General features: G+C 55.2%; 4 protein-coding genes across 10 annotated transcripts in view; 3 read left to right on the top strand and 1 right to left on the bottom strand.

Annotated features, from left to right (window-relative positions):
- Positions 1 to 766, top strand: part of LOC120384556 (testis, prostate and placenta expressed) — a 17001-nt gene extending 16235 nt beyond the window's left edge. For both annotated transcript variants that reach the window (XM_039503421.1, XM_039503420.1), the window contains exon 8: positions 570 to 766. In XM_039503421.1, coding sequence (XP_039359355.1) covers positions 570 to 600 — 31 coding nt within the window. In that variant the 3' untranslated portion in view covers positions 601 to 766. The remainder of the gene's footprint in view (positions 1 to 569) is intronic.
- Positions 767 to 13962: 13196 nt separating this feature from the next.
- ZNF319 (zinc finger protein 319) lies at positions 13963 to 22062 on the bottom strand. Of its 2 annotated transcripts, XM_039503209.1 has the most exons (3): positions 21909 to 22052; positions 20545 to 20693; positions 13963 to 18026 (listed from the first exon to the last, which is right to left on the bottom strand). In XM_039503209.1, exon 3 carries the CDS (start codon positions 17725 to 17727, stop codon positions 16069 to 16071), a length of 1659 nt encoding a protein of 552 aa, XP_039359143.1. In that variant the 5' UTR covers positions 17728 to 18026; positions 20545 to 20693; positions 21909 to 22052; the 3' UTR covers positions 13963 to 16068. The 2 variants fall into 2 exon arrangements, with proteins under 2 accessions (XP_039359143.1, XP_039359144.1); XM_039503210.1 differs by lacking the exon at positions 20545 to 20693 and having other exon boundaries at positions 21909 to 22062.
- On the top strand, positions 21520 to 32107 carry USB1 (U6 snRNA biogenesis phosphodiesterase 1). 5 transcript variants are annotated; one of them, XM_039503211.1, is made up of 8 exons: positions 23439 to 23759; positions 25068 to 25222; positions 26116 to 26299; positions 26881 to 26934; positions 27971 to 28082; positions 29498 to 29581; positions 30465 to 30565; positions 31521 to 32107. In XM_039503211.1, exons 1-8 carry the CDS (start codon positions 23626 to 23628, stop codon positions 31522 to 31524), a joined length of 828 nt encoding a protein of 275 aa, XP_039359145.1. In that variant the 5' UTR covers positions 23439 to 23625; the 3' UTR covers positions 31525 to 32107. The 5 variants fall into 5 exon arrangements, with proteins under 5 accessions (XP_039359147.1, XP_039359145.1, XP_039359146.1 ...); XM_039503213.1 differs by lacking the exon at positions 23439 to 23759 and adding an exon at positions 21520 to 21561 and having other exon boundaries at positions 30465 to 32107; XM_039503212.1 differs by having other exon boundaries at positions 23447 to 23759; positions 27971 to 28076; positions 30465 to 32107.
- A 6305-nt stretch (positions 32108 to 38412) lies between these two features.
- On the top strand, positions 38413 to 64795 carry MMP15 (matrix metallopeptidase 15). The gene is made up of 10 exons (XM_039503435.1): positions 38413 to 38960; positions 51591 to 51739; positions 52182 to 52304; positions 53580 to 53887; positions 54648 to 54809; positions 55698 to 55939; positions 56268 to 56406; positions 57405 to 57555; positions 58489 to 58604; positions 60032 to 64795. The coding sequence occupies exons 1-10, from the start codon at positions 38820 to 38822 to the stop codon at positions 60511 to 60513; spliced, it is 2013 nt and encodes a 670-aa protein (XP_039359369.1). The 5' UTR covers positions 38413 to 38819; the 3' UTR covers positions 60514 to 64795.
- Positions 64796 to 68487: the final 3692 nt, after the last annotated feature.

Here is a 68487-nt window from a genome sequence, read left to right as displayed (position 1 = left end):
AAAGAGACAATGCCGGACACTGAGGCAACCCTTACCTGGTGTCCTGGCTGTTGGAGATGCTCAGTGTCCCTGTTCTCTCTTTCCCCCCACCCATCTAACCTGCTAGCGTTTACTTCCTCTCATTCACTGGGATAAGGCTCAGCTCTCCCGCACCCAGCCCCACCTCCATGCCTTCGGTGGCATTTTGGTGGCGGGGGCTCCTCAGTGCCGCCGAAGACACCGAGCGACTGAAGGTCCCCTGTCGCCGAAATGCCGCCGAAGACCCAGACCATTGGGTGAGTACAAGTGCCGCAGCTCCCCCGCTTTACCCCAGCCCCCTGAATCCTCTGGGCGGCCCTGGACAGGGAGGGGCCCTGGAGTGGCTGGAGAATGGGTGGGACGCGGGGAAGGAGAGAGGGAGAGGAGGATTCTCTTAGGAACAGACAAGGGGGAACGGAAGTGCGCCGTGGGAGGAAGAAGGGCAAAGGCCTAGTAACAGGGCTTAGAGGGAAGGGGGGAGATCACCCAGTGAAGGCAGTTGAAGCCATTTGTTGTGCTTCATCAAATGCTGTGTCTGTTTTCCTTCCCAGCCGCTCTCACTACCTCCAGCCCTGGCGCTAGCCGGCAGGAAACAGGAACGGGTGTGGAGCCAGAGGTGAACCTACTTGGCCTCTGACAGCCAGCTCCAGCGGCCGAGGCGCACAGGATCCCAGGGCAGCCCTGGGGAAGGGCAGGAGATACACAGTGGTTGCACTTCCTAGCAAATAAAAACTGCTCTTACAATGTCTAAATATAACAGAGAGGCTGAGGGAGGGGCCTCCCGACCTTTCTCCCCCCACCATTCAGCCTGAGCTGTGAGGAAGCCAGGAAGGGAAAGTTGGTGTGAGCTGGAAAGAAAGATGTTTGCTGGGTGTTTTCAGGGATGCACCAGTCAATTATACACAGAAGCACCAAAAGGCCCCAGTCAAGGATCAAGGCACCACTGCGCTAGGTGCTGTACATATATCAAAGATACAGACTCTTCTCCTTCCCCGCCATGCACAGGTAGTTCAAAGAGACAATGCTGGACACTGAGGCAACCCTTACCTGGTGTCCTGGCTGTTGGAGATGCTCATAGTGTCCCTGCTCCCTCTTTCCCGCCCCCACCCATCTAACCTGCTGGAATTTACTTCCTCTCATTCACTGGGATAAGGGCCCAGCGCCAGGGCGCTCTCCCTCCCAGCAAATACCCTGTCTGCCCGGAGTGCCAGAACTTCCCAGCCCAGCTCTCTGTGCCTGCTTGCTAGCTTCACGCCGAGCGCAGGAGAGGCAGAGCAGATTGAGTAACAGCTGGAAGGTGCCTTTCAAATGGGCACAGGCCTAGACTGGACCAGTGGAGCTCTTTAAACTTGGGTGTGGCAGCCTCTCTGTGCCTCCCTTCCCACCTGCGAACTAGGGATGGACAGTCACACTGCCCTGCCCCTCGGGACTGTCCTGGGGACAAAGACATGAATTGTGCAGTGCTCAGATGCTCGTGATGGGAGCGAGACACATACCCTAGGCAGGCAGACAAACAGGGTGTAACAAAGCAAGTTACTGGAGAGCCAGGAGAAGCAGCACTGGAATGGGACCCCACTGAGCGGACACAGTCTTCTGGTGCCCAGGCCAGAAATGCATGGCCCTGTTATCAGCTGGAGAGAAAAGGGCCATTGCATTAAGCTTTACACTGACCCCTTGCTGAAGTGACATTCCTGGCCTATAATGCTACCCGGAGACGGGTGCTAAGGGAAGGCAAGGAGCTGCATTATGCCAGCAAGAAATAGCCACAGTATGTTTGATACTGAACCATGGGGCAAAAATAGATTCCTTCGACGCTGCAGCGTCTGATTGCTGTTGGCTAACGTATTCTGGCAGCAGGGCCGGCTCCAGCTAAAGAAGCAGGTGCTTGGGGCAGCCAATACCAAGAGGCGGCCCTCCGGCCACTATAGGCACGTCCGGGTCTTCAGCGGCCAGTCCCTCAGTCCCTCTTGGAGCGAAGGACCCGCCGTTGCATTGCCACCAAAGAGTGGAGCGGCGCGATTGTGCTGCCGTGGCTTTTGGGGGCGGGGGGCGCTTGTTTGGGGCAGCAGAAAACCTGGAGCCGGTCCTGTCTGGCAGCTCTGCTTTGTTTGAAATCGTAACAAAGGGCAGCCGCCACCATACAGCGACCAAGGGCATCAGCAGTGACTGAACACCGGAACTTCAGCCCCTGCCACCGGAGCTACTTTGACCAGAGTTGCAGCTGTTTGAGTGGCTAGGGCGAGACATCCTAACTAAGGCAGCACATTTCAGAATCACCTCACAGTAGAAGGGGCCTAAATGAAAAGAATTTGAAAGGCTTTGAGTCAAAGCATCTTAGTCTATAGTTTGGCTTGGAGAAGAGTGGACGCAGCCACAGGGAGGTAATGCCAGGGGTATATTCATTCTTAAAAACCTACACCAGAAAAAGCCTGTATTAAGAAAGTGGATAAGGAATCACAAGCCCAATGGCTCACTAAGAAAGACCAATAGTGGCAGATGGGAGCCTACTGGTGTGCAGTGTCCCATACTCCCAGGAACTAGACCGGCACCTCTGTGAAATGGGTTTAGAGTGAATGTGGTTTATTCCTTCTGCTGCCGTATTCGTGGCCTGCACATTGATTAAAAACCAGGGCCATGCAGCTCCCTGGGCGTGGTACAGATGTTCGGGACGGTGGCACAGTCCAGGGGATGGGAGCACTGGCCTGGGAATCGAAAGACCAGGCTTCTTCTCCCAGCCCTACCAATGACCTGGTCAAGTCACTTCACCCCTCCATGCTCCTGCTTCCCCTCCCTCCCTTTGTCTCGTCCATTAGACTGAAATCTCCTCAGGACAGGGAGTGTTTCCTACCCTGCATGCACAGCCCCTAGCCCCAGGCTCAGCTGGAACCTCGAGGTTCCGGTAATAATGTGTGCGAAATAGGGTGAAGCATCTACAGCCAAGGACAGGCCTGGGAAAAATATCACTAAAGAAACCACACCAGCAGGATGCTGTATTAGCTTTTAATAGGGTAATTGTACTATAGTGATGCAGTCCTAACCCAGCAGCCACAGCCACAGCCCTCCAGCCAGGGCATACAGCAGCAATGCTCGCAGGGCGGGAGGAAACTATAAAAACGATGCACCTAGTTGCTCAGTCACAAAACAAGTAACAGCTTTGGGGCAAGTTGGTGCCTGCAGTGTAGTTATGCTCTGGGCCGTTCATGTTCTGCCTACCCTCAAACACAAGGACAAGTGCCAAAATCTTACCTGAAAGCTACAAATGCTTTTTTGGGACAACTAAAAAGCCATTCAATGTACGTTAAGCCTGTGCAATTATTGGTTTTGAGGAAGGATGAAAAGAGTCTGTCAAATGAAGGTTATCCCTGCTCTGCTTTAGGGTCTTTCAAGTGGAAAACATCACACGTTTATACAGAGCACAATTCTGCCACCCGGGCGTGGGGCAGTAGGATTTACCTGCAGAGGTAGGGGTGTCTCAGCGAGAGACTGGAGGGCAGAGTCAGGCCCAGAAAGAGCAGCCAGACACCCCAGCTGTCTAGTTGCTTGGAAGATCTCGTAGTACTTTCTTGTTCATCGATGAGACCCAAGAGCGGCAGGGAGGCTTCTGTTACCTGCCATCTCGCATCCCGGGACAACTTTGGTGAACAAGGCATTGCCAGGGGTATTTAACTAAATGGAAAAATGGTGTGAAGAGGCGAATACGTATTTCTGTGTGGCAGGCCCCTCCAAGCAGGGTTAGAAGGGGCTTTTGGTACAGAAATCAGCGTTCACCAGTTCTGTTGTACAGTTAAAACCTACAGCAGAACTTTGTGTTGTTCAGTCCATTCACATTGCAGTACAGGCCATGTCCATTGCCTGCAAGGACCCTATATCCCAGAGAGCTTTATGGGGCACTAATATACTGACTACCACCAGCTTTGACTCCACAGGAAGTTTCAGCTCACACTGCCCACGCCGCAGCGTGTTTTGGCGAGCACAGTATTGTGCTAGGGCCCGTTCAGAGTAGACAGGTTACGTTACTGGAGAGCAGGGCTTTAAGGGAGGATAAGAGGGAGGTGCAGTGCTCTTCCCAGTCCATCCATGGAAGGTGGATGAAGCAGGTTAGGGAGGATGATCAAAAGGCAATTTGCAAATAGCAGGACATATCTGTTTCTAAGACAATTAGGAGGCTGAATCAAATACCGTATTTCACTTTGCAGCGGGCTAGGAGTAACAGCACAGAACATTACCAGCTCCTGTCAGTAAACACCGACTCCAGTCCCTGAAACGGAAAGAAGCCTCCATGATCTTTGACACAGGCCCAATTAAAGGGATCGCACAGAAAGGTGGAAACTAAAGACACAAGCCTAGAAATAAAACAGCCCTTCAGTACTTTCAAAGCAGCATGAAGCCTTTCAGTTGAGTGGTTTTCAACCACTTGTATGGGTAGCCTTCTCCCCGCCTCCCCCGGTCCTTAGCTGATTGCGTCTAGCAAAGCCCTACATCACAGTAGGATAGTAATAATGCCTATAGATTAAATAGCCCTCTGTGGCTACTCACATGCCCACCTGTGTGGCATGCTGGTTTAAAGTTAGACTGAGAATGACTACAGGAGAGGTTTTCTATGCCGACAGAGCCAGTGAAAAGATTAGGAGTGCTTACCTTACAGAGCAGACAACACGGAGCAAACATGAGCAATATACAAAACATTGTGTGATCTGGACACTGCTACTCATCCTCTCAAACATTTTAGATGGGGAAAGTGAGGCCGCAAGGTGAAGTGCCCGAGGTCACTCAGCTAATCAGTGTTAGAACCAAGAACAGAGCTCTGGTCTCTGGATTTGTGGAATGGGAAAAGCAGTAGCCCTTAAACAACTCAAAGCAGCATTGAACAATGCAAATACCATCACAGGCAACACAAGCTGGCAGGAGAATTCCAGAGTAGCACCATTGAGTTACTAAGGGTGGTCTTTTTTTTTTGGTGTGGGAGACACAGAATAGGTTTTTCCAATCACAGAACAGCCTTTTTCAAAAAAACTGTCACCGTTGGGGATATTCTCTCTTTTCTAAACACCTTTCCATGACCTCCTTATTCATTTCTCAAAGATGTTTTCTAAATTACTGAAACTCCTCATTGACCAAACCCCAGTTTGCAGTAACATAACACAGTTTTTGGTAAACGACAAATGGCTATTGCAGTTTCAAAAACTATTGCAAAATTTAAAGAAGGGGGGGGGCTCCAACTTTGAACCCTGTGAAACAGGAACCACTTCAACATTTTGGGCAGTTGTCATTTTCCCACTGTTTGGCCAGCTCTACTTATTACTCCAGTTAGGATTTAACTAGCTCTTAACCCTCTGATTTATGCACATTTCTTGGTTTTATTGCTATTTAATGAATTCCAAGTCAAAAGACACTTACTGTGCAAAGCTGCCAGTGTTTGGGGTGGGGGGTGAACCTACCCCAAAGACACAGAATATTATCTGACGCTCTAGAACAAAGTTCAAACCGTTCCATATTTTAAAACCCTAAAAACACAATTTAACTCCCCCGCCCCATATCTGGCTTGGAAATAACCTTACAAAGAATAAGGAAGCCAGGCAGGGGTGAAGGGCTGTCCCCACTTACCTCAATAATTGGACACAAAGCTTGAAAAACGTGACGCAGACCTTTTAATGGCATGTGGTCAGAACCATGCTTCTCTCTCTCCTCCAAGAGCCAGGAACCCCAGCAGCACAGAACCACTCATTCAATACTGACCCAGAGGGGAAGACAGCCACCTAGCTGAATTGCCAGCACCACCTTCCTGAACAATCTAGGCCAGGGATTCTCGCAACAAAATTTTTGGTGGCCCCAGAGTGCAGCCACCAACTCTTGCTGGTGGCCACTAACAATTTTTCCTAAAATGATTAACTTTAGGAAAAACAAGTAAGTATGCACATATACACGTCCATATCACTGTAATTTATTTACGTAGGGTTTTTTTGCAGACTCAATAAAAATAATGGACAGTTGTCCCTATTCTTTACAGGACCTAAACAAAATAGAAACACAAATAAGGTGCTTTGCGTGTTTTGCTTCTTTTGGTTGATTTTTTGAAGACTTGCTAGCTAGTAAGTCTGCTCTTGTGAAAAGTGACGTTTGTTAATATCACTTTTCACAGCAAACTTACTCATCCCCGGCAAGCTGGCGGACAAATTTAAACCCTGGCTGGGGAGATGGGTACGGATGCAGGAGGTCATGGGCTGATGGAGGACTGGATGGGGAGGTGGAGGCGGCAGCGAGGGTCAGGGCGATGCAGGGACAGGGTGTGTCCAGGGCTGGAGATTGGAATCCTGCTGCATGGATGGGGGCTGGAGGAGGCAGCGGGAGCCAGGGGCGATGGGGGAGGGGGTGAGCCCAGGGCCGGAGCCCGAAGCCCTGCGACTGGGGGACAGAGCCTGCCGCCCATCACCCCAGGGTGGAAGCCCAAAGCCCAAAGCCCAAGCCCCACCGCCCCCAGGAAAGCGGAGAACTCTCACTGGTTGCCTGCTCCTACAGTGCTTGTGGTTCCAGAAGGGGGCAGGGACCAACCCCGGCTGGTGACCCTGGGGGAGGGGCTGCTGCTTTGCCCTCCTACCGCCCCGCAATCACCACCCAGGAGGCTGTGGCCACAAGAAAAGCCCATGGTGGCCGCATTTGAGAAACGCTGATCTAGGCCTCAATTCAAAGCGTTCCCAGCCACGTATATGATGCTGCCCTGCCCAGGTTAGGGGGTCACAGTCTCAGGCAACTGTCACGTTTACGATTAGAAATCTCCCTTGACAATAAAGGATCTAAGCAGGCAATAGCTCCAACTTCTAGGATACAGAATTGGAAGATTTTCCCTGCCCCTCAAAACCAGGAAAATGTAACGTGCTGTCCCCATAGTACAGTGTTATGGGCTGTTTCTAGCGAGCAAAGAATTTCATTCACTGATGCAAGTACTTCTTAACGCAGAGCTGGGTTCTGTTCCCAGCTTTGCCCCTGGGTGATCTTAGGCAAACCGGTTTCCCCTCTGTGTGCCTCCTTCCCTGCCACCTGTAAAATGGAGATACTACTTACCCCTCTTTTGTCATAACGCTTTGAGATCTCTGGGGGACAACGGCTGTATATTTATAAGCAGGACTATTTAGAAGGGAGAAATGTTTTGAAGGTGCTACTGCTGCAGGATGGGATCACAAGGGAGACACCTAAAAATGAGGAGGTAAACAGACTACATCTGATGTCAAGAGATCCCTCATTCCTGATCAGGGTCTCACATTTTCAGAGTTACGTAGCTCTGCCATCTCAACCCCCCCAGACATTAATTGTGTGCTGGTGGACTGGATGTTCTCTCCCAGTTTTAGATCTCAAGGGGGGTAGGGAGGAAGTGGGGCCAAAGCAGGCCAAACTATCTTCCTCTTCGCGTTTCTCCATTATCTGGCCAAAATAACAAAACCCGCATGATGGAGAGTGGAGGGGAGAATAACTTCATGCACTTGAGAATTTCTATGCCTGGTTTCTGCCCAATTCACTTCCAAACCACAGAGTTATTACAATGCCATGAATAGATGAGCGTTGAGCGAGAAGCAGGGCTCCTTTTGATGCTGTGGGAGCCTTCCGTGGAATCGGGATCCTTGGAGCAGGAATCGATCCATTTCACCAATTAAACCATTGCTAAATGTACTGGATAGACCAAGGGTAGGCAACCTATGGCACGGGTGCCGAAGGCGGCACGTGAGCTGATTTTCAGTGGCACTCACACTGCCCGGGGCCTGGCCACCGGTCCGGAGGGCTCTGCATTTTAATTTAAAATGAAGCTTCTTAAACATTTTAAAAACCTTATTTACTTTACATACAACACTAGTTTAGTTCTATATTATAGACTTATAGAAAGAGACCTTCTAAAAATGTTAAAATGTATCACTGGCATGTGAAACCTTAAGAGTGAATAAATGAAGATTCGGCACAGCCCTTCTGAAAGGTTGCCGATCCCTGGGATAGACAGAGCACCTGTAGCCGTCACTGCTAACCTCGTGGCAGTGGAAGCCTTTGGCCATAACCTTCCATCCAGGGAAAGCCAGCAGATAAGAGAAACGTGCTCCCATTTCTGTGCAGGAGTGGAGCACATCACAACTTCTTCCTCTTTTTAGTTTTAGCAGCTTGAATCCTGAACGTTTTCCCATTTCATGACCTTCAGTATCAGCAGCACAAGCTATTGTTTTTCCCTCCACAGCTGCTCAAAAACAGGAGCAGCCCCAGGAATAGATTTACAAAGAAAAGGGTAAACACTTCGGGTAAGAGGGGTCATGCGTGATGTCCCCCTCTAGAAACCTTACACACCCACAAGAAGGTATAAATAACTATAAATTTATTAGTAAAGCAAAACCATTTGACAATCACACAGGAGAGCCGGACAGGTTAATACAATATATTTATACACACACACGTATGGGATACAGTCTTATAAACACACGGAGAGCAGTGTTAAAGGCACTGCAAGCCACACAGAAGCCTCATCGCTCACGAGTACAATCTCACACAGCCCTGCTAATTCACAGGCATGGAGTCACAACCATAGGTTACGCGGATCCACCTATAACCTCACCCCATCAGAGACTGTGGGTGGGCCAAAAGCCCTCTGCTACTGACCCGGCTCCACTGCAACGAAGAACTGCCCCTGAAAAGAAATCAGATCCATGGATCATATAAAACTTTAGAGACAAGCACCTGGAGTGAGGGGTTAGAATTCCACCTTGGGGTTCTGGCAAAGGGATTCGCTCTCAGAGGTCTAGGGATGTTGGGAGGCTCAGCTCCTGAATGTCTTTAAGATGGCCAGCAGGGAACATGCCACGGAGGAACAAAATGGATCCCAAATCACAAGAGAGACTCAAGTTGCCAGAACCCAAGATGGAGTGGTAGCCCAAAATTCATACTTGCCTGTCCATTTCTATGGGATGTCTGCGTACACAGGAACAGAAATCTTCCTGAGAGTTAACTCAGCGTCTCACAGCTTGATCAAGAATAGTTAACATTCAAGGTTAAGGTTTTTGCTTCATTAGTTAACACCCAGTTACCAGTTGTAGTCCTGGGTTGACTGTAATGCCCGAAGGAAATAAAAAAGTGCTCTTCTCCTCCTCAAAAACATCACACGGGCAAGTTATTTCAGCGGAGAGCCAGGAGACTATGCCAACCCATTGTCACAGGCCGCTTTGGGCTCATCCATCCTCCAGGTTTTCCCATTACTGTTTACTTTCATCAGCACCAACTTCTCCAGGAGCCGCATGGCAAACCAACGCTGAGCACACACATCAGCACCCAGCTCTGAGAGGGACACCCTCGCTCTGCATCACGCCCCTAAACAATCACTGAATATGGGACCAAGATCAGACAGCTGTACCCAGGGCACAGGTACAAAATAGGTTGTACCCCTCATGGTGAAGCCACCTTGAGAGCTACAGTGCGACAGCCCCATAGGCAGTAGTAGGAACAACCATTTAAGCAGAGATTGACGTTTTTTAAATTCCATATGCACAGCGTCCGTGTGCATCACGATACACTGCTAACTCACCATTCCTACCCCGTGAACCCTTTAGGGCCCTCCACTAAGTTACTATCAAGATTTGCCTTCACAGTGTCAATGGACATAATTTACTGGAGAAACTGCAACTCATCAGGCTATGTCTACACTACCGCGGTAAACTGACCTAAGTTGCACAACTCCAGTGATGTGAATAATGTAGCTGCAGTCGACATAGCTTAGGGCTACTTACTGTGGTGTCTATGCCGCGCTGGGTCGATGGGAGACACTCTCCCATTGACTTACCTTACTACCCTCATCCCTGGTGGAGTACCGGGATCAACCGGAGACCGCTCTGCTGTCGATTTAGCAGGTCTTCACTAGACCCACTAAATCAACCCCCGGTGCATCCATCACCAGAGCATCGATCCCCCGTAGTGTAGACATAGCCTCAGGCGGGCGCCTGTTTTACACCTATGCTGACCAGTCTCCTCTTGGTGCCGCAACCTCAGTTTCCTACACAGGAGCATTGGGACACGCTTTCCCCACACTTTGTTGCAAACACCCCCGCATGTAAGGCTGAATTGACGTGCCCAGGATGGAACTGACCCTAAAAAAGAACAAGGAATGTGGCTGCGCAAATCCTTTCCTAGCTTTGGCTGTGCCACTCAGGCTCTACAATGGCTCTGTAGACTGCAACTGAGTTAGTTGCTCAAATCCCACTGGAATTCAATGGAACTGGGCACCTTACCCATCAGGGTCCTTTAAAATCCCCACCATTAGAGGTCTTGAAGTAAATGAGAGCTACAACTGGTCTCCGAAAGGTATTTATTTCAAAGAAATCCATAGTAGAAAAATAATCAAAATGGCAAAAAAGGGAAAAAATGTACCATCCTTTACAAAGAGCAAAGCCAACATAAGAGGTGCAAAGAAACCCAGAGGTGGTTATAAAAGGATAATCCCCAAAGGCTGCTGAAGAGCGCACGAGAGACACGGGGAGGGAGAAAATAAAAAGATGTCAAGGCATCCTGTGGCTATGTTGAAGGAAGGGAAACAGGAAAAGGGAGGAGGACAGAAAGATGGATAAGAAGGAATCTCTCCTTGCTGGAGGCAAACACACAGCTATGAAGAACTGAACGCATTGACTGCAAGCCAGTTGCCTGGCTGCAGAGGTACAATGTAGGTACCCCCCGCCCCGCACCATCCCATCTTTGTAGAGTTTCCAAAAGTTCCGTCTTTTCATTCCTATTCTTCTGATCTTCTAGGGCTTCACGCTAGAGAAACCGCCACACACAAGACGGACCCCCATCTAGCCAATAACATCTTGCAGCTATTGAGCTATTGTGCCTGGCTTCCCGCACTCAGGGCAGCTAAACTCGTCGTTGAATAATATTTCATCAAGACTGAGATAAAGCTGGCCGGGACTGCCAGGTACCATGAGCAGACGGAGGAGTATCTTTTGAAACCAGGGGGTGGGGCTATGGATACCCCAGCTGTCTCTCTCTGTAAACATCAGAACGGAGGAGAAAGGAAGTGCAACACAGATACAGAGTTTAACACATTTTACCCCATAGAGGCTTTGGCCACATTTGCTCTTTGGTTTGAAAGTAAAATGTCAACTGAAAACAGTCAATAGCGGATGAGCCCTTCCGCCCCGTAGGATGGTGTCGCCATAACCCGCTTTGGAAAGGCAGCCATTGTATCAGCTGCATGAGCCCCCCCAGAGGCAGAACCAAGGAAGTTCTCTTGCAAGAGGATGTTCTGCTATTTCTACCACTTACTCCAGTTTAAAAAACACCCGACTCTGAAAGGCACAGCTATGTAAAGCAACTCTTCTCCCCAAGCTAAACAGCTTTAAGGGAACAGCTTGTAGTTACACAATTTTCTTTACCTAATAAAAATCGAGGGCTATAGCACCAGTTCTACCACATAACTTGTCCCCACCCTGCCGTCATCCCAGGAACAGCATTTTAACACTTCCGATCACAGGTATGGCCACATACACCTGACTAGTAATCTGCTCCTGCAACAGATGCTGTCATCAGCTGATAGGACATCAGCTTTTTTAAGTGGAACTGGACTGCACTGTTACCAAACAGAACAAGCCAACTATAGTCCTGAAGCCACACACAGAATCACAGAAGTGAAGGGCTGGAAGGGACCTCAAGAGGTCATCTAATCCAGCCCCCTGGGCAGAGGCAGCAGCAAGTAAACCTAGGCCATACCGGACAGCTATTTGTCCAACCTCTTCTTAAGAGCACCCACACCCTCCCTTGGAAGCCTATTCCAGAGCTTACGCTCCCTTATAGTTGGAAAGTTTTTCCTAACAGCTAACCTAAAATCTCCCTTGCTGCAGATCAAGCCCATTACTTCTTGCCCTACCTTCAGTGGACATGGAGAACAACTGGCCACCATCCTCTTTATAGCAGCCCTCAACACTTCCCCCCTCAGTCCTTCAAGACTAAACATGCCTATTTTTTTTTTAACCTTTCTTCATAGGTCAGGTTTTCTGAACCGTTCATCATGTGTGTTGCCCCCCTGGACTCTCTCCAATTGTACACGTCTTCCCTAAAGTCTGGCCCCCAGATCAGGACACAGTACTCCAGTGCCGAGTAGAATGGGGACAGTTACCTCCTGTGTCTGACATGTGCACCCTGGAATGAGATCAGCCTTTTTTGCAGCTGCATCACATTGCTGACTCGGTCAATTTATGATCTGCTATAACCCCTGGATCCTTTCCCGCAGTACTGTCACCTCAACATTTACCATCTATTAGGGCTCCTGGGATGTGTCTGCACTACCCAAGAGCTGGGTAACAGCCCTGGGTGCGTACAGGCCTGAGAAATGCATGTCTCTAGCTTGCAGGGTTGCAGCCATGAACTGCATTTCCACGGATTGGACATAGATTCAACGGATCTTGGGCCTGATTCCGTTACACTAAGACCCTTTTATGGTGCTCTGGCAGCATGAAGGTGCCTTACAGTGGGTGGAAACGAGCAGCCCCCATGCAAAGGGCCTGCCCAGCCACTGCTGCACAAACCTAACCCTCCTGTAACCCTGGCATCAGGGGCAGGCCTCGGTTGTGAATTACCAGCTATTTACTTTACAAATGAAGACCCTCTGGTGACTCCAGTTGTACATCAGCATCCTCCATCCCTTAAGTGTGTAATTAAGCATTCCCGTCTCAGAAAAGGACCAGATCTCTCAACTATGCAATACAAACATCCTCTCCATCCCCTTCCAGTTCATCACCAACCATCCCCATTTTGGGGACTACCCTAGAAATAACTCACATAGCAGGAAAGACAGAACTGCTGTCTTCTGCCACTGCCGAGGTCAGCTGCCCACTCCAGCACAGAGCAGCCAGGGTACCAGCTCCACGCTGCGCTGCCTAGCTACCTGCTCCCGCCCTGAACAGTTCAGCAGCTCATTGATTTCCCGGCTGGAGCAGACAGCATGAGAGCGCACCAGAGCCAGTGGGGAACGCAATGAGGTTTAGCCTGGATTCACAGGCTCCTAAATTGGTTACAAAAACCAAGGAGAGGTACTGAGCTGAGAACAGATCCTTTGCATCCAGAGCTAGCTGGTGCTCTGAAGCGGATGGGACAGAAACCAGAGTTGGAGGAGAGGAAGAGGGGAATAAAAGTAGCATTGCAGAGCTGCAACAGGAGCCTGTATATCTGGCCAATAATTTCTCTCTCTACTTGAAAGGGGTTAGGAGACTGTAGGTGCCACATCACTGCTGCCTACTATACATTCAGATCCGCCTCTACAGCATCCCTCTTATCTCTTGAGGCGGGTGTGGTATCTGCCACCCACAATAAATCTATTGTTTGCTGTTTAACTACAGCAGAACCTCATTAATCCACTTTCTGGTCTCTCCACAGCCAAGCTGAATACAGTACCTGGCAGAGCACTACCAGCAAGGTCTGTTACCCAGTCTTGGTGGCGCAGTTTACTGCAGAACATTTACCTGTAGGTTCTGAACTATCAACGTTTCTGGCCGTCAAAACAAAACGAGGGAGGACACTGGGAGCCATTCTTGATCTTTAATTTTAAATGTGTTTATCACCTTATGAGCAAATTCACCAGCGTTGGTGGTTCCCAATGGATGTCCCAAAGGCATTAGTGCAAAACGTAAAATGATCTGCAGCTGGAACAAAAATAGTCTCTATAGCCAAATGTATTGCATGTTGAACAATCTGGTTCCTCAGTTCTCCCCCCATATCCTGAATTTCAACTTCCATTAGCGATGTCCTCTCCAACGCCACATCTGACTCCCCCAATCTTACCCACTTATAAAGACAACCTGAACAAGATTAGCTTTTCTTGTTTTTGTTTCAGTTTTACTCCTATAGTTAAGGATACACTGAACTCTATATATTAACATAAAAAACCAGCTACCTAGAACTGAATCTCTCTTTTTAAAGATCCAAAATGACATCAAATTAAACTATACAGGATTTCTTTTAATGAATATTAACAAACTGCTTTTTTAAAAAAGCAAAATGGAAAATAAACGCAGACAGAAAACTTGGTAGAAGTCGGTTCTACATCTTTGAGGCAGCGCGAAATACAAAGAGCACTGACTGAGTCCTCACTCCTCAGGTGCCAGAGGTTCATTTAAACGCCTTAAAGCTGCTCATGAGGAAAACTCAGCCCTGCTGGGACCTGTTCATTCAACTTTTCCAGCCCCCTGTGGAAATAAGCTCTGGTCCTCTTTATGGTGCTGGAAGTGGACATGGAGTGGGGGATCCTTTGAGAGAAAACAGGCATGACTTAACCTTTTACAGGGTTAACGTGGGTGTCTGTCACCCACAATGGAACTGCTTTTGTGACCCTATCCATTTGGGCAGCATGCAGGTAGTCTGACCAACATCCTGTTCTCACTAGTTGCAACCAGTGTACCCCCAATTCAAACACTAGCCAGCCAGGCTGGTGGCAAGGAAAGGATTTTGGGTAATGCAGCAGGCACTCCTCTGGCCTAGGAAGTGCCAAACTTTAGCTGAAAAACCCTTGGCCATGAGAAGCCAACGATATTCTGTAGACGACAGCTTTGGGGGCTGGATCTGCCCTGTCAAATGGGAAAGCAGCTTATGGTGATTTTTTTTGAATGGTTCCTAGTTGCAATATAAAGATGCAATTCCCATGAAGGATACAGGTGGGATACAGGACCAATGAGAGGGGTCCACAGGGACTCCCAGAAAAGAAAACATTCATCCCTGACCCTCTGCTAACCAGCCCTTCCCAAGAAGCCAATTACACAGGAGAGAATTAATTCTCCCCTACTCACTGTCTGAGCAGAATGAAGAGGCCATGCCCCGTAAGATCACAATTTAATGCCACAGAATTTTTGAACCTGGGTTACAGGCTCCTACCTCCCAATTACAATCCCAAATCCTCAAATTCATTTCTAAACAAGCTTCTCTTTCGCTGTTTTGTTTTGTTTTCCAAGTTGTATTTTAATAGTAGTGTTTCCCCCACCCCTTAGTGTTTTACTGCTGATCCCACCCAGAGACCTCTCTTTATTTCAGCACAGAGGCCCCTGAGGCTGGGATTGTATGCCCCGTCCAAGGGCAGCACTGAGTAGCCCTACGAGAGAAGGGCTTGTGTTGGCAGCAGTTTTAAGACTTGATAGCAGAGCTACGCCTCAAGCCAGCTGAACTCTTGGAAAATTCAGAGACTCTCCCCAGGTGAGCAGCTGCAAACTTAAGGTTCTCAGCCAATTATAGCCAGGACTACTGGCGATCTAGAGGCTTGATCTAGCGAACTTCCCCAAATACCGTGCAGCACTCACGTAACCCTTAGACTGCACCAGAGTTCCTGGCGGTCAGGTGAGAGGGAAAGGATCCTTTGCAGACTTCTACAGCCAGCAAAGAAAAGCAGCAATGGACTTAGTACATTTGGAGCACAGCAGTCCTGATGCTGTTCCCTTCTGCTCACTCTTGAGAAGTACGTCTGGGGAGCTCCAAGGACCATTTGGTCAACCAGTGCTACTGACTCAAAACTGCCTTTAAGCAACTTAACTGTACTGGGACTAACAAGCAGGAAGGCTCCCAAAATGGAAGCCTGCTGGTTCACTGCAGAGCAGCGAGGCCTGGGGAGAAAGTCATGCCTGGGTCTGGATTGTTCCTGAGCCTCTCTGAAGGACAGGGACAGTCAGCCAGCTCTCTCAGGGAACCTCATTACTAGGGGGAGTGTGTAAAGGGCTACAGTCCCCGGGGGCAGCTGAGCAGAGACCTGCAAACTCACGTCCCTCTGAACTGCAGGTGCAGTGTGAACTACAATCCAGAAGAGGACAAGCAGGTATTTGATTTGCTTTCACTATTTGCTTCCCTTCTCCTCCACCCCCCTGGACTCTTCACACATTATCCGTCAGATCATAAGACACTAATACAGGTGGAATAGAACAAAGTGACCAGAGCACTATCAACCAGGCCGGCAGCCCATCTCCCGCTGCCCCACCTAGGTACGGGTATCGATCCTGTATGATCAGGGAAGGGAAGAGGGCGGTTGAGGAGGTTTGCATGCACGCTGAAGCCTGCCAAGGAGCCTCACGGCAAACAGGCCGCCACCTGGTACGCCCCCTCGGCAGTGTGCTGGACACTGTGTTCCTGCAGCAAGCCCAAGTCCAGGAACCTCTCCCCACACCACATGCACTTGTACTGCTGCTCCCGGGCGTGCACGCTGTGGTGCTTGTTGAGGTGCTCACGCTGCTTGAAGGCCTTCTCGCACGACGGGCACTTGTAAGGCTTCTCGCCCGTGTGCACGCGCCGGTGCCGCTGCAGGTCGGAGGCGTATTTGAACCGCTTCTCGCAGTCGGGGCACTTGAGAGGTTTCTCGCGCACCGGGTCGCAGCGGTGCTGCACGAACTCCGAGGAGGAGAAGAAGCGTCTCTCGCACAGCGTGCACTTGAGCGGCTTCTCGGCGCAGTGCGACAGCTGGTGTTTCTGCAGGGCCGAGGACCTCTTGTAGGACTTGTTGCACACGGTGCACTTGAAGGGCCGCTCGGCATTCTGCACGCACTTGTGCCGCAGCAGCTCTGAGGACTGATTGAAGCCCTTCTGGCACACGTTGCACTTGAACAGGTTCTCTATGCCGTGCACATGTTGGTGATAGACCAGGTGCGAGGGCTGCACGAAGCCCTTCTCGCACAGGTTGCACTTGAAGGGCTCCTCCACCTTGTGGGTGCGGCGGTGGCGCATGAGCGCGTACTGCTGCTTGAAGCTCATCTGGCACAGGTCGCACTTGAAGGGGCGCTCCTCGCTGTGCGTGCGCTCGTGCTGCCGCAGGTCCGAGGGGCGCTTGAAGGACTTGTGGCACTCGCCGCAGCGGAAGGGGCGCTCCCCGCTGGGCGTGCACTGGTGGTGCAGCAGCTCCGATGACTCCTTGAAGTGCAGCTCGCAGACGCTGCACTTGAAGAGGTGCTCGCCCGAGTGGGCGTACATGTGGCGCACCAGGTGCGAGCGGTGCTTGAAGGTCTTCTCGCACACCGTGCACTTGTAGGGCCGCTCCGAGCTGTGCGTCCGCTTGTGGTGCACCAGGTGCGACGACTGACTGAAGCTCTTGTCGCACAGGGTGCACTTGTAAGGTTTCTCGCCGGTGTGGATGCGCTCGTGCCGCGAGAGCTCCGACAGGTGCTTGAAGGTCTTCTGGCAAATGGAGCAGGTGTAGGGCTTCTCCAACGAGTCGAGGGCCTGGGCGTGCTCCGCCTCAGGCGGCTTGTAGGTCTTCTCACAGATGGAGCACTTCATGGCGCTGCCGTTATGGACGTTGTGGTGCTGGGCTAGGGAGGTCAGCAGAGAGAAGCCCATCTTGCAGACCCCACACACGAAGGGCTTCTGTTCCACCTGGATGCACTGGTGCTCAAGCAGGTCAGTGGCCTGGTGGAAGATCTTCAGGCACTGAGTGCACTGGAAGGAGCGGTCAGGCCCTGGCAGACACTGGTGCTCATGTGGGTTGGACAGGTGAGTGAGGTCGTGGCCGCACACGCCGCATTTGTGGGACGGCTCTCCAGCCTGGATCGGGGGGGGCTGGTGATGCTGCGGATTGGGGTCTGGTTGGAGCAGGATGCCGTAGACAGCGCAACCCAAAGGGTTCTCAGCTGTGCTCGAAGGGATCGAGTGCTCTGTGAGAGCTGCTGTCCCGGCCTGATGTTGTTGCTGTTGTGGTTGCTGCTGCTGTTGTTGCTGCTGCTGCCAGCTTTCTGACATGCTTGGGAAAAAGAAATGGGGTTTTAGCAGACACAGCTTCAGCTTCTCGGTCGAGGGGATCAATTCAGAAGATACTGATTCCCAGCAGCTGGTCCTGAACGGGGGGTGGGGAATCGAGCCCACTCTCTAGGTATCAGCAGCAGGGAGTGCTTTGCATTGGATCCTGTCTCAAGGTTTTTTGGATAAACTAAATGGAAACCAGAAGCAAGAGTGTCTTGAAGACAACAGGAGGCCCTTGTCCGTGTTGACCCAACGCGCTCACATTGGGGAAGGTGAGGAACACACTCCAAGGAACAACTCTGCAAGGAAAGAAGACAGCTCACATCAGTTCCCACAGGTAAGCAAGACAACTGTGTGTTCAAGCCTTAAGTTTAACCCATGGATCGGACTAAAAATAATCTCTTCTCTCTAGTCCATGAAAGCCACACTTACGCAAAAAGGGGGGGAAACGAACTGAACACACAGTCTGGGGCAAGTTTCACCTAGGACCAGAAAAGACCAAGTCCTGCCCTGACAGTCCCATTAGACTGACCTTGTCCTAAGGACTGGCAGCCATGGTTTTTGGCTCCCTGCATTTTCAATCAAGTGTGGTGGCCCAGAAAGGGAAGCATGTGTACATGTGGCTGTGGCTGTTTCAGTTTGCAGAGAGTCTGGGGAGTCTTTGTCCCCGTTTGGGGCACAGATTGAGCCTATCGAATGACCTGTCACCATCTCGTTCCTAAATTCTCAGCAGAGACGACTATATCGTCCACTGGATTAATTTAACCAACATTTCGATTTCAAATCCCCACACGTTCACTTGTTATGAAGCCACTGGCTAGTGATGGTAAAAGTGGCTTGCTCGCCGAAAGCCAAGTCCAACCTTTCTAATTATTTCCCGTAAACCTCACTCAGGCAGACATACAGCCCCCCCTAGTCGGGCTAAAAATACTGCCCTCCCCAAACCCTTATAAAAACAAACATCCATCACTGCACAGGAGCGAGACAGGCTTTGCTGAGGTTCAACACATCTACGAAAACCAAAACGTTGTCCCACTGTTGTGCAGCCCAAGGGGGCAGATGTACACGGCTGTATGCGAGGAGCCAAACGAGTTTTACACTGAAATCTAGCCTCACAAGCGGAGTCCACTCTGATCCAGTTAGGACTGGCTGAGTACCACAGGCTCACTTGGGGAAACCATCTCTGATATCTCAGGATTTACTTCCAATCCCCAACTTTGCTAGCGTACCTGACACCACAGCTGTAGAAATGAAACAGCCTCACTGAATAAAATAGCTGCTTATTTTGAGACTAGGAAGAACAAGAGAGCTCCAGGGAAACTACTCGGCTTATGATGGGCCACCCAACATTAACCCATTAGACTAGAGCAAAGGCCACTTACAGACAGCTCACAGTACCCAAAAGTGTTTATAGCCATATAGGTCTCTTAGCGAACGTGGCCCGAGTACATAATGTGATTGTTTGGTTACAGAGACTGCCAGCCTGCTGAAGGGAGGATCACTGGAGCCAAGGAACTTGTGCATAATTTACTCATTGTCCCAACGAAAGGTATCACGTTTTCTGCCTTACAAAGAAGGCTCCGCAGGAGTTGTAATCCTCTAGATGCATAACAGAGAACTAAGAAAACGTTCCTCCTAGTAAGAAGACTAAACCTATTAGCCAGAAGCAGATACAAGACAAAGATAGTGAGGTAACAGCGAGGCCCAGGAGCAGGCCAATCCTCGGGCAAGAATTCCTCCACCACCTCTTAGGGAGAAGGAGGGTACCAATATTCCTACTGGACCACTATCCCAGGCCCTGCTCAAAAGCTCCAGCTTTCATATTAGGGTCTGGCTACACTTGCAGCTGTACAGCGCTGCCGTGGGAGCGCTTTGAAGTGCGAGTGTGGTCGCGGCACCAGCGCTGGGAGAGCGCTCTCCCAGTGCTGCACGTACTCCACCTCCCCGTGGGGATTAGCTCCCAGCGCTGGGGCACTGTTTACACTGGCGCTTTGCAGCGCTGTAACTTGCTGCGCTCAGGGGGGTGTTTTTTCACACGCCTGAGTGAGAAAGTTGCAGCGCTGTAAAGCACCAGTGTAGCCAAGGCCTTAGTTTCCTGTTAACAGGTGACTTTGGATTCAGCAGAAACTGATGGGTTAGTCTCCCACTCATTGCTGCAACTGTCTCACACATCAGCGATAAGTGGCAAAAAAAAAAAAACTTCATATAGGCCACCATGGCATTCAGCTCAGATTGAGTTGCTCTATTCTGGTACTCAGTAGGATGCTCCACTATCAACAGAATGCTGCACTAACCAATTTGCCTTTACAATGTTCTATTTAATGGTGCACTATTCAGAGAAGCCACCAAACTCCTTCGGGCTGGCAGCTTCACTGGGAGCTCCCTTTCCAATCCTGCATATTCCACCCTATCCCCAGCTTTAATTTAGAACTATTGATAAAGAATATCTGCAGTTTCACTAGCTGGACTAAGACTTTAAGAATAGATAATCTCATGTTTCAGGGCATAAGCCAACCACTAACTGCCCAGGAAGAAGAAGAAAAAAAAACTTCCCTTGTGGGCAAATTTAATCTCTAGTTGGCTGTTATGCAGTCTGATAGATAAACAGAGACAGCACTCTGGAGTATGGCCTGATGCAGTATGGAAAGGGCTAGGTACTACCCAAATAAAGCCGTTAGGCAATACCCACCTGGGTACATTGCTATATATAAACAAGTTAATGCAGATGTTCAGTCTAGCCCATCCCTTGGTGGGACACAGAAGATGACGACACTTTAATCTCTCTCAAACTGGAGAAGAGGATGGCAAGGTAGTCACCTGAAACATAATCTGATCCACCTTCTGCTTATCATGTCTCTTGCCTTTCTGTTATGAACCTAGTTGTGTTCTGATCAGCACCTCTCCATTTCAGGCCCAGGTTCACTTCTCGCTCAGCCTCCAGGTCACAACCACAGCACCAAATTCAACTAAATAAAACATCACAAAGAGAAGAATAACTCCAGAGTGCAGGCCAGCAGCAGAGGCTACATGCAAGAGAGAACGGCTCAGATTCCAACCCAACTAGATTCACAGCAGCAAGGGGCAAAGAGGAAACCGGAGCACAGGCCTGCGCCTTAATTAAATGGGCTGTTCCCGCAGGTTTACTCCAGCACAAGTGTTCCTCTGAATTTCCTGGCCTTTGTCGCCTGCAGCGTACCCTTAAGCTTAATGTGCTTGTTAAACACATTTAATAATTCCCCATTAGAAGACACAGCTAGATCTTTAGACAAAACCAAGCACCCTCAGCTGCTACCTGTTCCTCAAAGACATCTTTACCTTTTTACTGTATGATCTAGTAAGGTACCCCACACAGTCACACCCGAGTCCTCTACTCGGCTTTCACCCTGGTGGGATCAAAGGAAAGCCAGTGCCGACTAGAACAAACTACACCCTTATGTTATGGGGAACTCACAAGATAGTTAAAATATGTGAAGAGAAGCAGGAAACGCTACAAATACCCCACTGAAAGTCCTCTTTGTAATAAGCCTATAAACATGACAAGAAATAAAGCCTCCCCCTCAGTCCCATTCATATTACACCTCCTGTTCAACCAGACCTGAAGGTGAGACATCCAAACCACGAAGTTTAACTTGCAGATCCAAAAAAAAAAAAAAAAAAAAGGTGTTTAGTTAACTTAGAAGTAACCCCCTCCAGACCGTGCCCTACGTGTGCAGCTGGGGACATTTCCAGCTGGGAGGAACAAAACTGCAGGGGAAGGTGAAGCGGGAGACACGAGACAAAACTGGGAGTAGAGCTGGGGAGGGGGGAAGAAATGAACAAAACAGACGGAATTAGGTAACTGGACTCGGTCTCAGGGGGGCACAGCTCCCGTCCCGGGGTGGGGGGAGGCGGCGAGGCAGGGCTCTCGGGACAGGGTCCGTGGGGGTCACGGAACGAGCCAGCCCCCAGCGCTGGCTGGGGAGGGCCGGGGGCCCCCCAGGATTTGGGACACGCCCCCCGGGAGAGGGGAGGGGGATCCCCCGGCCATGGCGGAGGGATCGGGGCAGGGGAAGCCCCCCCGGGGAAGCAGGGACACGCCGGGCTACGGGGCCCCTCCAGCACTCGGGGCCAGGAACCGCCGGATCCCGGGGGAGCCCCCGGCAGCGGGGGCGGGGCGGGACGCTGCCCGGCTCCCCTCTCACCTGCAGGCCGGGCCCGGCGGGGGTGGGGCGGCCTCTGTCAGCCCGGCTCGGTCCCGGGGGCCGCGGCCTGCGGGCTCCTCCCGATCCCCGGGCTGGCGTAGCGGCCGCGGCCGGCGGCGGAGCGCGGGGGCCGAGGCTGGGCGGCGGCGGAGGAGGAGGAGGCGGGGGCCAGGCGGGCGGGCGGCCGGCGGCTCGGCGCTGGGGGGTCCCGCGGCCGGGTGGGGCCCGCTCGGCTCTGGGCGGCGGCTGCGAGCCCCGGGATGGAGGGAGTCGGAGGCGGGGCCGAGGGAGGGACCGGGACTGGGTCTGCCCCCTGCCGGACCGCGGGGGGAACTGCGCCCCCCACACTGCCCCCTGCCGGACCGCGGGGGGAACGTGTGGGGGCTGCTCTACCCGGGGCACCAAGGGGCGGAGAGGGGCCGGGCTGCCCCTGACTGGGGGCGGTTGCCCCCCATGGACTGGGCAGGGGACAGTCTGTGGAAGTCTTGCCCGTGACAAAGCCCCCCTGACTCTGATTTCATGGCCCTAGAGGGATCTGCAGTAATCTCAGCCCCATTTCATCGGTCTGAGGCGGCCCCTCCCCGCACCCCGTGTAAACTGGCTGCCAGAGGCTGGCCACTGCTCTCTTGTAAAGCTCACAGGTTACTCAGGATCCACCCCACACCGATCCCCGCTCACTGCTGGCCCAGGTCTGGCTTTGGGCCCAATGATCCTCAGCCTGGATTGCTTGGTCCCCGCACCAGTTCAGGTCTCCAGGGGGGATAGTACCAGAGGGGTAGCTGTGTTAGTCTGGATCTGTAAAAGCAGCAAAGAATCCTGTGGCACCTTATAGACTAACAGACGTTTTGGCGCATGAGCTTTCGTGGGTGAATCCCCACTTCGTCGGATGCATGTCACGTGGGCTGCCACGGGTGCGGTGCCTCCAGCTCTGCTGAGCTGCTAAGGTGCCCGCTGGGTACAAGGAAAAAAGCCTCCCTCCTGCGAGCTTCTTGTGACCAGGAAAGTGCTCCCAGCCCGAGGCACAGCAGCCCGGGGTGAAGGGATGCATTAGACCGGGGCTGGGGTGGTTAATTCCTTCGCTCGCTAAAAAAGGCAGAGAGGACCTGGACTGCCCTTGGGCACAGGCACTGCTCCCACCCTGGGTGAACACTTCCCTACCCACCTGAGCCCAGGCCCAGGCCCAACCCTCTAGGGTGACCAGATGTCCCGATCTTATAGGGATAGTCCAGATTTTTGGATCTTTTTCTCATATAGGCTCCTATCACCTCCCCACCCCATCCTGATTTTTCACACTTGCTGCCTGGCCACCCGTGCATGCTCCGCTGGGTCCGGTGAAAGCTCGTGTCTACACACACCGGGGACCCAGATGCCGTCTCTACCCGCTCCAGCATGTGACCATCCCCTCTGCTGCCCGCCTCCTGCCACCTATGGCGTGCAGCCCCCCGGCTCCCTGCCCATGTCCGCATCGCGCCCTCCCGCCTCTCGCACCCTCTGTGGCCTTGCTCCGGTTTCCTGAGCTCCAACCCCCCTCCCCTGCTGCGCCTCTCCGCCCCCGGCCCCGCACGGCGCTCCCGGCTCTGCCCCGGGGCCGGGGCCAAGCTGCAGCCTCCTGCTGGAACCGCGCGGCCGGGGCCCCGCCAGCCGGGGGACGCTCCACGCTGCGGCGCCGCGGAGGAAGGGAGGTGGCCGCGGGCGGAGGCGATCCGCTGCCGGCCCCATGAGCGGGGCGCCGCTGGTGGGCTACAGCAGCAGCTCCGAGGATGAAGCCGGCGGCTCCCCGGCAGCTGCGGGGAGAAGAGAGGAGGGGGCGGGGGAGCCGGGGACCCCCGGAGCCGGCCCCGCCCAGACCAGGTGGGTTTGGGGCCTGGTGGAGGGGGGCAGGGGACGGGCACAGCTCCGCGCGTTTCCCCGCTTGGTTTTGCTTGGAACTGAAGTTTGGAGGTGAGAGGAAAATCGGGATCGAGTGGGGCTCTCCATAGGCCTGCCCTGCAGCGTCCTCGGGGCCCCACAAGCGCTGCCCATGACCCTCAGCCCAGAGCTCCTGGGGTTACTCCTGAGCCCCCACCAAGGCTTGTCTACACGGGGTCAGAGCCCGAAATAGCTGGGGCTTAATAGCCCAGTCCAGGCCTCCTGAAATCAGGAAGTGCTGCCGATCTGGAGAGAGCACTGGCAGATCTAGGGGCTTGTCTACATGGGAACTATTGTGAAATAAACTAGTGTGTGAATTTTAAAGCGCAGTAGCTATTATCTCCCCCCTGCGGACACAATTATTCTGCACTAAGGGCACCTTTGTCCCATTTAGTTTAACCCACTTTGGAAGATCTGCCAGCTCCCCTCAGTCCTGACCTAGGCCTGGACTCCCCCTTAACCAAACACACCCTAACCCTGACCTGTAGTGAATGCCCCTTCCTGTTTTATTTCTGGAGCTCTGCTAGGTGGCCTGTTGGTTGTGCTGAATTGTGTAGCGGCTTTTCAGTGTTGGTGAGTGGGTTTGCAGGCCGACGTTTGGAGCCGCAGACTGTTCCGTGACTGTAAGATGCAGGACTGACCGCAGGGCCAGGTGTGTGTCACTTTCCAGTTTGTCAGTGGCAGCCAGAATTTGGTCGTCCGTGTGTGATGTTGCATTTGGTAACTGAAGTGTTCTCCCTCATTTCAGTGTTTGAAATAGAGCATCATGGAAGTGTCTTCAGGACAAGAGTGAGGGCAAAGCCTCTGTTAGGGGAAGAAATAAGAATTGGTCATGGGGGCGCAATCGGACTGTGTGGAATTATCTGTCCTCTGCAAAACCACAAATGTTATTAGCAATGGGTAGAGCAAAAGGAGACCTGTTGGGCTTCTGAATGGAGTCAGGGCTTTAGGTTTCATAAGGGGAGGAAGGGAAGAGGGTTAAAACTGATTGCACAGGACAGGGCCAGCCACAGGAACCTAGGGCTAACAGATGGAGGCCCTTGCGTTGAGCGGGGGAACCCTCCCTGGCTCCAGAACTCGCTATAGAAGCTCTCCTTGCTGGCTGACTTTGGAGGAGTCTAGAACACATCTGTGCAAATGAGGAAGGATGAGCCATTGTCTGTGGCGCACCTAGCCGAGGACACTTGCCTCTCTCTGGGGTTGGGCCATACCTGTTAATTTCCTCTTCTCCTCCCCCCATCTCTCCTGCAGCATGCCGATTCCTCGCCTCCCTGTGCCGGACAGCGTCTTAAACATGTTCAGAGACCAGGAAGAGGAGGTCACGGATGACAGCACCAAGCATGGCGGACGAGTGCGCAACTTCCCCCATGAGCGGGGCAACTGGGCGACGTACGTCTACCTGCCCTGTAGGTAACGTCAGGCCTGTCCCCTCTGTTTCCTCGGTATGGGGACAGTGAGTGCTGGAGCAGGGGAAGAAGTGAGAGCACTGGGGAGAGGAGCTCTCTGTACCAGTGTGGGGCTGATGTTGGCAGGAACAGATGAGGGACAGAGACCCCTGGGAGTGGAGCCCTCCATGTCCCCAGCGTGGGAGCAGCGTAGGCAGGAGTAGGGTGTACGGACCCGCATGTGTCGCCCATGGAGCAAATCTTGTGAACACCTGTCTTTGCACACTGACAGCGAGCCCAGTCCCTAGCGAGAGCTTTCGCTCCCGTTCCTCACGATGGGCTTGGACATCTTTCTCCAGTGCCAGCTGCTTTCCAGTGGTATGGTCAGTAAATGCACTGGCCTGTTAGATGGGTCTGGCACACCCTGACGTTCTGTCCATTCAAACAGAGCGGGTAAGAGAGTGGCCTCCATTAGACCGAAGGAGTCAAAAGGGAAACGTGTGTGTGTGTGTGTGTGTTTGTGTTTGTGTATTCAAGTTCCCATGTGATGTATATTCTCCCAGATCTGCGGCTTGGCAGTAACTGCTAATCGATGCCTAGGTTGGTGCTGGTTACCTTTGTAAAATAAGGAGGCAGTGCCATGTAGAGGTTAGAACAGGAGACTGGGAACTGGGACTCCCAGGTTTTATTCCCAAGTCTGTGCCTTATTTCCTCATGGGGAATAAGGATAATAATGGTCCCCATTTTCACAGGGCCGGTGTGAGGCTTCCTTAGCGTGTGTAACATGTATGAGAATCCAGGGGTTGCCCCTGCTTTCCAGCTCATCATCGGGCCGACCGATCAGGCCCTCCATGCGGGGGCAGGTGCTATGTGGGAGGGTCAGGCTCTAATCCCACTGCTCTTTTCCCTGGCAGGTGAAATCCAGGAGGAATTGCTGGAGCTGCAGGAGCTCCTGGTTTCCCACGCCCGCAGGTACGCGGTGTCGCTCGCTGCCATGGAGGAATTCCACATCAGCCTCTCCCAGAGCGTGGTGCTGCGCTACCACTGGATAAACCCCTTGGTCCAGTCCCTCAAGGAACGTGTAGCCTCCTTCTACAGGTAGGAGCAGCAGAACTCTGGAGGCGCACTCCCCACGTGTCCCTCTCTCCTCGGGTCACTCCAGCCATTCCTAACCTCCCAGCCTGCTCTGACTCTGGGACTCCTAGCGATTCCCCCTGACGGGCTGTGGAGCCCAGTTAATCCAGTGTCTGCTCTCGAGACCCCTACACAGGGGGCTAGATCCTGCCCCATTGAAATTAATGGGAGTTTTTCCTTGGATTTGAATGGGTGCAGAATCTGGCACCAGATTAGTCTGGCAAGCAGGGCAGTGGCCCAGGAGGCTCTGGGTTCAGGAGCAGTGACCGTGTTGTATTGTCTGGCTTGGAGACTCCCCGGGCACAGCCTCATGCTATTTTGATGGCTAGGCTCGGGAAGTGCACAGTGGAACCTCAGGGGGGTAATGACTGATCTAAGCCCCAGGGAAGTTCAGTTTGGACTGATTCACCCTTGATAGAAACAGGCCTTTGCCCAGGCGCTTGGCAGTGAGAGAAGCCCTGCTGCAGCAGCTTAATGGCGGGGCACTTCGCATCTCCCCCTTTGTTTCTTGCCCTAGTTGAATTTGCTTCTTTCCTCTATTTCAGGTTTTTCTGTACGGCCAGCCAGGTTAAGGTGTATACCAACCAGCACAGAACCAGGTGAGCGAGAAGCACAGCGCCTACCCTTTTAGAGAGCACTGGGAGTAGGGGAAAGCCGGCACTAGGAGGGGTGGATGGGGGTGGTTCATGCTGTGCACAGACCCCTGGATCAATGTCAAGCAGCTTGGTGGCTGTGTGATGTGATATCATCTCCATTTGTCCCCAAAACCTGCTGCTGTCGGTTTTCATAGCCGTCCTCCCAGTCCCCCCATCACTTCCAGGCTGGCAGCCCAAAATATATCAATAAATCCAGTTATCTGACTGGGCCAGTTCACGGCAGCTCATTGAGTTGGTATCTTTCCCTGGTGGTTTCACCTTGCACGGCAGAACCTCAGCTTTCATTCAAAAAAATTATTTAAGCCTCTAGCCCTTTTAGCTGCAAAGGTGACTTCAGTGTAACCAATGCAGTGACATCTGCCTGAGTCTGCAGGCAGCCTGTAACAATAGCCCTGACAGAAGTAAGAGCTGTCCCAGTCATCGCTGTTGTGTGTTAATTCTGAAGCCTAATGACAGGTTTCAGAGTAGCAGCCGTGTTAGTCTGTATCTGCAAAAGTAATAGGAGTACTTGTGGCACCTTAGAGACTAACAAATTTATTTGAGCATAAGCTTTCGTGGGCTACGGCCCACTTCATTGGACGCATAGAATGGATATCTCCTCACTATATTTTCTGAAGCCTAACAACGCCGATTTAAAATGTTGAGCTTGTTAACTATTTCATTGCTGAACAAAGCACATGAAAAAGGAGGACAGTCAAACTAGGAAAAGTTGCTGACTCCACTGTGGGTACTGGCTTGTGTTGGTGCCATGAGCGGATGGAACTTGGATAGCAGGTGGAGTTTAGGAGCGTTCCACTACTTTTTTTCCCCTCAGTCTGACATATGACCCTGGGAAAGGATGGGGACTTGGTTGCCCTTAGCAACCTGCCCAAATTCATAGGGGACTCCGAGTTAGGGTATTAACACTGCTCTTCCTGTGCAACAAAAGTTTGCTCGGAGGCTCTTCCCGCACTCCATCTTTCTCCCTGTCTGTGCGCAGGACCTTTGTGGGCTTGGAGGTCTCGTGTGGGCATTCTCAGTTGCTGGAGCTGGTCTCGGAGGTGGATAAAGTTATGGAGGAGTTTGATCTGCCAACGTTCTACAAGGTAATGGTTTGTATCTTGTCCTCTCCTGCTTCTCTGCCTGTCCAAAACCTCAAAGGGAGGCCAGAGCTCTTAGCTGCTCCCCTGGCTTTAATATGGAGGCGGTGGGAACAAGTTCATAAGGGGCTTGAATTTCAGATGCAGCAAATAAAAGGGAGTGGGAAAACATATCACAGTGTGAACTCGCCTCCCGCCTCTGTCCTCTCTCCACTTCTGCCCCTCCCAAGGGGGAGCCTGGTTTGTCTGCTTGGGGGGAGGGGAATAGGTCAGTGGTTTGAGCATTGGCCTGCTAAACCCAGGATTGTGAGTTCAATCCTTGAGGGGGCCATTTAGGGAACTGGGGTAAAAATCTGTCTGGGGATTGGTCCTGCTTTAAGCAGGGGGTTGGACTAGATGACCTTCTGAGGTCCCTTCCAACCCTAATCTTCTATGATTCTATGTCACTCGTTTATGCTGCTTTCCCATTGGTGGCCATGCTGGTCGTTAATTACTGCCTGCAGTAGCACCAAGCTCTCAAGGCCCTGTGCAGGGCATTTCCCGGCGGTCAGTGGCTGACTGGATCCAGGGCCTGAGGTCACTCACTGCCAGTAATGCCTGGAGGTCGGTATTGCCAAATGAGAATGGGGCTAACACGAGCCTTTCACGTCAAGATCGCATCCCGCCCTGGACTGTAGTGATTTTTAATCATTACCGTCCGATGGCCCGTCTCTGAAATGCGTTTCCTGGGTCTGAGCCCTGTTCCCAGGGGGACGTGTCACAGAAACCACCACCAAAACTGGCCCCTTGTTGGCAGGAGAACGGCCTAGGGTTGTATGGGCCATGGAGAGTCCCACCCCGGTCATCTCTGAGGCACATTGGCAGGGCGCTGTGCAGGAAGCTGGCATTGACGCTGCCCGTTCTGTGGACAGTCTCCTGAGCTGCCAGTCCAGTGTCTTTCACTGTGTCTAAATTCACTTACAGGGTTTGGGGGGTGTATTAAATAAACTCTGATCTCTGAGTCTATGGGCTGAATTGTGTGCTTGCTTCTGGCTCAGAGGTGTCAAACAACGTCTCAGATCTGTATCTGTGTAGAAGGTGTTTCTCCACACGTTATGAATACATCTTGCAAAGCTGAGAGACGCTAGGCGGGGAAAGGCAGCCTTTGCTACTGATACCAGAGGCAGGCAGCCTGGGAGCCAGGATTCATGGTATCTAATCCCCTCCCTGACACTGACTTGCATTGGGTCCCTATCTGTAAAGTTAGAGATGATGATGCTTCCCTATTTCACGGTGGGTTGTGGGGCTTCACACATGTAAAGCGCTCGGAGATCCCGGGAGGTGGGACCCTGCAGGGCTGAGTTACACCAGCTCTCTGACTTTTCAGCCACTTTGCACTGAGCTGCTGTTCCATCGCTCTGTCTGAGCTTCTGTATGTGTCTGTACAGAACCCGTCATTCCATATCAGCCTGGCCTGGTGTGTCGGGGACCTGACTGACAAGCTGGAAGGGCAGTGCCTCCAGGAGCTTCAGGTAACTCCCCATGCAGCTGTCTCCCGAGATGAGGGTGGTGGGGGTGGGGAATGCAAGTAACACACCAGCCAGGTTTCTCTGGGACGAGGAGGGATTCAGGTAACTCCCCATGCAGCTGTCTCCGGAGAGGAGGGTGGTGGGGGGGGAATGCAAGTAACACACCAGCCAGGTGTCTCCGGGGACGAGGAAGGATTCAGGTAACTCCCCATGCAGCTGTCTCCCGAGATGAGGGTGGTGGTGGGGGGAATGCAAGTAACACACCAGCCAAGTGTCTCCGGGGACGAGGAGGGATTCAGGTAACTCCCCATGCAGCTGTCTCCCGAGAGGAGGGTGGTGGTGGGGGGAATGCAAGTAACACACCAGCCAGGTGTCTCCGGGGACGAGGAGGGATTCAGGTAACTCCCCATGCAGCTGTCTCCGGAGAGGAGGGTGGTGGGGGGGGAATGCAAGTAACACACCAGCCAGGTGTCTCCGGGGACGAGGAGGGATTCAGGTAACTCCCCATGCAGCTGTCTCCGGAGAGGAGGGTGGTGGTGGGGGGGAATGCAAGTAACACACCAGCCAGGTGTCTCCGGGGACGAGGAGGGATTCAGGTAACTTCCCAGCCACGTATCTTCAGCTGGGAGCCTTCAGGTGGCTAAATTGTAAACCTCAGAGAGATGAGGGAAGAGAACCTTTTAGGTGGGAGTTGGAGTTTAATTCCGCTTCTCTAAGGTGGTTTCCTTATGAGCTGCCGGGGAAGCCTGAGGGCCTCCAGCTGCTACCTCTTCATAAGGGGAGAGCCGTGGTCTGTGTGCTGAGAGTGGCTGACTGGATCCGCAGGCAGCCTCCTGAGCTCACACACAGTGACGCTTCCCTTACGGACCCTGGGTGTGTTTTCCAGGAGATTGTGGATGGGTTTGAGGACTCTGCATTCCTGCTGCGATTCCAGTGGGATCAGATCCGCTGCAGATCTGGGAACAAGTTCTTCTCCTTCCCCTTGAGGTAGGAGACGGGAAGCCGCGCACTCCAGCTGCCCTGATGCCTCTGCTAACTGTTGGACAGTTTGGAGTTTCACGTGCATGCCGAGCTGCTGTTCTCAGCTCATCAGCCTAGGGAGGTTTGTAGCCTCAAGCCAGGCTGCTTTTGTTTGAAGCCGCCGGTCCTAGATGTGTGTATATGTGAGGCTGTTAGGTTATTGTGCTGTGTAGACTGCCGTCAACACAGGCTGTTCTAGGCTACCTCTGGTTGCCAGATGTGCTGATGTTTGAAGCCCTAGTCACCTTCTAGTGCAGAGGCGAGGGAGGTTGCTAAGGGAAGAGTGTCACACAGCTGGAAATTGCACTGCATTGCTAAGGGGATCTAGAGCATAGTTACTGTCCTGAGCTCTGAGTCTGTAGCTATTAACAGCAAGATCCAGGGGTGCAGAGTTAGGTCCTTCTCGGTTAGGACAGAGCATCTCTCTGCCTACAGCTGACTGGGGACAAGTCCCCTTATAAAGCTCCTCCTCCCCGATGCCTTTATTGCCACACTGGAGAAATTGAGCATCAAATCCTCAGTCCAAGTCCAGGTGGGATTAAATCTGGCAGAGAGGGGGAAGGCCCTTGACTTTCAGTGCTAAGCAGCCTAACTCCAGTTTGGGACTAGTGGAAAGTGTTCAGTTTAAACTGATCCACAGAGAGACTTTGGGGAGGAGAAGAGCAGCAGGGCACCGATTTTAAGAGAATTTTAAAAGGCACAGGGCAGGTTTTTATCTTAAATAGGAGGCTTGTCATACTGCCAAATGCCCAGAAGAGGGCAGTGTTGGTTTTCCCCAAGTGAACTGGCTAACAATAGGGTATTTGGCCAAGTCCAGAATTACCTGCTGTTGTTTAGCTTAATTTGGGCAAGCCAAGAACATCGGTTTCCAGGGCGGGGCGCACCTTGCACCAGGACTAACTCCACTTTCAAATGAATCAAGGTAACTGGATCCTGTAATGACCTCCCTGGACGCCAGCGCCTGAGGAGATCCTGTGCGGACGGTACTTTCCTGCCCTTGACAGGTGCTTTGGCCTCTCAGACATTCCGGACAGGGCAGGCAAGTTCTGTCCATCATTCCATATTTGTCTGCCAGAAGAACCCGAGGCTTTTGTTTAGTATCAAACCCTGGTTTCTAGTTGCCATAAAGTTGTTTTCCTGGTATAGTCTGGACATGTTCTGGATTCTCGGAAGTGCTGAGCATCTGCAGCTCCCACTGACTTCAAAGGAAATTGTGGATATTGAGCACTTCTGAGACTCAGCCCCTCAGTGGCCCTTCTCTCCATTGAGATAGCAGGGTGGGGGTATCACTGGCCAACGCGGCTTTGAGAGACCAGTGTCGCAGGGGATTCATTGCCATTTAAAATCTTGCTAAAAAGTCCTTGATGTTTATCAACTTCTTACCTGCAATATTTGATTTCCAAAATTCTTAATGGACTCCCTGGGTGGGTTTGTAGGGACCAGAAGATGAAATTCACTCTTTAAAATTTGTATTAAATATATAGCTAAATAAAACCTCCTATTTCTGCCTCTGGTCCCCGTGGCTGTGTTTTCATACAGACCGAAGTCTAACTGTTCTAGCGTGCGTTCATTTTCTTCCAAGCCAGTAACCTGACGGTCTTGAGAGCTCAGTTCTCTCAAAGACCACTTCAGTCTATGCAGCCTTGCGCTGAGCTACTTCTGTGTGGTCCATGGAGTTTAAGGGTAAGATCCTGGGATCAATGGACATTTTGATTCTAATGAGGCCAGGATTTCACCCCAAGCGTGCAGTTACCTTTAGCGGGAAACACTTCAACTCTTTCCTCCCTAAAATAATCCAGGTATCAGGATCTTCCAGCTATTCCCAAACGGTGATGTCTTGAGAGATCACGCTCCGTCACTATTCGTGATTATGAGGAACACTGCCCCACCACTCCTCCCATACACAGTGTAGTAAAAACTTTTAAAAGCCTTGGTGAAATGAGCTCTTTATTCCACCCTGGTGATGGTGTGTTAGCGTGGCCGTGCCGGATGGGATGTGTCGACCTCTGCTCACACTGTGGCTCTCTGCCCATGTGAATGTGGCTTGCCCAGTGATGCACAACTTCATTGCTGGTGCTGCATGATTGGTGTTGTTAACAGGTCCCCTTGAGGGGGGCAGCACCCAGCTGTTGGGGGGGGGGAATACATTGCACATCTCTGTGGCCTGCCATTGGAGGAGCTCAATGTGCTTTACAAACAACAATAATATAAAACTAACCCCCCTCTCTACTCTCATGGGTGAGTATCCTTAGCCACAATCCCACACATGGGGAAACTGAGGCTGGATGAAGTCACTTGCCCAATGTCTCCCAGTGAGTCAGTTGCAGAGCTGGGAATTCTGTCCAAATCATGTCCCCCTCTCCTGGGTTTTAACGTCATGGCCTTTTCCCCCTTCATCCATTTGGCCCTCTTTGTAACCCATTAGCCACAGGGGGCAAAATTCTCTCTGTCCCATTTGCAAAGTGTCTTAGACGCTTAGCAGCCCAAGACCCACTGACTTTCAGGGAGATGGCAGCTCGGCAGCCACTTCTGAACAACGTACCCCTATCAGCTTTACTCATGGCTTGTCCCCACTAGCAATGTTCAGTTGGTAACCATGACAGCCCCCGGTCAGAGGCCAAAGCCAGCACGTAGGGCCTTCATGTACTGTTTTTGCAGTGTAGGCAGGATTCCTTAACTGCTTCTGTAAACGGATCGGCCACTCCTCTGTTCTCCCAGCTCTCAGTGTGGAAGGACGTCCCAGAGGTCATTGCTTCATGTGTTGCTGGTGCCTGTCTGTGCATGTCTCCCCCGATGAGGCACTATGGGACAGCTATCCAGGTTTCCCAGGATGCACCGATACAAACCTGATTAGGCAGCAGGGTGCTTGGCGCAGAGCGCGCACACAGTTATCACAAGGTCATTGGGTGAACAAAGCTGCTGTTGTCCATGCTAAACTCCTGGGTGTTCGTTGTCACCAGGCCGGCAGAGGGCTGCAAAGGCCCAGTTGCACTTGCAGTGTAGATGGGGCATGAGGCGTGACAGCGATGGTCTCCTCAGTTGCTGGAGGCCATGCTGGGAGTTGTATTGCGAGGTGAATGGGGAGAGCTTTGAGGGGGCGACAGCTAAGAGACCCCTGTAGGATGGCGAGAGGCTGGCTTGGTAGTGATCAGGATCTCAGCAAGGCCCTGTCTTGCTCAGTGTGTAGGTTGGTGGCCTGTGAAATGCAAGAGGTCAGACTAGATGATCTGGTGGTCCCGTCTGGCCTTCAACTCCATGACCTTGTTCATAGGAAGCCCTTGACACCTCACAGGAGCAGACCGCGAAATCAGGCTCGGCTCAGTGTGCAATAAGCGTTTCCTTCGCCACCGTCAGTGCAAATATTCCTCTGCTAGTGCCTCCCTTCCTAGCCCTGCAGGGCTGGGGCGTGTCCGCTCCCCAGCCTCCCAGCTTATCCTTGGCAGACGGTGCTTTCTTTCCCTTCTAGCCTCTCCTGGATTCTAAGGGAGGGAGAATGAACCGGGCTCCCTTATTTGCTTCCTTGTCAGTTCACCAGCCTCATTACTGATGTCTGCTCCAGCTGGAGAAGCAGAGCTGTTTACTTTTAAGTGCCACGCTGGAGCCAGCAGGGGGAAGACACCACTCCCTGGCTGATTGCTCTGCTCTCTGTGGGCGCGTGCTTGGCAGGGCAGAGCAGTGCGGCCTCCCAGACCAGGGTTTCTTGCAGGTGAGACAGAAGCACGTCTGGATCTCAGCCACACACAGTAAATAGAGTGATGGCCATGAAGGCCATGGAGATGTTCTGGATTTACACTAGGATGACTAAGCAGAGTCCAGCCCTGCCACTGGAGTGGTTTGCTCCAGTCGCTTGGAGCTGAGTCCTCCAAAGACACCAAGTGGTTACAACATCATCCGAGCACTGAGAGCATTCGGGTCAAGGATTGGAGCATCATCACCGCTTGAACTCATCCCTGGGATGCTCCAGGGCAGTTATGCTAGGGGTGTAATTGGCCCAACAACGGCAATTACTGGAAGTAAATAGCCTTGTGCATCCAGAGGGTCACAGCTGAAATAAACCCGCTGGGAGATGGCTCAGCAGGACGTCAGTGGTACGTGCGAGAAACGGAACGCTTGTGTTGCAAGGCATGTTCTGCGCCTCATACAGCCTTGGCTAGGGAACTTCCTGCAGAACTGGACTCCAGCGTCTCAGCTTTCATTTTATTAAAAGCTCAATTTCCAGCCCTAATGGTTGAGAAGAAACCTTCCAACTGTTACTCAAGTGTGAGTGAGGCAGTGATGCCTGGGAATTTGCAGAGAGCCTCAGCCAATAGCCCAGGGAGGTTTGAGCTACTCCCATTTGTCTCACTGGGGTGTTGACTCTGGAACGTATTAATGACGCTTTACATGTTAACTATTTCACTGCCAAACTTTTTAGCAGAAATGGCCAACCCAACAGTACCAAATGTACCCCCCGTCACCCCCCACACACATTACATCAGGCTGTCTACCCTGTGACAACTCCTACCCTTCAGGTCTGTGTTTTCAATACAGAGATCTACAGCCTGTTCAAATTGAAATTGTGGAGGCAAGATACATTAAATGGACTCCAATTTCAAACTCCACATCAGACTGATGCTAGAGGAACTGTGTTATTCAGGCTTGTATTTAATTCAATAAATTCCATTTTAAATATATATAAAAATCATTTTTATTTTGTCTGAATCTGCCCCAGAATGCAAGGGGTCTGTGCACCAAATTTAGGTCAAGCTTGCTGCAGGGGTTCTGCCTTGGATTTAATTCATTATTGGTTGTAAAACGCTTTGAGATCCTCTGACATGTACATTAAAGTGAAATAAACCTTAACTTTACCATTATAACCAGAGGGGCATTCACGGTTTCAATTGCTGCCTTGTTCCCTGCCAACAGAAGACCCTATCCCAAGCAGAGCTTCTGAGAACCAGAAAAGGGTAAACAAGTCAGAGACTCCATGCAGTCTCCTGCGGTACTTTGCTGTTGGTAATCTATTTACATGGAAGGTGCCTCGATACAACACTGATGGACAACAAGGCAAAAATCCTTGGAGAGAGAAAGAGAAAAGTGCAAGGTTTAATTCAGCGCACATGGCCTCCCCCTGGTGCGTGACACACAGAGGTTTTTGCCCGTATGGAGGACAAAGTCCAGGCATTTAAAACACTAAGCAGAGGTTATACAAACAAAGAAACAGTCTCTACAGCCAGAATGCCCCTTTCCGACCTCTCCACCCTCCCACGCACACATGGGGATAACTTAGCATCCACCTCAATGGAATTTTAACATTTTCAAGGGCATTCACCTTGGAGAGGGCAACCAAGTTGGCACGTCAGCCCACACTGTTCAATGCACATGACAAGAGCTTGTAATGGAAAAGCCTCCTCCTTAACTGCTGGGTCACGACCACTGCACCCTAATACCTAGGCAATAGCACCTGTACGGTTCTGCAGACACCAGGCAGCCATTTTCAAAAGTGACCACTGATTTCGGAAGGCCTCAATTTTTCGCTGCCCAACCGAAGATACTTTCAGAGGTGCTGAGCACTGGCAGCTCCCACTGACTTCAACTGGATTTTTTCGGTGCTTAGCACCTCTGAAAATCTGGCCCAAGTTAGACCCAGAATCAGTGACAGGTTTCGGAGTGGTAGCCGTGTTAGTCTGTATCACCAAAAAGAAGGAGGAGTCCTTGTGGCTCCTTAGAGACTAGACTCCAAGCACTCCTTGTTCTTTTTCCAGAATCAGTGGCCACTTTCAATCATTTTGGCCAGTGTTTATGGTCTCACTGGTTCCTTCTCATGTGTTTCCCAGGATCTGAGCCGTCTACTCAATCCCTTATACTCACAGTTATAGTTATGCCACTATAACCTCATAGTGTAGCTGTGGACTGCAGTGAAGGAAGGGGGTTTTCCAGCACTCCCTGAGCGATGGTAACTAGGTCGAAGGAAGCAGTCTTCTGGGGAGGGGAGGTGGATTAAGTCGGCATAGCTCATGGGTGCTGGAACAATTTGTATAGTGGGGGAGCTGAGAACCATTGAACCAAACTGTAAATCCTGCATATAATGGAAAGGAAACCCCTTCAAGCCAGGAGGTGCTGCAGCAACCCTACTTCCAGTATCTATTGGCATAGCTATGTCATTGTAGGTTTTGAGCGTAGACCTGCTCCTGTCCAGTATCTCTGAAGCCTAACTGTAGCTGTGTGTTTGCACGTAGCTTTGGCTGTGTGCATATGTGTGAAGCGCTGCAAAATTTATAGGTGTGTGTGAGAGTGACTAGTGGTCTGAGGCAGTGTGATTGTGTGCGGACTGGAGCGGCTACTGATAAGAACAATCAGGAATCTCTCTGCAGTCAGAATGAATGAAATTCCAAGCTCATTCTTCCAACATAGCTCTTGGTGGTGGTGGTATTTCTATTTCATTTCCATACCGTGGTGAGAGGGATCCACATAAGACTACGGATAGTATAAGTGCTGGCCCATAAATCCTCATTGAATTGAACTGACTGTGTGTCTGGAGGGGAAGCTAGTGTGTATACACGTGTCTGCATATGAGCTGGGGGTCTGGCTGTAGGGGCATGATGGGGAGAGTGTGTATGATTATGACTGTCTGCGAGTCTGGCTGTGTTACTAGGGTCTGTGGGTGCCTGTGTGTGTGTGTTGCTGGGGCTGTCTCTCTCACTGTGTGTAGGGGTTTCATGGTGTGTGTGAGGGGTATGTGTGTAGGGATATGAGGGTGTCTGAGGTTGCCTCTCTGTGTGTGTAGGGGTGTGCCAGTGTGTAGTGGTCTGAGGGTGTGTGTATTTGTGTATGTAGGGGTGTGTGTGTAGGGGTCTGAGTGTGCATCTGTGTGTGTGTGTAGGGGTGTGTCTGGGGGAGGAGTGGGGGAATCTGAGGGTGTGTGGGGAGTGCAGGGATCTGACAGTGTGTGTGTAGGGGTGTGTCTGGGGAGGAGTGGGGATCTGAGGGTGTGTGTTGGGGTGTTTCTGGGGATCTGAGGGTGTGTGTCTGTGTGTGTAGGAGTGTGTCTGTGGGGAGTGGGGATCTGAGGGGGTGTGTGTGTTGGGGTGTGTCTGGGGATCTGAGGGGTGTGGGGATCTGAGGGGTGTGTCTGTGTGTGTAGGGGTGTGTCTGTGTGTGGGAGTGCGGGGATCTGAGGGTGTGTGTGTGTAGGGGTGTGTCTGTGGGGGGAGTGGGGGGATCTGAGGGTGTGTGTGTTGGGGTGTGTCTGGGGGGAACTGAGGGTGTGTGGGGGGATCTGAGTGGGTGTGTCTGTGTGTGTGTAGGGGTGTGTCTGTGTGTGGGGAGTGCGGGGATCTGAGGGTGTGTGTGTGTAGGGGTGTGTCTGTGGGGGGAGTGGGGGGATCTGACGGTGTGTCTGGGGGGATCTGAGGGGTGTGGGGATCTGAGGGTGTGTCTGTGTGTGTGTAGGGGTGTGTCTGTGTGTGGGGAGTGCGGGGATCTGAGGGTGTGTGTGTGTAGGGGTGTGTCTGTGTGTGGGGAGTGCGGGGATCTGAGGGTGTGTGTGTGTGTGTGTAGGGGTGACTCTGTGGGGGTGCAGTGGGGATCTGAGGGGTGTGTTGGGGTGTGTCAGTGGGGGAGTGGGGGATCTGAGGGGTGTGTCTGGGGGGATCTGAGGGTGTGTGTAGGAGTGTGTCTGTGGGGGAATCTGAGGGTGTGTGTAGGGGTCCGAGGGTGGGGGTGGACAGTGTCTCCCCGGGGTGGGGCTGGCTGGGAGGGGGGCAGCCCGCCAGCTCCCGGCGGCCCCTTTAAGAGCCCGCCCAGGCCGCGCAGGGAGGGCAGAGGCGGGGCTCGCCCGCGCCGCACACCGAGCCCAGGACGCGGCGAGGAGCGAGCTCCGCCAGGCGCTGCACCCGGGGGCGCCTCGGCGAGCCCGGCCGCGCTGCGAGCCCGGCCCCATGGAGCGGGCGCGGGGCGCCTGAGCGCAGCGGACAAAGGCGGCGGCTGGGCGGGCGGCGGCCCCCGTGCAACTTTCCTGCGGGCCCCTGCGCGAGCCATGGGGGCCCGGCGAGCCCCGGCGGCAGGCTCGGAAGGCAGCGGCGCCCCGGGGGCCTAGCGCGGGGTGGAGCGAGCCGGGGGGGCTGCAGGGTCCCTGCTGCGTCTCGGGCTCCCCCGCCGGCGCAGTGACGGGCGGGGGCTCTCTGCAGCAGCAGTCCCGGGCCGGGGCCAGGAGAGCCTGACCTTGCCCCCCGGCAGCAGCATGGGCGGGAGCCCCACCTGCCTGCCGGGCTGGACCCTGCACCCGACGGGCTCCGGCAAGATGCTGGGCTGGAGCCTGCTGCTGCTGCTGGCTTCCGTGGGGCGCAGCGAGGCGGCGGAGGCTGGCGAAGTCAGTGCAGAGGTAGGGGCCCGTGGATGTCGCTTACCTGGGGGAAAGTGTGGGCCTGCCAGGGGGGCAGCCCGGCGGTGCCCAGCCGGGGGCCTCCTGGGCATCTGGCCGGGCAGGGGGGAGCCCCCCTGGATTGGCCAGCTGGGGTTTGGGGGGAGCTCGCCTGCCCATGGCATTGTGGCTCGGGTTTGGCTCTTCCCTGAGCCATGACTAGAAATTGTTCACTAGCAAAACGACAGCAGCTGCCCAGCCTAGCTCCTCCCTGCAAGTGATGGGGTGGCCGGGCCTCGTGAGACCTGCCCTGGGGGCACCCTGCTTGGGTTGCTTCGCCTGGAACCGGGCTTTGATAAAGGCACGCTGGTCTCCCCAGGCTCGGGTGGATTTCCCTGCACTTCGGCTTCGAACCTGCCTGTTGCTTTCACTCTGGCCACTGACTAAAAAAATCCCTTTGGTGAGCGCCCGGCTCCGCTTTCCGGCACCCCCTGGCCATCCCGGGGGGCAGACTGGCCCCGCTCCCTCAAGGAGCTGCCATGGAGCCCTGTCACTGAGTCCTGGGCCATCACCAGGCCTGAAGTGGTCAGTCAGGGGGGCCGCAATGCCAGAGAATTGGGGGGGGGGTAGATTTTGTGAACAGTGACTGTGGCTTTGAATTAAAAAGCGTGCAGGTCCCTGAGCTCGATTGGGTCTTGGGTGTAAATTCCCATGGAACTAGGCAGGTTAACGCCCTGCACTGCTCTGCCCCAACATTGCATCTGTAACATTTCCCTTCTCCAGCTCTGGTTTTGCTCGGTGAGAGGATCCCCTCTATATCTGTGTGTGTTTAGATGTAACAACACACTTGGCTCCAGCATCTCCATTATATGAGCTATCCGCACACTGGTATTACTTCTGCATGGGTCTGGCTGGTGGCCCCTTCTCTGTCTCTGGTCTCACCCGCTCCCCTCACCACCTTTCCACCAGCTGTAAGTTGCTGTGTGCAGTACAGTCACTTCCCAGCCCCTGTCTGTCCTTCCTCCCTCATGGGAAAGCCAGAGGCTGCAGCACTGTGCTAGCTCAAGGGCATGTGTAGCTTCCTCTGTGGGGAGCGAGGGGAATGTGATCTGGGAGGGATCTGATTAGCATAAGAAAATGCCACCTGCTTCAAGTACAGGTGCAGAGAGACCAGGGCACTTGCTGCTGCCCTGCCCAGGGGGCCAGAGGTCACATCCTGGTCTCCACCTCTAGCTCCATTGGCAGCTGATCTTGCAAGATGGTGGATGAGCCCCGCTCCAGTAGGAGTGGAAGGCACTCGGCACCTTTCAGGACCTGGCCCTTGATTAGTACAGGCTGGGAATGCTACGGGAGCAGTGGGCCAACCTCCCAGCCTGAAGAGGAAGCTCTTTGTTGCTCATTGGGGACCCCTTCTGGCTATTGGGAGAGGAGGTGTTGACGGGGCTCTGGGAGAGGATCTGTGCCGCGTGGTGGAGACCAGTGATACTATAACAGGCCTTCACGGAAGCCATTTGGCCATGAACCAGACCCACCTTCTCGGATTTAGCCTCCAGATGGTGTTTGGGTGAAATGGGACGTGGCTGCTGATGACAAGGAAACAAGATGTGAGTCTGATAGTCCCACACCCCCCTTATGCTAGCTGGCTTTGATCATGGTAGTCTCTTGGCGTAGGCCCAGCACTGGGATAGCAGGGGGTGCTGTGGATGAGGACTGAAGTGCATTGCTGGATCTGTGAAGAGACTACAACTGAGCTAGGAAGGGGCTGGCCAGCTGGGATGGAGGTGAAATGATTGAACTTCAGGAGAAGGAGGTAGCTGCCTCTGTTAACGACTGCAGCCCAGTGGTTGTCAGCAGGGCAGTGTTCTGTTTTCCCCATTATCCCCATGTGCATCATACAATTGAAGGAGGGTCGGCATGGGCAGGCTGTATCGCTCCCTATTTATATGTGTGCAGTCCCTGCCCTCGCTCCCTCCCCCACAAGTCCCAGGAGAGGTTCTCCCTGCCTAAAGAGCTCTTCTCTCTACCCGCCAGCACCAAAACATCACAGCCTGACGGAGCCAGCGACAGCAAACGGCTGGAAATGAGGCAGGTGCCTCCTCCTGCTGGATGCAGAGAACGTTTTCGCTAAGTCGTTCTGGTGCTGACGTGTTTCCATTCTGGACCCTGCGGCTCAAACAAAGAGACTAGGGCAACTGTGGGAGCCAGTGGGTGTCTTGCCATTGAGTTCAGGGGAGCCTGACGAGGCTGTAGGCGTATACAGTCCGTTTGAGTCTTGTAACAAGTGATGTAAGTGAAACAGGAGAGTTGAGTGAGATGTTGCTGCAGTTCAGGCCCTGGCTGACACCTGGGGTGGGCTGTCTGATGCTCCTTGAGCCCCAGCAGTCACTAGGCTAGTGGCCGAGTAAGGAAATAAGAGAGTGATTTATTTTTAAATGACAACTGACTGGTCCTATAAGGAGAGGGAGTGGGGAATGGAAGGCAGAGCCTTTCACTGCCAAGGCATCGTTTCCAATCCAGCTGCAGGCCAAGGAGTGGGAGAGCCAGTCCAGGCAGCTAGTCGCCCACAGCTGACTGGTGGTTCAGCAGCCTGTGTGACTGCGGTAGTACTGTCATTCCAGTCCAGTCCCTAATGCCTAGATGTCCCCCAGCATATTGGCCCCTTGGTGGTGGTTACCGCTGAGAGGCTAAGGATTGACTGGGCCTACAAACAGAAATATCCTGCCCCAAAAGGGGACCCGTCCCCCTGTGGCTCAGGCTGGGGGTGAATTGCTGGGCTGTGGTGTGGCAGGAGACACTTGCATCCACAGGGAGGGCTTCAACCCTGCACTATGTTCCCATCCCTCAGAAACAGTCTGGGTCGGGGAGGAAAAACCTCTGATGTGTGCGTAGCACCAGGCCACCCCGTCCACCTTAGCGGGTGACTCCGCAGGGTTGGATAAAGCAGCAGATGAGGAGCCCAAGGAAGGTGAGGCCAGGTCCTTGTCAGGCGTGGGGGGATTCGCATGAGTGTTGTATAGCCATTTCCCTTGTGAAGAGCGTCTGTCTCGCTGCTGCCCTTGAGCCGTGTCTGGGGAGTGTAATCAGGGCCTGTGCAGGGAGATCACTGCCTCACCAGCTGTGTCTGTCGAGTTTCATCTGGATGCTGCTTTCCCCCTGCTCCTGCCTGCTGGTCCGGCTGGGGCTCTGCCCTGACTGAGACTTCTGGACCCGTGCTGCATCCCCTCCCCCTGCACCTCGGCTCTTGCCTCACAGCCGCCAAGCCCTGACCTGATTGTAATGAGCTGGGCTGGGTAGGGCAGGGAATTCCTACAGGGCTCTGGTTACTGAGCTGGATTTCTCCCTCCGCCCAGCAGGTTCCTCCCACTTAGCCCTGCCTGGGAGTGCAGAGAGCATGAACCTGGCCTCACAGTGGGGACACCGAATGCTTAGGAGTCTGGACAGGCTCCCGCTTTCACCGGTGTGTGTGTGTGTATGCGCATGCACGTTCAGATGGCTTGGCCAGGAATCAGCCAAGTCTCTGCCCATCCTTTGGGCTGAACTCAGTGTGAACCCTGAAGGTTCCAGACGGACTCGCTTCGCTCCTGTTGCTGGCAGGATCCCAGCTGTCAATATGGCACAGGGAAGGTGTTGCCCCAGTTCCGCTGCCTTGTGGCACTTGGCAATGTGGCAAGGGTCAAGGGCATAGTGAGCCCATCTCATGCCCCATCCCCACTGAGGAGACAGTGACTGTGCAATGCCACAGCAACACCCAGATCCCATGTGCCACCCACAACCGCTCTGGCACAAAACTCCTGCCATCTGGGAACTTCAGGAGACCCACTGTCAGGCAAGATAGCAACCCACGTTTGAGAGCATGATTGAAAGGTCACCTTGGCTCAACGGAGAGCCTGGCCCGTGCAGTATTCCCAGTAGCTGGGTTGCAGCGAGGGCTGATGGGTAGGAGATATGTGGTGGAGTTAGAGGACATTGCAGGATGTGGTTGTCTTTGGAGTTTATAACCAATGATCTTTACTTTGAGGGCCTGGTTTTTCTGAGAATTTGCCTATATAAAAAGGCATCTAATTAATTAGCATGCACAACTACAGTGATTGCACATGCAAATTAAGTAGCTGCCCAAGTACATGGTCATTTGCATGCACCGGCATCGTGACACTCTGCAATTGTGACTCATGCCCCTGTGCTCCAGTGGGTAAATTCATGTAATAAAATGAAAGGAGCGTCTCAATTTCCACCCTTTACAACATCTTAAACTATTACAGAGAAAAGAAAAAGCAAGCAACCTGCTAACCTTACATCCACTTGCAGCCAATGAGCGGCAGCTCACAGCATGCAGTGAGCAAGATGTCCAGCAGGGGGCAGCAGACTGTAAAACTTTCATTCCTAGGCCTGGCTTGAAAACCAGCTGGAATTTCAGTGGGAGTTGACTAGAAACTAAGATTCAATAGCGATCATAGGACCCTGTGAGCACCAAACAGGTGTTTTTGTCAGCTGGATTCAGGTGAATTGAAGGTTTTCACTTATCTAGGAAGAGGCAGCGGATGCCAGAAAGCTCAATGAAGACCAGGGGATCGCCTCTTCTTGTTTTGTACTGCACCTAGCGCAGTGGGGTCTTGAGCCGTGCCTGCGGCCCCTTGGTTCTGCTACAATGTAAACTAATAATAATAGAGCTGCCTGATCATCAGGCCAGGACCCCTGCTGGGAAACGTTTACTGGTCCTGCAAGTATTTGCACTAGCTGTAGAGTGCTTCTAGCCCTTGCACATTGTAAAATGTTGGCTGTTAACGTGTGGGTGTCACTTAACGGATAACAATGAGGGGTTTGTAATAGCTTTGTTGCTATGAAATGTTCATGGCTCAGTTGTTTCAGAGAACTGAGAGGCAAGGATGGCACTCTAGGGGCGAAGGTGCTAGAGTGGGAGTCAAGCAATGTGAGCTGTAGTCCGTTTTTTGCTAGTAACTTGCTGTTTGACCTTGGGCAAGTCCCTTCACTTCTCTGGGTCTCGCTTTCCCCATCTCTCCTATCTACATTTGAATGTAAACTCGTCAGGCCAGAGGCTGTCTCTTACGATGAGTATGTACAGCACCTTGTGCAATTTGGCAGCTAAAGACTGGTGTAATTATAATACACATCCTTCCACGGGGTTGTCGTCACCTAGTGGTGTTCCTGGGATGCTGTTCCCATGCTTGGGAAGTTCCTGCTTCTACATTGATGCAGTGGTGAAAATATCCCACGTAGGGCAAAAAAAAAAAAAGTCTGATCTCTTCTCCACTTGGTATTTCAGTATGTCCCAGGGAAGGCTTTACCATCCACGCCTCTTCTGGAACAAAATCCTCCCCCAGGTTGGGTTTAAATGTTCATATGTAAGCAAAAGCTGCTTTTCCCCATCCCCATGTGTAGGGGAGGCAGGGTTACCTTGTGGTTACAGCAGCAGATGAGGCAGCAGGAGGCCTGCTGCTGATTTACTGTGGGATCTTGCTCAAGCCCCTTCTGTGCCTCGCTTTCCCCTATCTGTGACATGGGGATAAACACCCACGTTTGTGAAGTGTTTTGAGATCCGAAGAGGATGGGCACAAGCAGAGTGCAAAGTCATGGGGTGCCATTCAATGTAGTGAATCCATTGCCTGGATTTTGCCCCAGTAGCCAGGTATTAGTAGTGAGTCTTTTGATAAAAGGCAGGCAGAATACAGGAGAATCCGATCCTATCCTACTGGGCTGACCCTGAGAGGCAGTACCCAACCCTAACTCCCATTGGAGTCAGTCCGGCTTTTTAGGGTACTGCTCCTCTCAGAGCAGGCCCCACATTAACTGGCCTTACAGCAGAGTCCATCTGTACCACTCCCTTGTGAGCATTATCTCATCCAGTAACATGGGCCCAGACCTACCAGCTGAGGGACTGGACACCCTCTTCCAATGCAAATCAGTGGGAAATGGGCATCCAGATACCCAGTGGCAGTTGAGAATCACACTCATCCTGTGCAGTGGCATAGCTCCACCCCGGGGCCTCCTGACTTCAGCAATAATTTGTTGTGGAATACACCAGCTGCTGCAGGATTGTGCTCCAGAACAGAAGTGTTTATAGTCTTTCTAGTCCTCACAATTACAGGGAAAACTTTAAAAATGCAAATGGAAAATAAACTACCGAAGTGCTGTCTGCCTGGGCCTGTAGACAGCCTGAAACAGGAGCTCTGAGAGGTTGGAACACTTCAATCGGATTGTCATCACTAGGCTCCAGAGTTAATGTCCCCATTGGATCTGTTTCACTAGTGATCATTTTAGCAGAAACATCCAGCTGAAGTGCTTACCCCCACAAAGCCAAACTGCCTCATACACCACCTCGGGCACTCAAAACCCCAGCTGCCCCCACCCCCCCGAGGCCAGCTCCCTCAGCGTCCCCCTCACGTCACTCCAAAAATTCGTACCACATTAAAAACTGAAATATGGAGATACATTCTCTCTATTGTAGTCTAATCTCCAAATAAGCAAGGAGCTACTGAAATTGATCATATAATTCAATTTCATATTTTAATTCATTCATACCCTCCAATATAGAATGTAAATGAAGCTTCCGCAGAATTTCCACCTCCCCAGAGTACAACTGAATTCAGGGCCCCTGGGCAGAATTTAGCGGTGGCGCACACAGGGTGCAGGTCTATTAACAGCTCCTAATGGACACTCGCTCCTTGGCTCTTTCAGAAGACTCCTCAAACAGCCGAATGAACCAGCTCTGAGGCAGTGGGTTGAAGCTCACCTGAAATGATTCAATGTGAATGAGTACTCCCGAGACTATCCCGTTAGCATCCCATGGCTGTAGTGGGTCATTCAGTGGCGTGTTAGCGCTTACACTGTTGGAGCCTGGGCAGGGTTGGAGTCCTGTTTGAGAAGCTTTGCTTTTGACCTCCAGGTTTCATCCTTTTAGAATGGTGGCATGAGCCTTCTTGGCAGGGAGAGTGGGGGAACCCGTGGGTGTTTAAAGAAATACCCAAGCCCCAGGTGTAAGCACATGCTCAATATCGCAGAGATCTTTGTTAAACGAGGCATCCTAGAACCTGCTGTAACAATAGGCAGCTTCCATATACAGCACAAGTCCTAGGGAGGAGTGTTCTCCGGAGGGACTGATGTTCCTTAGCACAGTGATGGTTAGCAGGTGAGACACAGCACCGATCTCATGGTGCCGTGCTATCAGGGGAGCAGATTACTGAGTGACCTCCTGGCCTCTGAGCTCGCGCTCTGGCTCAGCTGCAGTCCTCTTGGGGCCGTGCCTTAGTACTCCCTGGAAGCTGAGGCCGGGGCTGCTCCAGGCTTTCAGGGGGCTGCCTGGCCATGCATCTGACTGGTGGTGATCTGGGTCCTGCCAATGGCATGGTCCCTCTGTGTGCTAGCAGCTTAGCCAAAGGTTTAGCTCTTCTGGCCTGAAGGCCTATGATGGGGTTCACACACCTGTGCTGTGGGTCTCTGCCTCCCCCGCCACTGGGCTCTGGGCCAAGCCCATTCCTACGCGTCCTGACAATGGTGTTCAAGTGAGATGGTGCTTCCATTAGCCGGGCGGGGCGTAGCCTGAGCAGCTGGCTGCTGTGCTGGGGAGATTGGCAAGGCCTGCAGGGAAGGGACCGCCCAACTCCCAGGCCTTCCCTTGGCAGGCTAGCAGCCCCTGCCCTGTGTCCAAGTCTCCGCAGGGAGCCCAGCCCACAGAGGTGTTCGCTGAACGGGAGCTGGATTCTGCAGCACTGCCTGCCCCAGCTCGTGGGGTAACCACCTCCCTCCCCTTGGCTGGCTGTGTTGCTACCCAGGCATTCGGACTCCGCAGTGACTGGCTGACACAGTTTCCCTTGAGGTGGTCTTGTGGCTTGAGCGCTGCCCTGCATTGAATTCTGGGCTTGTCCCTGAGTGACCTTGAGCAAGTCACTTCACCTGTCTGTGCCTAAGCCCCCAGCAGTAAAATGGGAACATGGACCCTTCCCTTCTCCTGTGTCTGTTGCGATTGGAAGCAGAGACTCTCTCACTGTGTATGTACAGTGCCCGGCACAAAGGGGCCCTGATCTTGGCAGGCACCTCTGGATACAAATGGTGATAGACCCCACATGCCTGTAGATCAGATTGCTGTGAATCAATTAGCAAATCCATTGATTTATTTAAAAAACAAAAAAATCTGTTGCTCCCCTCTGAGTTAATCAGGGCTGGTATCCGTGTAAGGAAACAAACCAGGCAGGCTGCCTGGTTTATCTTCCTAGTGCAAGAAGAAACATGATCCCAGCTCTTAATAGGTTCCAAGAACCTCTCCCCAGCACATGCTCAGGGCTGGGATTTCCAAGAGGCCTGACCCTGCCTTTGTTTGAGGGATCCTTTGTGTGACAGGGCCCGTAAGTCATTATTGATTTGGAGCCCTTGCCAGGGAACTGTGACTGCGGCTAATGGAGCAGAGAGGAGAGGTTGTCAGGGCCTGATCCTGAGAAGGGGTGAGGACCCACAGCACCCTCAGGGGGTCAGGGCTCAGCCCCCAGTCCAGCCCTGCTAGGGAGATGTTAAGGAAGCCAAGCTGTTTGGTGCGGGGGTGTCTCCAGCCAGGTCTGAGCTGGGGGATGGGACGCCTGCCTGGCTGGGCGCTGGCCGGGGGAAGGGGAGTGAAAGGCAGTAGGTTAGGTCTATGGCTGTCTCCCATTGGCATGCTCGCAGTGATGGTGATCCCAGCTGCAGCTTCGCCTGTCTCCCCAAAAACCAGCTGCAAGAGCCCAGTGATCTGGTCCAGTAACCCAGTCCACTCGCCTGGCCTTGCCCCGCCTGGCAGGCGTTGGCCATTGTGGAGCGGGCAGCCAGCAGCCCCATTCCTCTGCCCTGCTCGTGCTCAGTCACTGTGCCTGGCTCGCAGGCATCCTGCCCTACAAGGGTTTGCCCACGACGCACCGTGGACGGGCCAATTCTGTGTGCAGCACGTTCACTCGAGCAGCAGGCCGGGAGTCAAGGGAGCTGGATTCTAGGCCAGAGTCTGCCACGAGTTTGTTGTGTATCCATAGGCAAGTCAGTCCCCAGCTCGATGTCTCTGTTTCCCCAAATGTAAAACAAGGCTTATGAGCCCTCTGTCTGTCAGGCTCTGTCCCTCACTGAGGAGTGAGGATTCATGGGTGACCTGCTAATTATTCACAGTGACGCCAGCTCACAAAGCCTCTTCAGACAAGAGCATGTTTATCAGCCAACAAAATGCAAGTTCAAAGTGGTGTTAGCAACGAGCGCTCTGCCCCGGCTCCCCGTGCCTCAGCTCACCCTGCCCCACTGAATCCCAACAGCCCCTGCTCTGGTGGGCAGGATAACATGGGAATGTCTTCCCCCAGCTTCACTGCTTACGGTGTGACAGAGATGCCTAAAGCACCTGGGATCGCCCCTCCAGGGGGAGATTTCTGACTTCACACAGCCCGAAATCTAGCCCGCCACTGGGACACCCAAGAATAACACTGTGCCCTTCTCTAGTGCTCTCCAGCCGTGGCTTTCAAAGCACTTCCAAAAGGGTACTTGATCCTCACAAACCTCCCCAAGGCAGATGTAGCAGGTTAGCTCCATGGTACAGGTGGGGAAACTGAGGCACGGTGAGGTTAAGTGACTTGCTCATGGTCACGTAGTGAATCCGTGGCAGCAGTGGACTAGAGCTTAGGAGCCTTAGCTTTCTGTTGTGTGAGAGCCCAGTTGAGTCCCCTGTCAGAGCGCTGTAACCCTTAGCACAGCCAAGTCGCGGGAAAGGCTGTAAGTGTAGCTATGACCGTGCGGGCGTGGAGATGCTTTGCCGCTAGAGGCAGTAAGGCCTGCTCAGGGGCTGGTGAGGATCTCACGCCCTCGTGGCTCAATGCTCCCAAAGGGAGGAGGGAGCCCCATCAGATCCTGACTTCAGGCTACACAGGCAGAGCTTAGCTGGTGATGGCAGTGTCTGCATTTGGGTTTGCATCCGTCTCTGTGGCTGCTTTCCCAGCTCCTTTCACCAGTATCTTTTTGGGGGCCATCACTTTTGGTAGCTGGAGCAATATGCAAGGAACCCTGCACTGCATCAGCTAGGCCCCCTGGCTTAGAGGATTCACTGGAAGGCAACGTTCTCTGGGGCGGCTTGTGCTGTGACAGCCAAGTCCCCCGACAGCCATAGAACGAAGGGGGGGGGGGGGCTCGGCCCTTTGCTAGCCTGGCTGCGTGTGCCCCACGTCGAGCTGTGCATTTGCACCGACAGAGCCGCTCCCAGCGTCAGGCTTTGAACTGCTGAATGAGACTGAACTGTATGATGGGGAGGTTAGAGGAAAGGCAGCGCAGCTCCTAGCACTTCTGGCTTTGCGTTGTGCCTGCCCTGCAGCCCGCTGGGCGGCGTGAGGCCGGTCTCGGACCCCGAGGCACTAGGCACTGGCCGTATATTGCTGGCAGGAAGCAATGAGTGCTTCTCATTCCCAGTGGGCCAGGGAAGAGCTGACTCTGCAAATCGGCTTATTCCGCCCCCTCTCCTCCCAGCCCCTTTTAAGGGACCATTGGATCAATGACAGAACCCTGGCTGAATTAGCTCCAATGATTTTGCTTCAGGCAAGCAGCCAGGGATTTCACACAAAGAAACCATCTCCTTCCCTGTTGCCTTCTTTGTACCCATCCTTTCATCTCCGTGGCGCTGACTCCGTTTGCCACACGTACCACGTATATTACAAGAAACTGAGCTAACAGGAAGCATCTGGTGGGAAAGCAATCCCCTCCCGAACTTTCACTGGGCAGGTCTTCTTCTTGTCCTCCATACCCTTTCCCCTCACTGTCCTCTTCCCCTGGGTCTAACCTGGACTGTGAACCCCTCAGGGCATGGGGCTCTGAATGGCTTCCCATCCATAGACCCCCAAAACACTTTACAAAAGCAGCTATCACTGTCCTCATTGTACTGCTGGGGAAACTGAGGCAGCAAGGTGGGTGGGCTAATCTGCATGGGTGGTGAGTGTCCAACACTGAGGGTGGATTTTCGGCACCTCTGAAAAGCAGGCTTTAAGGGGACGGCTTTTCAAGTCAGCTCCTCAAGCAGTGGTCAGATTTCCAAAGCTCCTGGGCAGATCCTGCCCCAAGGTCGCATAGAGTAGGTCTCCACAGCAAAGAAAAATCTGCAGCTGCTCCGTGCCAGCTGACTTGGGCTTGCGGGGCTCTGGGCCCTTCCCACTGCACAGGGTCTAGAGCCAGGGCCCGAGCCCGGAAGTTTACACAGCAGTGAAAGAGGCTCGGGGACTGGCTGTGGGGCTGAGTCAGATGGCATGGGCCAGCAGCAGGTTTTACTTTGTGGTGTAGACACACCCCCAAGGAATCCACAGCAGGGCTCAAACTGCCCCGCTCACTATAAAATAAAACACTGGCTTTCCCCAGCCTCCCCTTTGCTCTGCATTTCATCTCCTGCCTCACCCACGGGTTGACGTGTTAATCTGCCCCTTCAGGATGCAGCCACCTTTGAAGTTCCCTGCGCTAAGGAGGGTTGCTCGCTAGGGCTTTGCCGCGCTCCCTCCCTCGTCTGCAGATGGCTCCTTGTGAGGGGCTTGGAGCCAAGTGAGAAATAAGGAAACAATAACGTGAAAGGATATGGAAAGTGTCAGGAGTAACCAGCGCTAGCAACGCAGCAGCATGTCCTGCTTTCCCCAGCCTCCCCTCCCACTGACCCTTCTCCAGTTGGATTTGCCAACCCCCTGGGCTATTATTCCCGGCCAGCAGGCTGCCTCCCCGCCGATGCCCATGTGCTGATGTTTCCTGGAATCTCCCTGGCCACATGATTGGCACAGTGCCCGATTTCCCCCCCCTCTCTGTGACAAGCATGTGGGTTGCCAGTTGTTGTTACCGTCCGGCGGGGTGGCCCAACCTAGGATACATGATCTCGGCTTGGGGAGGGATCGGTTCTGGCCAGCAGCCTGGGAGACCCACATGTGCAAAAGGAGGTTAAAAATAGTAGGTAAATAAAAGCGAAGGGTTGGAAGAACAGGAGGGAGATCAAAGCTTTATTATCTGCCATGTAAACAGCCCCCCAGAGCCTCCTGGGCCTGGAATGTAAACAGCCCAGTTCCCTTCTTATTTGTCCTTTGTTCAGAGCGGCAACATCAGGATCCCAGGCCTCTGGAGGGGTCTGTGAAGGAACAGCCCCTTATGGCTAGAATCATTTATTTGCATTACCTGGGTTCCTCACAGCCCCAGTGAGCTGAGAGCCCCCTTGTGCTAAGGGCTGCAGCCAGTCTCTGTCCCTTGTTACTCACCTGGGGCTGGTGGGGGGGGATCTCCCCCAGGTGGCTAGAAGGCAGCACACAGCAAAGGTGGGAGCAGTTCCCAGCAGCGGGGTACCCAGGCTTGTCCCAGCAGCGTGGGAGTAGCCAGCTAAACTGGCCCCTTTGGCGCCTGATGCCTTGACCCCAGCAGTAAGCTCACAAGCAGACCTTGCGGCGGCCGTGTAGAGGGGCACGCCGGGGACTGAGAGGGGGAGACGGGGCTGTTTTCCCAGGGGGCTGCGGAGACTTTCCCTCCAGGGTAACGGTCTGACTCCAGACCAGGTTGGTAGCCACACAAAGGCCTGAGCTGGAGGTGGAAGGTTTTGCCGTTTTCTCCCCAGCCCGCTGTGCCAGCCAGGCGCCCGGGACCGTGGGCACCGGGAAGGCTCAGCGTGTGACCCTCATGCCTCTTTCGCAGGCCTGGCTCCGGCTGTATGGCTACCTCCCGCAGTCCAGCCGGCAGATGTCCACCATGCGGTCGGCGCAGATCCTGGCCTCCGCACTCTCCGAGATGCAGAGGTTCTATGGGATCACGGTGACGGGCGTCCTGGACGAGGAGACCAAGCTGTAAGCTCCCCTCCCGCCCGGGCCCTGGGACGCTCCCAGGAGACGCTGGCTGGACAATCCGGCACGTCGGGGTGGGAGGCCAGCCCAAGGCAGCAGCACAGGGCCCCTTTCCCAGGGCGATGGAGGAGATGGCGCTGTCCTCCCCTTTGAGCCCCGAAGGACCCAGCTCCCCACACCCTGCATCTGCCCAACCATAACAACCGCCTGACTCTCCCCAGTGCCAGACGCTCCCAGATGGGTGGGACTTGGGAACCTGTCTGGGGTCCCCCGCATCTAGCTTCCCAGAGCCTCGGGTCTGGTCTGCTGCTGGGCGTTGAGCTCCCCCTGCACAGCCAGTGGTCCTGCCCCACCCCCTCCACCATGTTCTGCCTTGCGAGGCTGCCAGACGTGCTGTCTTGAGTCCTAGCATGAGCCCCACCTTCTCAGTCCTCACTTCCCCCAGGTGGATGAAGCGGCCCCGCTGTGGTGTCCCGGATCAGTTTGGAGTCCAGATCAAAGCCAACATGCGGCGGAAGCGGTACGCGCTCACCGGGCGGCGCTGGAGCCAAACCCACCTGACCTTCAGGTATCGGCGCTCGGCCCACTGGGCCTTGGCTTCGAGTGCTCTGCGTCCTCACTCGTGCATCGCCGGGGGCTGCTCGGCCTCCCAGGCTGCTAGCCAAACGCAGGGTGCAGCAGGGGCAAACGGCTCGCCACCCGGGGCCTGATTCTCACTTACTCTAGTTATACAAGGCTGTCGTTCCATTGACGGTAGTGGAGCTCCTCCTGATTTACAGCAGGGTGAGCAGAGGAGGGTCATGCCCAGGGCACAACAGGGCTAGGGACCGGAATCTGCTCTGCAGCCATGCATCGATCTACCTGGGGCATTATTTCAGCTGAGCGGCACGTACAGCAGATGGCCTATTGTCTGGGCCTCGCCACAAAACAAGCCCTCCCTACCCCAGGCTCGGCGCTAGGTGCTAAGCAGCTGCCATGTCTGTCTGCCCAGGTGCCGTGCCGCTGTTACTACTGGGTCGATGCAGTGTTCTGTCTCTAACTCGCCTTGGGGCAAGCTCCTCGGCTGCTGTGAGTCGATGCAGCTCTGCTGGCTGTACTGGAGGTTGGCTCTCCAGCAGCGACATTGGCTTCCCTTCTTGGGACGGGGTTCTGCTGCTTGCTTCGCTCCCACCTCACTCTCCCCCCCAGCCAGGAGGAGATGGTTATAAAACATGGGGCAGTGCTGCTAGAGATCCCAGGGCATGAATTGGGGCAGTAAACGGATGTCTCAGGCCCTTTGCCAAGGGACCAACAAGACTCAAAGATGAGCCCCTAGGGAAGGGCAGGGCCCAACTTTCAGGGTATCATAAACCTTGATGTAACCCGTTGGCCCAGTGTCTGTCCCTCCCCCCGCCCTACCCCATATGGCTGATCCAGAGAGAACTCCCTGCTCCTCTGCTGTGCACAGGGGATTTGGGGGCTTGCTCCTTCCCCACTGAAGCCAGTGGGACATTTGCCATTGACGTCAGTGGAAGCAGGCTCCGTCCCCCGGTGCTTAGCTAGGTCTGTGCATTGGAGCTGGAGATCCTGGCGTCAGTCCCTGCTGGAGAAAGGTTTGGATTATGTTCTAATACATGAGTAATGCCCCGTTAAACCGTTTTTGGGTGGGATGTGAGCTTTCCCCCTGCAGGGTTCGCGGCCCAGATGTTGCTGCACAGGGATAGTGCCAGAGAGCAAAACTGACCTGAAACCAAAGTGAAACTGACCCGTCTGGTCCCTCTCCTGTCCCACTTCCTCATGCCTCACAAGCGATCGCACGCTCACTCACTCACGCACAACCCTCCCCCCGGTTTTGTGCCTCCAGCATCCAGAACTACACGGATAAGCTGGGGCGGTACCACTCATATGAGGCCATTCGCCGAGCCTTCCAGGTGTGGGAGCAGGCCACGCCCCTCGTCTTCCAAGAGGTCCCCTACGATGACATCAGGCACAAGAGGAGGAAGGAGGCCGACATCATGGTGCTCTTCGCCTCCGGTTTCCACGGAGACAGCTCCCCCTTCGATGGCGTGGGGGGCTTCCTCGCCCACGCCTATTTCCCCGGCCCTGGGATGGGAGGGGACACGCACTTCGACTCGGACGAGCCCTGGACGCTGGAAAACACCGACGTGTCTGGTGAGACTGGCTGGCACCTTGCGAAGGGTGGTGACTGCGGCGGAGAGCGGGAAGGGACTTAGTGTGGGGAGGGTGAGTCCCAGCTGGAATCCAGAAGGTTGAGAGAGTCCCGACAAGTACCCACATGGGGAAGAGATTTCCGGTAGTAACCGTCTCTTCAATCTAGCAGGAAATGGCACAACGAGAAGCTGAAGCTAGACACGGTCAGGCTGGAATAAGGGGCGAGTTTTGAAGAGGGAGGGTAATTAGCCATTGGAGCAGTGTACCTAGGGAGGTCGTGGATTCTCCAGCAGCTGAAGTCCATCAGCTCAACCATGAGTTACGGGCTTGAGGCTGGACTTACTGGGTAGGGCTCTGCAGGAGGCACGCTGGGTGATCGCAGCGCTCCCTTCTGGCTGTAGCAGCTATAGTTAAGGCTGAGCTGAGTTTTACGCTGGTGGGCCCGTGGCTGGCAAGGAAGGAGGAGGCAGCTCTCTCTTGCCCCGCCAGGCGTGGGCGCGACGCAGCGGGAGTTGAAGGCTGAAGGGGTTGCCGATGGGTCGGGGACACTGTCCAGCGGGAGTTGGGAGTTGTGTCCTGATCCCAAGCACAGCCCCCTCTGGCGCATGGTCAGAGAGCCCCTGGCTTGGCACAGGGAGGTCTGGGGGAAGGGAAAGGATTGTTAACCCCTTGGATATCGGGCTGCAGGAGACCCAGGCTTGGCGAGAGTCCTGGGGTCTGTCCACCCTGCTGGGGGTGACAGCGCATTTCTCCCTCCCAGGCAACAATCTTTTCCTGGTGGCCATCCACGAGCTGGGGCACTCGCTGGGGCTGGAGCACTCCAGCAACCCCAGCGCCATCATGGCCCCCTTCTACCAGTGGATGGACACGGAGAACTTCCAGCTGCCCGAGGACGACCTCAAGGGCATCCAGCAGCTGTACGGTGAGTGGGGTCCCAGCCTCCCGCATGGGAGCTGGGTGGGGAGCGGGAGTGTGAGTTGGGGAGTAGAGACAGGCCGGATCAAAGTCCCTTCCCCTCAACAAAGCGAGAACCCTAAACTGCTGCGGTTAACCCCTTCGTTGCTGCTGAGCCACCGGTTTTCTGTGCAGCATCGATCCAGGTACATCAGGCAATGAGGCAGGTGCCCCTCTGCCCCTTCCTCAGACTCCCGTATCACCAGAACCTGCTCTGCAGTTCAGCCGTCCAGAGCAGCCTCCCTGGATCTGCCCGGAAGTGGCTGTGCACCGTGGCCCGGGCCCCTTCCCCTCTCAAGACTCCTGTCGTGCCGTACTGAGGGGGTAGCTGTATGGAGGACAGTGCAGTGGGCGTGGAGCACGGGGTCGGGGCGTCTTGCCCAGCGTTGCCTGTCCTTGCCCTTTGGGCTGCGGTGTGGGAACCTGGGCTGGAGTCCGGGAGCTGACAGAGAAGTGCTTCTCTGTCCCTTTCGCAGCAGGCAGTAAGGAGTTAATGATTTGTCATTCCACCCCCAAGCCTGAGGTGTTTCCAGGCCCACAGCTGTAATATGTCCCCAGTCACAATAAAATCTAGGCACTACCCTTTGTAGTGAGTACCCTGCCCTGCTCGGGTTGTGTCATAGGCCCTGTACTGCTGAGAGCGATTCCCCTGTAGCTGTAGTGGCAGGGGCCTGTGCTTTTGGAGCCATGAGTGCTGAGATCTCACCCCACTGACTACATGGAGCCCATGAAGATGGGGGCACGGTATGATGAGGCCCAGGTGCCTGCAGATTTGTACCAGCACAGCACATTCGCTCCTGCCTAGCTGGGTTAGACATTTGGGAGTGATTTCTCACTGCCCCCTCCTCTTTCCCAGGTGCCCCTGATGGGCAGCCCCAGCCCACCCGGCCCCTCCCTACGGTGACTCCCCGCGGCCCTGGAAAGCCAGACCACAGACCCCCCAAGCCACCTCCCCCCGGTAAACCAGATCGGCCCCCGAAACCAGGCAACCCGGACCGGCCCAGAACCACTGACCGGCCCGACCAGTACGGGCCCAACATCTGTGATGGGGAGTTCGACACCGTGGCTGTGCTGCGCGGGGAAATGTTTGTGTTTAAGGTACCAAGCACCATTTCTCCCTCCTGCCCTGTGCCTCCCGCCTCCCTCCATTCCCCCTGGCCCTTCCCAGTGTCTGGTTATGGGACACTCACTTCCCCCACCCGCTGCCGCCTTCCCCGGCTGCCTGAGGCAGCCATGTGCCTGGCCATCTGCCCTGAGCCTGCGGAGGGTCGAGGTGAGGAGATCTGCCCCGGGCCGTCCCAACCAGCCCCACCAGTGAATCCTGCCCCTCAGCCGAGCCCAGGGCCTGGCTCCCCATGTGCAGTGGGCTGGGCAGGTTTTCCTGGACCGTGCTGAGCATCACGCCTGGTGGCCTGTTGTCTTAAAGGGCCGATGGTTCTGGAGGGTTCGCCATAACCGGGTGCTGGACAACTACCCCATGCCCATCGGGCACTTCTGGAGGGGCCTCCCCGGGGACATCGACGCCGCCTACGAGAGGCACGACGGCAAATTCGTGTTCTTCAAAGGTGAGAGGCCCAGGGAGGGGCAGGGGCTTTCTGTGAATGCAGAGCTGGAGAGAGTGAGCGATTGCTGCTCCCAGAGCTGGGCAGACTTACCCCACCCCTGGCCAGTGCCCCACAGCCGCTGCCCCCTGCTGTCCCAGCCCTGGGCTCCCCCTCCCCCTTGGCCAGTGCCCCACAGCCCCTGCCCCCTGCTGTCCCAGCCCTGGGCTCCCCTCCCCCTCAGCAATGCCCCTCAGTCCTGCCCCACCGCCCCTGTCCCCTGCTGTTCTGCCCCTGGCCAGTGCCCCTCAGTCCTGCCCCACAGCGCCTGCCCCTGCTGTCCCAGCCCTGGGCTCCCACCCCCCTCGGCCAGTGCCCTGCAGTCCTGCCCCACAGCCCCTGTCCCCTGCTGTCCCGCCCCTGGACAGTGCCCCACAGCGCCTGCCCCCTGCTGTCCCAGCCCTGGGCTCCCACCCGCCCCTGGCCAGTGCCCCTCAGTCCTGCCCCAGCCGCTACTGTCCCAGCCCTGGGCTCCCCCGCCCCGGCCAATGCCCTTCAGTCCTGTCTCTGTCCCCTGCTGTCCCAGCCCTGGGCTCCTGCCACCCCCACGCCCCGGCCAGTGCCTCTCAGTCCTGCCCCACAGCCCCTACAGTCCCGCCCCACAGCCCCTGCTGTCCCACAGCTCCCCCACAGCTCAGCCAGTGCCAGGGGCTAAGGCTCAGCATGCCAGGGCTGAAGCTCGGGCTGGGTGAGGAGGAGCCCTGACAGTGCAGCAGCTGGATGGTGCCCAGCAGGGGCGCTGCTGCTGAGAGAGGCCACGTCTCGGCGGGAGAACGGGGCCGGGGGCCGGGATGTGGGTGCTGAGCTTAGCCCAAGCAGTTTCTCAGCACCACAGCAGTGCATGGTCCCACATGCCTGGCCGGGAGGCCTCTGGCCTCCAGGGCTGGGCGGGGTGACTTGTCTCCTACATACCACGTGGCCCATGGCCCTCCCGCCATCTCTGCTTTCCCTTCCCTTCCCAGGGGATCGGTACTGGCTCTTCCGAGAGGCAAACCTGGAGCCCGGGTACCCGCAGCCCCTCACCAGCTATGGGCAGGGCATTCCCTACGACAAGATCGACACTGCCATCTGGTGGGAGCCCACGGGACACACCTTCTTCTTCCGCGGGGACAGGTGGGTTGGCCCCGATGGGCCATGCGGACAGGAGGGCTGCTCGTAGTCATGGGGTCAGGGCAGGGGCCTGGCTGTGGGGACCCCTGGCTTCTATTTCCAGTTCTGCCTATTTCCAGCTCTGCTCTGTGCCTCAGTTTCTCCATCTGTCTCATGGGGACTATGCGGGGCGCCCCCGATGGGATGCACTGAGTGGTGTTTATCATCCTGCTCCTCCCAGCCTCTCATGTAACCTCCCGAGCACTGGCCCTTCTGCCACGTCTCCTGAGAGACTTTTCTGCAGCCCTGTGGATTTCTCCTGGTGTGGGCCCTGGGCCCCAGCTCCCTCCTCCCCTTCACCTGGGGTGGCAGCCCTTCCCCACAGCTCTCTGCTGCTGACCCCCTGCCAGCCCCCCCCCCATCCCCCTACCCCGCAGCACTGCGGGACTCAAACCTATGGTGGGAGGTGGTGGTGGTTTCTGTGCGGCTCCAATCTGCACGCTGTGGGTAGGATCCAGCGATCTTAGGGCATTGCAGCTGATGCATGGGACTGGGAGGCTGGGTTCTAGTCCCAGTTCTGCCACTGACCTTGGCAAGGCACCGCCTGGCTCTGTGCCTCAGTTTCCCCTCCTGTGAAATGAGGGTGCTGCTGCTGCTCCTTCCATCTCCACACTGTGCTCTGAGGTTCCAAAGGTATCGTCGTGTGTGTCGCTGAGCATCTGGTTGGACTAGGATGGGTGGGCGGGAGGAGTATCTCCCCCCCCCGCCCCCAGCCCACGCTTCCCGCAATCTAAGCAAGCGGGACGCCCCCTGCTGGTTCTAAGCCAGGGCTGGAGCTGCCCTAGCCATGCTCCATCCTACGTGGCCCTTTTCTGGCAGGGTGCTGCCTTGCGGGGGGCGGACACCTTTGAGCTGCCTGGGTGCCCTCTTCTCACAGGGGTGTCTGTTCCCATGCAGGTACTGGCGCTTTAATGAGGAGACCCACTCCGTGGATCCTGGCTACCCGAAGCTGATCACCGTGTGGGTGGGAATCCCTCCCACACCCAAGGGGGCCTTCTTGAGCTCGGATGCCTGTGAGTGAGATGCTGGAGCCCTCCTGCAGGAGCCAGCTACCCCCTCTGTAGGAACCCCCACCCCAGTGGGGAAATCACCCAGCACTACACATCATCAGCACCTGCATCAGACTCGGGGCGGGGGGCAGACCCACAGCTGATGTACATGGGCCCAGCTCCAGGGAAGTCTAAGATGCTGCAGCCATTGACACCAGCTGATGATTTGGTCTGGGCACTCCAGGGATAACAATGATCACTGCCCTTTATGGCTCTTTCACAACTTTGGGGTGGGGGGGTGTTGCAATTCTGGCTGCAAAGATTACAGTGAGCAAAGCAGGGACAGTCTCTCTAACCTCCTAGCCCCTTGGCAAGGGTGTGGGAACCAGATGGGGGCACACCACTCGGTGGGAACTTGGTCATTTCCCTGTCTCTGTACCCTGCCCCCTCTGTCCTGCTTTGTAGTAGTATTAGTACCCCCTCGCCCCTCCAGTGCTTTGAGAAGCAGCTGATCAGCTTGTTCAACTGCCCCCCCCCCCAGTTCTCCTGTGGAACCCCCGGCAGATTGCAGTCTGCTGCTTCCCCTGCTCCTGCGTCGGCCTCTTGGCCTGTGACTCCTTTCCCTGTGTTCGCGCTGGGGCTGCTGCTTTTCGGCCCGGCTCCCCAAGGGTTACCTGGCTCCTGGTACCAAAGGGCACTGGAGCAGCAGCACTACACTGAGCCAGGTGCAGCGGGTGCGGGAATGGAGACTGGTAGCATCCCCTGATCTTGCAGAGGGCACAGCAGAGCGCCTCGTTCGGCGTTACAGGAAGTCCAATTTCCTCAGCACCATTTCCTGGTCGCTGGAGCATAACCTGGCTCAGCCTAATGCCTGTCTTCTCTTCTGTTCAGCAGGGCACTGAGCCGCTAAACTCCCCCGGGGCAGTGCTAAAGCAAAGGGAATTGTTTGTCCCTGGCTGGGAATGGACTCCCAGCAGGATATCACAAACAAAGTGCTCATTCATACAGCATGTAGTGGGATTTTGGATCCACAGCGTGATAGGGTCAGCTCCTGGGACTGGGCTTTAAAAAGGAAGGTGATGAGTAATTAAAGGATCAATTATATTTGCACTAGGAGAAATTAACTTTCATGCTTCAGGGCATCCGCCCTTAACTGCAGGGGTCAGGAAGGAAACCCCCCTCAATGCACATCCTTCAGCATTGCACAATTAGCCAAGTGCATTGTCACCAGCTTTATTCTCCTTTCTCTGAAGCATCAGGTATTGGCTACCACCAGAGGCGAGGATAGCAGACAAGATAGTCCAGTGGGCTGATCAGGTGTGGCAGCAGGCGGAACACCAGGGGAGGTGGCTCCCTGGCAGGGTGGGGTAGCAGAGAGGGTGACTCTGGGGTGTGGCCGAGCGGTTAGTAGATCAGGTGGCACTAACCTATTCTCATTGGCTCCCTTCCAGCGTACACCTATTTCTACAAAGGCACCAAGTACTGGAAGTTCGACAATGAGCGGTTGAAGACGGAGCCAGGGTACCCCAAGTCCATCCTGCGGGACTTCATGGGCTGCCACGAGGCACCTGCGCCGGACCCCGACCCTGGGCACCGATGGCCTGACCTGGACAGACCTCCCTTCAACCCGGACGGCAGGGGCACGGGCGCCGAGGGGGACGAAGGGGAGGCCGAAGCACGCCCCGGCGACCGAGAGGAGCAGGAGGAGGAGGAGGAGGACTACAGCGGCCCTACCCGGGGCAACGGCAACGACGTGGACATCGTGGTGCAGATAGACAAGTACACGCGGACCATGAGCATCGTCATGGTGATGGTGCCCCTGGTGCTGCTGCTTTGCGTTCTGGGCCTCATCTACGCCATCATCCAGATGCACAGGAAGGGGGCCCCTCGGATGCTGCTCTACTGCAAACGCTCCTTGCAGGAGTGGGTCTGATCCTGGACCCCTGCCCCACCATGACCCTCCCCAGCCCAATTTTCCCCCACCTCCCACCACCATGGTGCTAACAAAGAAGCTTGAGAAGACGAAGCCCCTGGAGCCTTTCCTGGACTACTTACACCAAGATTTTGCACATTGAGTTGAATGCGCTCGGCCAGGCCTACTCCCCACTCCTAGCATGTAGGAGACGCCCCACTGCAGACTCCTCCGTGCCTACAGCCGCCCCCTGCCCTTCCTGTGCCTGGATCAAGGCCGCCTATGGCCCCCTCCCTGCTGGGGGAGAGGGGAGTTGCTCCCAGTGTTCCCGCTGGGCGAGGGAGACCACGTCTGTGCTCTGTAGCCCCTGATCTCTCAGCGCTGCAGGGTTGGCATTGGGGAGCAGCCAGTTGCTGGGGGCCCCCATCTCTGCTTCACAGAAGCACATGGGCCCCGAGCGCTGAATCCCCACGTGAGGGGACAGCTGGGTGGGTTTCCCTTACGGCACTCCTGGGCCATGGGGGTCTCTTCCCCCTGTCCTCAGACACCACCTCCCGCGGCTGCGTTCTCAGCGCGGCGCCCAGCCACGGGCTCGCGGGGGCAGAACTCGAAAAGCTTCCTCAGCTCGGCTCTTCCCCCAGGAATCAGCCCTCAGGGATGTTTCCCTTGGGCGCCCAGCCACAGGTCGTGCGTGTGTTGTCTGTGCCGTGTCCTGGCTGGGCCCATGGAGCAGGGGGCGGGGATCCTGGGCTGGGTGGTTGACCCCGGCAGGTCACCAGTCTGGTCACTCCTTGGGGGATACGTCCCCCAGCCCGAGGGAAGGGAACCCTTTTCCCGGGTGAGGTCCTGGACCGAGGAGCTGGGCCTCTCCTCTATCCGAGGTGCTCTGGCTCTGATGTCTGTTTCAAGGAGAGCCCCCGCCGCTCCCCTCCCCTCCCTGTCTCCTCGCCTCAGTGGTCTCTGCAGCCCTGCTCCTCCCGGGCCAGGTGGGCCAGCTGCTCCGTGCACTGCCCTGGGGAGTGGGAAGCCATCTCCCCCGCCCCTCTTCTCGCTCGCCCGGATGGTGCTAACGTCTCGCCGCAGCTTTTCCCCACATGCAGAGCGCTAGGGGTGGGGCCCAGGGGAGCTGCTCCCCATGGCCACCCTTGGGCTCTGGACATTGGCTTTCCTGGGCCAAGGTACAGAAAGGGGGGGGCGGTGGGGTAGTGAGGGGGCACGTACCAGCTGGAGAACTGGATTCCAATCCTGGCTCAGGTGCCAGGAGTTTGATGGCCTCAGCCTTGTGTCTAGCAGGGTTTGGAATGGGGCTGACCAGGATTATACATCTGAGCCCCTGGTTAGGAGGGAACTGGGGCTAGAGTAGCTGGAGGGGCTGCAGGGCAGGACAGAGGCGCATTGGCTGAGCTGGGTGGGGGCCCAGAACTGGAATAGCAGGGGGCTGCCGGGTATTGGCGGAGCTGGAGGTGCATGAGGAGCCCAGCTCTGGCTGCTGCTCATTACCGAGGCCCTGGTTGGGTTCCAGGGCGCGCTGAGCTGGGCTTTCTGGCCCAGGCAGGCGGGGTGGAGGTGACATCACTGTGTTTATTTCCTGTTTAACTGTTTGCAGCTGGGAAACGAGGGAGGTAAGGAGCCTAAAGATAGCAGGTCTCTGGAACCTGCCCTGGGAAGGCTGGCCGGCAGCCGAGGGCCTGTGCTTTCTCCCAGCCCCAGGGACACGGGTCGGTTCCCAGCAGGGCCTCCATCCATTGGGAAGATACTCTTACCATGGAAGTCGCCCTGTAGCTGCTTTTCATCCGCTTCCTTCTCCCCCGCACTCCAGCTTCCGAAACAAACAGCAGCCTCCGGGGCCTGTGGGAAATGGGGCTGGGAAAACAGCAGCTCCAGCCCCCACTGCCCCAGAGCAGAGCCTGAGAGCGCCGTGCTCGGGGAGAGGGTGCAGGGGGGGAGGTGCGGCTTAGAAACTCTGCTACATAAAAGCTTTTGTGGGAGGCAAGGGCCAAGCTCTGGCCCTTGCAGAGCAGTTTAGCCTCTGGAGAGGGGGCAGCAAGGCAGGATAGCCACCTTCCCTCTTTGGCCAGCAGCCTGGCAAACCCCAGCTTAGCAGACACTGTACAGGTTCCTTGTAACTACACCACTGAATTGGACTGTAAAGAGGTGGTGGCCTTGTCGGGCCCGCACACCTCCTCCCAGAGAGCTGGGATCTACCAGGAAAGGTTGCGTATCGGGAGCAAGGGGGCTCTGAACACCCAACTCCAGTGGGTGCAGCTGTGGCCTTCCTGCCTTTCTCCTGATCCAGAGGGCAGCACCCACTCTGCAGAGCCTGCCCGCTCCTCCATTCTTGCACCAGATGTGCCGACTTTCCCCCGCACGGGGAAATTGTCCCAGCACTGCCGATGGGCACAAGGTGGAGAAACGGGTGGGATTTACTGTGGGTCCCTGAGGCCTGTACTCTGGGCCAGAACCGGCCTGGCCAAATCTGCCTTTTTTTCATGGTTGAGTAAAATACTGGTAGTTTTGTTATCATGGCCAAGGGCCAGCAAGCACCATTTGTGTCTGGGCTAGGCCGTTTCCCTGGCAGTTTTGCCCAGGCGCATGGGCTGTACCTAGCCAGAGGGGATCGGGGTTTGCTGCACACCACAAGGATGAATAGGCTGCTTGGGCTAAAGATCGAGCCGGCTCCTCGCCAGCTGGGAATCAGCGTCTCTCCATTGACTTGGACGAGAGCCTCCGCCGGCATAAATGGATGTGGCGCCACTGAAGCCAATGGACCCGGTCCCCAGTTGATATAAACCGGTAAAGCTCCATTGACTTCAGTGGCACAATGCCAGTTTAGAGCCGCTAAGGATCTGGCCCTGTAGGTGTCCGTCCCTGACACTGACACTGAGCTGGAGGTGAGCCGGCACGGCCGGGTCCCTGTGTGGCTGGGGGCTCGGGTTGGTTCCAAACTGGTGCCTCTGGCAGGGCAGTTCACTCAGTGCCCCAGAGGCAAACTGGGCAGGATCCTGGAGCCCCCCTAGGGCGGCCCGGCTTGATCTGCCGGTGAGGATCGTTGATAATACAGCACTCTAGGTTCCCAGGATCCCAGTCAGCAGAGCCACTTGCTGTCCTTCACCCCAGGGTGCTGCTCCCCTGTGGGCACCTCAGGTATTATTGCAGAGCCAGGCATTTCTCCCAGGACCTGGAGCTGCCAGGCCAGATCGTTCTCAGCCCTCGGGAGCGGGGGGAGTGTCGCTGGAGTCCCCAGGAGCATGGACCCCTCCGCCTACCCCGCTCCATGGGAAAGCACAGGCTCCCAGCTTCCCCGTCAGCGACCATGGGGCCACCTTTGTTTGGAAAAAGCCTTTTGTTGGCTCCAGCCACTTCTCTTTCCCCTTTGGAGCCTTCCCAGCGCTGATCAGCCAACGCCGTTCCCCCCTTGGAGCCCATCTGGAAGCTGGAGCTGGGCCGGAGCCAGGCCCTCGCAGAATCCTTGGCTGTAATGAATGGAAAATTGTTCCATTTTTAAGCGCACAGGTGTGCGCTGGAGAAAGTGCATTTCGGGCCAGGGCTGGCCCAGAGCCCAGCTCCCCCTTCGCTCTGCCTTGGGGCAGGAATTCCACGCCCTGCTTTCCCGAAGGCGGCTCGGCTCTGCTGGGGCAGCGTCCCCCCAGGGGATCCTTTCACCCTGCTCGTTTGACCCTGCAGGGCTGAGCTCACCAGGGGGTGAGACTGATGGTCCTCTCCATGCCGACTCCTGTTCAGAACGGGTCCCAATCACGCAGCATTAGCAAGGCAGGCCAGGGTCAGGTTCCCATGGATGTCAGGCCCTCAGCCTCAGAGGAATTTAGGTCCCTAACTTTCAGGATCTGGGCCTTAGCGCCAACAGGCCCCATTGAAATGTGAGCTTGAGGCTCCCTAGCAGGGCACCAATGCTTGAGGTGGTGACCTCCCCTTCCCCCAACTCAGCTGCCTCTGAGGAGGGGCTGTTTCTTTGTCCTGACAGCTCTCCCCACCCCATGTCTCTGTCCCCGCATCCCATCCATGCCCCCAATCAGCACAGGGGAAAGGGACTGGATGGGAGGGTAACTAGCCCTAAGCACCTCAGCTCTGCACCGGCAGGTGTGGCGGAGAAGAGGGGCCCCTGGCAGTAGCGTGAGAGGTTGTGTCCCACAAGCATGGAGACTCACGGTGACATCCCACCAGGCCATGCCCTATCCCTTGTGGTGTCTGTCTGTCTCTCTCGTGTGTGCACGTGTGTTTGGGGTTTTTTTTAACGTCCATGCTGGTCATGTTTAACTGCTACACAATAAATCCTACCGAACCAGCCGTGGGCCGCTGTCTCGTGTGTCCCCGCCCCTGGCTCCCCTTAGCATGAGTCCATTAAGCCCAGGGGCAATTAGCTGCAGTTCCACTCACTTGCCTCTTGCTCCATCCCTGTGGCCTGGGGACTCTCCGGTGGCCCAGCCCTGCCCTGGTGCTGAGCACCTGCTGCTCCATTTTAGCAGGTTCGTGGGTGCTCTGCAGCTCACAGGATCAGGCCCCGGGGGGGTGGGGCACTGGAGCAGCTGCCCAGTCTGAGTTGGGCAGGACCAGGCAGTGCCATGGAGATAGTAACAGTCCACCCTGCCTTGGAGCTGCAGAGCCTTGTGGGACTGGGCCCCAGGGCTCGGGGAGAGGGGCTGGTAACAGCTATTGCTACAGCAAATCCCCCCCGTCTCCTTCAGCCTGATTCATGGCACCCAAGCTGCCCCTCCCGCCTTTGAATGCGTTCCTGAAGGAGCCAGTCTTTGCATCACTAGCAGGGGCGCCATGTGCATGGACAGCTGGAGCCTCTCTCTCAGGCTGCCTTCTCCTGCCCTCTGATGAGCCAGCGCCAGCGCTGGTCCGGCCGTGGGGATGGAGGCTAGCAAGGGTGAGGCTCTAGCTTGAACTTTCCTTGCAAGAAAAACCTTCAAGGAGGAACTTGGCCCTGGAGCCCCTTCTCCAGGAAGTCGCGTCAGGCGCAGCACAGAGCTGGCTGGCTCCATTGCGGTGTCTGGGGAGCAGGCACACAGGGGAACAATGAGGCTGTGAGGAAAGGCGGCTCGCCTTGTGTTTGGCGGCTTTCAGACGAGGCGGTAGTGAGGGCCCAGTGAGCTGGGTGGGGGACAGGGGTGCGGAGGTGGGCTGAAAGCTCCCGGAGTTACCTTTCGGAGGGCCTCTTTGCGCTGCTTGATACCCCTGGGAGCTCCATACGTACCAGCCTTCAGGAGTGTAAAAGGATGATGGCACCTCCCTCTCCCCGTTCCCTGCTAGCCCAGTTTGCCTTCCAGTCTGCACACCCAGCTCTGCCGGCGCCCTCGGTCCCGGCCTGCAGAACCCGTCTTCTGGGGCTGGGGCCTCGTGCGCCCAGCTCTGCCGGCGCCTCGTGCCCAGCTCTGCCGGCGCCCTCAGTCCCCACCCGCAGAACCCCTGTCTTCTGGGGCTAGGGCCTCGCGCCCAGCTCTGCCGGCGCCCTCAGTCCCGGCCCGCAGAACCCGTCTTCTTGGGCTGGGGCCTTGCACCCAGCTCTGCCGGCGCCCGCGGGGGCTGGGGCCTTGCACCCAGCTCTGCCGGCGCCCTCAGTCCCCACCCGCAGAACCCCTGTCTTCTGGGGCTGGGGCCTTGCACCCAGCTCTGCCGGCGCCCTCGGTCCCGGCCCGCAGAACCCGTCTTCTTGGGCTGGGGCCTTGCACCCAGCTCTGCCGGCGCCCTCGGTCCCGGCCCGCAGAACCCGTCTTCTGGGGCTGGGGCCTTGCACCCAGCTCTGCTGGCGCCCTCGGCCCCGGCCCGCAGAACCCCTGTCTTCTGGGGCTGGGGCCTCGTGCCCAGCTCTGCCGGTGCCCTCGGTCCCGGCCCGCAGAACCCCTGTCTTCTGGGGCTGGGGCCTCGTGCCCAGCTCTGCCGGTGCCCTCGGTCCCGGCCCGCAGAACCCCTGTCTTCTGGGGCTGGGGCCTCGTGCCCAGCTCTGCCGGTGCCCTCGGTCCCGGCCCGCAGAACCCCTGTCTTCTGGGGCTGGGGCCTCGTGCCCAGCTCTGCCGGTGCCCTCGGTCCCGGCCCACAGAACCCCTGTCTTCTAGGGCTGGGGCCTTGCACCCAGCTCTGCCGGTGCCCTCAGTCCCGGCCCGCAGAACCCGTCTTCTGGGGCTGGGGCCTCGTGCCCTCAGCTCTGCCGGTGCCCTCGGTCCCGGCCCGCAGAACCCGTCTTCTGGGGCTGGGGCCTCGCGCCCAGCTCTGCCGGCGCCCTCGGTCCCGGCCCGCAGAACCCCTGTCTTCTGGGGCTGGGGCCTCGCGCCCAGCTCTGCCGGCGCCCTCGGTCCCGGCCCACAGAACTCCTGTCTTCTAGGGCTGGGGCCTTGCACCCAGCTCTGCCGGTGCCCTCGGTCCCGGCCCGCAGAACCCCTGTCTTCTAGGGCTGGGGCCTTGCACCCAGCTCTGCCGGTGCCCTCGGTCCCGGCCCGCAGAACCCCTGTCTTCTAGGGCTGGGGCCTTGCACCCAGCTCTGCCGGCGCCCTCGGTCCCGGCCCGCAGAACCCCTGTCTTCTGGGGCTGGGGCCTCGCGCCCAGCTCTGCCGGTGTCCTCGGTCCCAGCCAGATGTGGGCTTTCCCCTAGAGCTCTATCACTGCCCTTCCATCTTTCATGGGCTGTCCTGCTACTCCATCTCTGCTAGTGCCCCTGAAGCATCCCTGATCTCCTGCCCCCATTCCAGTCCTGGGAGCCCCCACCCAGTGCCCTCCGTCCCAACCTGCAGCACCATCCCCCTTCCAGCCCAAGACACCTCCTCCCCTCCCCACCCGTGCTCAGCAGCTGTCGTTCCTCCAGCCCATCAGTCCCTGACATGCCTGTGCAGAGCTCTCAGCCTTTTCCAACCCCTAGCAGCCCACCTGCCACAGTCCCATTTCCTTGTGCCACACTCCTAGCCCGGCTGAGCCAGGGAGCAGCAGGAGGCGGCCTGACCACGGCTCCTTATCAGCACTCACTTCATTGACTTGGCTGGGGCAGGCCTTTGTTTTCCAGCCTGTGAGATTGCGGAGCAGGTTTAAAGCCAACATAAGCTGCTTGCAAAGGGGTGTCTGAGCAGCCTGGCCTGCCATGGAACGCAGCATAAACACAAGGCCGGGGTTCATTGCTGGTTCCTGGCCTTAGCATAAGCCCAGGCCTGCTGCAGTGATGGTGGCAAACGCCCAGGGGGTGATGGGCTTCTGTGGGGCAAGCTTTGGATGCCGTCCTGGCTTGAGCATGCCAGCCCCTCTCCATCGGCTGCAGGGGCTTTGGGACAGGGCCTCTTGGCAGGCATCTGCTGCCCGGATCTCCTGCCAATGGGTGAGCCATTCCAGCTGGGAAGTGGGGAACGTGTTCCAAGACAATAAAAGACTGACTCTGCCTGGTATTCAGCCTCCTGTGATCGCTGACCCGCTGTGGTCATTGGTGGGGCGGGGGGTGGGGGGCATCGGTATGAGAACCTGGCCAAAGGGGAGCTGGAATCAGGTTCGCTGGCCCAGCAAGGCCCCACCGCCACCACGGCCAATACCCAGGGAATGAAAGACCCGTCTAATGCACCCAGCCGTGTGTGTGATGCTGCTGACAGGGACCCCGATCCTGCTGCTGGGCACCACAAGACGCCCCTTGCCGTCAAAGGCAGGTCACCATGTGGAGCAGCTGCAGGGGTTGCCTTGGTGAGGCAGGCACAGGACGAGTCCTTCCAGGCCTCCCCCTGCAGCAGTCACCCCAAACCTGGGCTCATGAGATGGGCTCATGACCAGACTGGCTCAGCACAATGATCCCTCTAGTCCAGTAGCCCGTTTCCAGCGGTGCCCAGCACTAGCTTCAGAGACAGCTGTAAGAGCTCCCATCATGCAGTATAGGGAGGTGTCTTCCTGACCCCTGTCAGCCGGAGGTTAACATGCCCTGAAGCATGAGGGTTTCTATCCCTGCTAAATGTCTGGTCCTAGCTAATGTACCTCTGGATGTTCCTATTCATATAAATGTCTACGCTT

This window comes from Mauremys reevesii, linkage group 16 (genome assembly GCF_016161935.1).
Source record: "Mauremys reevesii isolate NIE-2019 linkage group 16, ASM1616193v1, whole genome shotgun sequence".
NCBI classification, from domain to species: Eukaryota; Metazoa; Chordata; order Testudines; family Geoemydidae; genus Mauremys; species Mauremys reevesii.
The sequence above is the reverse complement of the archived record's forward strand: the minus strand, read 5'-3'. Positions and strand labels throughout refer to the sequence as shown.

Excerpts from the sequence above, each read along its gene's own strand:
- ZNF319 (XM_039503210.1), bottom strand. The coding sequence starts at position 17,727 with ATGTCAGAAAGCTGGCAGCAGCAGCAACAACAGCAGCAGCAACCACAA.
- USB1 (XM_039503211.1), top strand. The coding sequence starts at position 23,626 with ATGAGCGGGGCGCCGCTGGTGGGCTACAGCAGCAGCTCCGAGGATGAA. Across the intron at positions 23,760-25,067 it reads GCCGGCCCCGCCCAGACCAG|CATGCCGATTCCTCGCCTCC; the intron begins GTGGGTTTGGGG and ends TCTCTCCTGCAG. Across the intron at positions 28,083-29,497 it reads CAACGTTCTACAAGGTAATG|AACCCGTCATTCCATATCAG; the intron begins GTTTGTATCTTG and ends GTGTCTGTACAG.
- MMP15 (XM_039503435.1), top strand. The coding sequence starts at position 38,820 with ATGGGCGGGAGCCCCACCTGCCTGCCGGGCTGGACCCTGCACCCGACG. Across the intron at positions 51,740-52,181 it reads CTGGACGAGGAGACCAAGCT|GTGGATGAAGCGGCCCCGCT; the intron begins GTAAGCTCCCCT and ends CACTTCCCCCAG. Across the intron at positions 57,556-58,488 it reads TTCTTCTTCCGCGGGGACAG|GTACTGGCGCTTTAATGAGG; the intron begins GTGGGTTGGCCC and ends GTTCCCATGCAG.